The sequence below is a fragment of the Mytilus edulis genome, chromosome 7 (assembly GCF_963676685.1).
Source record: "Mytilus edulis chromosome 7, xbMytEdul2.2, whole genome shotgun sequence".
Lineage (NCBI taxonomy): Eukaryota > Metazoa > Mollusca > Bivalvia > Mytilida > Mytilidae > Mytilus > Mytilus edulis.
Window position 1 is genome coordinate 63,689,616 of NC_092350.1, and position 72,089 is coordinate 63,761,704.

The window sequence follows — 72,089 nt, forward strand, 5'->3', positions numbered from 1 at the left end:
GTTGTTTCAGTCCAGATTTCGCCATTTTTCAAACCATCCCTTTTGATAAAACTGACGTAAAGTGAACGAAGTCAGTCTCTTATTCAACGAATTGTATTGTCTAACAGACTGAGAAACACATTTCACTGAGACTAATTGTTGTGCAACTTTCTCAGTGGAAATATCAAATACTAAGTTCTCCTGATTATATCTTTAACCACGTTCGTTTCCTCTCTGGTAGTACAGTTTTTAGCAAAGATAGCGAGTAAAATAAAACAACCATTAACTTTTGTTCAAAACAATCAAAGAAAGAATTACTTTAGATGAAATGAACTACAACTCTCCAATTCAAAAGCTTTGCACAATGCGCAAGTAAAACACAGTTGTCAGTGTTATGGCAAATATCACCTTTTAATTGTAGCCAACAAATGACACAAATCAATAAGATAATTTAACAAGATTTATTTTATATTTTACACAAGTTTATTATTCAGAAGTATTACACAAAAAAGAAATGGTAACTTTAGGGGGTAAATGTTCTACTAGTTGCTGTAATGAGTACACATCTTCAACGGCATTATCTGTGTCGTATTTGACACCAAGAATATCAAATACTAAGTTCTCCTGATTATATCTTTAACCACGTTCGTTTCCTCTCTGGTAGTACAGTTTTTAGCAAAGAAAGCGAGTAAAAAAAACAACCATTAACTTTTGTTCAAAACAATCAAAGAAAGAATTACTTTAGATGAAATGAACTACAACTCTTCAATTCAAAAGCTTTGCACAATGCGCAAGTAAAACACAGTTGTCAGTGTTATGGCAAATATCACCTTTTAATTGTAGCCAACAAAAGACACAAATCAATAATATAATTTAACAAGATTTATTTTATATTTTACACAAGTTTATTATTCAGAAGTATTACACAAAAAAGAAATGGTAACTTTAGGGGGTACCCAACACTATACCCCAAAAAATCTTGTCGTTTACTTTTTCTTATTTTTTTTATTGATATACTAGGCCAACCTAAATATCTTGTAAAAAAATTAAACGATTTGAACCATAAGTTTTAAAGATTTGGCAACTCAAATATGGCATCTTTTACATACTAGTATAGGCCAAAATTGGAAGTTTCTGAAATATGGGTATAGGGTTAAATATGTAAAAAAATAATCAAATTTAATCCATAATTGACAAAAGCATAGCTAATAAGGCTAGTTGAGGTGAATATTAGTTCACTGATACCCTTTTCTTGTATTTTTTTTTATTCCGGATTTAAAATAGGGGATATCAGAATCAGCCCCGAAAAGTGAATACTGTGCTTTTAGTATTTGAAGAAGATACAAATATATTGCATCAATAACAACACCCTTGAATTAACTGGTGATTTTTTCATTTATTACTGAGATAATCCAACGATTATTTAAGGGTCTATATGAAGTGTGTACTTAAATTTTCTTTATCTTTGAACAACACGCTTATGCTGTAAAATCCTCAATAAATTATTTCATTTTAAAATTCTTCGATTATAACATGATTTCTCTATTCTGTACATGTTTTTTGTCTGTGATCGCTATTGTATTAAATCATTAATTAATTTCCATTTTTATTCTTTATACTTTTGGAAACCTTAATTTTAATTAATTAAATTTGTTGCTCCTATTTTTCTATTCATTTTTCATATTTGCCATTTTATCCTTCATTCTGCAAATCCCTTGTAGGTGTTATTTAATGTGAAAATACATTAATGTACTTCCATGCAGAAAGCGTTTGTAGTTGATACCAATGAATATAAAAACAAGAAGATTTGGTGTGATTGCCAATGAAACAACCATCCACCAGAGTTCACATGAGGTTGATATAAGTAATTGCAGACTTTTGTACGGATTTAAATAAGACAAAAAACACGTCGTATAGTCAGCTATAAAAAGCCCCGATATAAAAAAAGTGGAAAAATCAATCAGGAAAACTAACGGCCTTATTTTGATTAAAGAAAAATTACGATTATTCAAGCATTGAGAAGCGTATCAACCGAGAATCGTTGTCTTTGATTTTGTCTGCAATTGTAAGCCCCGAACTATACGTTCCTCTTCGTGTATTGATAATTACTCAAAACAAACACGATATTGAGAATCATCTTACCGAATCCTGTTGTTCCTACGTCAAAATAGACACATGTCATTCTATTTAATTTCATGGGCTTAGCTTCGGCTGGTTCAGGTGGAGGTAACAACTAAATTTTATTGTCATCAGTGTTAGTATGGCTATTAGGTGATGATACGTCCGACTCGTATGTTTTCAATTTTTATTTCTTTTGATTTTTCTGCCCTTTTCTACAATCTATTCAACTTGGACGTTTTAGGATGATAAACATTTTAAAATCATATATACTTTTTTTTTAATTCGGAAAGATACTGAATTCGATATACAAGCATCTATATTTGGAAAAATATAGAGTTCTAACATGTCTAAGTAGACTAATTCAAATAAATTGAAGGGTCACTCTTTTATTAAATTATATCGTGAGACAATTTCCTTTCTCTCAAAAAAAAGTGAGGCTTGTAGTATATTTTTTAATAAATATATAACATTAAATTTTTAAAACAAGTGCATTTAACATATGTGATAATGAATTCTGCTTTCTTTTCAAATGCATGTAAATAAAAAAAAAAGTTGTAAAAGCGAGAAACCCGGATGGCAGCAAGATAATTCCAATTTGATTCACAGCGTAACATTGTATATGTCCTTTATGTACAAAAAACATTGAAATTTGTAGGAAAAACATTGCAAATTATATCATTCTGCTGATTCCTGATTGTGCATCAAATATATTTTTTTAAAAGTCAAATATTGTATTTCATTTAGGTTTATATCATTACTTGACTCTGTAATAAATGAGCAACCATTGTTCTTCTGGGCAACACGAGAGGCAATACGGTATGTCAAAGACTCACTGCCAAAAACTTGTTTTGATTTTTGGTACCTTCATCGCGAACATATATTTCAATGACCCATTTCCTTGAGAACTACCTAAATGCGAAAATTTTCGAACTTTGATGCATATGCTTCGAAAAGTTTGTTAAGATCGATCTCAAATTCGTCTCTTTACAGAGTCTGGCAATTGTTGTGCTGTCGTCATCAATAGTTATGCTGCAGACTTAACAGCCTGTTTTTTCTATTGCCTTCACCATTTGAAATGCTAGTTCAGATTCCATGGATTTTGACTTTTTTGGTGATCTATTCTGCAGTCACGGCCATCTCTGTTCTCATCTACACGGTCACATTTCCTACAATCTCCATAATTCAGACCAATTTCCAGTCTTCTTTCCTAAGTGTTGTATGTCCAAATGAAATAAAATGATTATATTATTCATTGACTCTTCTTGAATAGAACAACGTTGTATTGCTTTGTATACGATAGGAACAAACAAAAGAGTGATGAATAAATTTGAAATTACAAAATGATTCTGACTTATGGTTTTAAGTATATCTAAGACTGTTATAGCATATACCACTTCCACGTTTTTGCCATGTACCATCAAACGATCCATTGAGTGTATCTAAACCATCTACTTCAGTTTCCTCATTATCTACGATATTAGAAGTGGTTTCTGGTATTCTAAGTGAGAAAGACTTTAAACTTAGATTTATTTTAATATAAATTCTTTTAAACATCACTAATTTATCGTTATCACAACTTGATAATTATTTTACACAGATTTTTTTAAAATTTCAATTGAATGTGCTTGTCAAGGGCATAATACAATATTAGACATTGTTTGGACCAAAACAAGAATGTGTCTATAGTACACAGATCGATGCACCAGAAGCACTATCATTTTCTATGTTCAGTGGAAAGTGAAATAGGGGTAAAACATATAATATGGAATTAGAACTAGAAAGATCATATATACATTTTTAAGGTGATAAGACATCAACTTGTTCAAATACTACCTTCAAGTGGGAAAGATGGACTGACGAATGGTCGCAGAAACAAAAAAAAAACCATAATGACCCTAGGATGGGTATAAACATAATCAAGTATGGAGACAAAGAAAAGAATAAAAAACATTTTAATCGGTAAACACGAATTATTTTAATTGAACAAACAAAAAAACCGACTGTTTATACGTGATAAATCTTCTTAATTTCGTCTTCAGAATCAAATCCGTAATAACGAGTTTCTCAGTACGGATTACGATTCAAAGTATGACTTAAGTTGGTCCTAAATAGGCCTACGTATAAAGAAGGAAACACACTTTCTTTCGCTTGATTTACCGTAGTAACAAACTGATTTATATCGAATATGATATATTACATGAATGAGAACAATTATTGTTTATACAAGTTAATGACATATTGAATCACACGTAGCTTAATGGTAAATACCTCAGATGTTATAGGGACTGTCATATATATAAAAAAAAAAAACTCTTATCAAGATACGAATTTTAAACTCCTTGTTAAAAAACTGCATCAAAACAGATGCATGGATTCAATATCCCAAAGAACGAAATGGCAAAACATTTGAGCGATAAAAAAAACGTTTAAGCGCAAAAGTATACATCATTTCAACGCCTTTATTACAGACATTTGAGCCAAAACAAAAATAGGCGGACTTGCGGTATGGGCTTAGCTTATTATTAAAGTCATACGGTGACCTATAGTTGTCAGTATTACTCAAATTGATTGGTAAGAAGAGATTAACCCAGGACTACACTATCATTACAACTAAAACATGTCAAATTTCTCGGTTGTAAAATCAGGGTATAAATATTTTTAAAAACTTCAAATGTCCTATTTGAAAATCAAGATAAGGTTAATACTGCGACGCAAAAATGTCCAGTGATAGTGGTGCTCGAATGACCCTATTTGTATTTCGCTCAATTCAAGTGCCCTATGCAATTGCTCACCCTATTTCATCTGTTAATATGCATATTTTTTAAGTCTAGTAATCATGATCAGTGGATAGTGCAAAAAGGGGGGTCCATGGGTTCGAACCCCGCTTTTATTTTTTAGCGATAAATGCATTTTGAAAGGGGACATATAATTCGAACTCCCCCTTTTTATTATTGTTTGGACTCCCTCCCCCATAATTATTATCCCTTATGTGTGATCGATTTCTTTTTTTTTATTGAAATCATTTATGTATTTGGAAACAGTGTTATATCTGGTTTTGAAGATTATGTAGCATTCAATTATAATGATATATTGTACGTAGTACATGTATGCTCATTGCTATTTCTTTTTCTAAAGGTTTCTAACATGACCATTTAGCGTTATCTTAAAGGGTTTTTCCAATTTCTCTTTCTCTTGATAATAAAAGTGTTACTGACAGGAGGTAAGATGAGAGCAGTTACAAAGTTCACTGTTTGGAATGGGCTCATTCCTTCATATACATAGGCTAAATAAAGATATGTTTCTCATTATGTTTTAGAGCTATTTATAATCATATATAGTATAAAACATTTACAACAAAATAAATAAAAAATACGGAGGTTGAGACATGACATACACACAGATGTACATATATATGTGCAATATGCCTACCAAAATTAAACCCAAAAAATATAAAATCAATGGTACACATAAAGGCTGAAACAAGACTGGAAAATTCGTCCTTTGTTAAAGTCCATCTGCTCAAATGCATATCATCAGATGTCTTTTCCTTTTCCAATGTTTGTGTCCTGGTATTGTTGTCTGGTTTGCTGTCTTATTGAAGAACTGACTACTTATTGGATTTTCATTTTACTTTCGGTACTAAAAGGAGATATCCAAGCTCTGCCACCGACGTCCCTGACGCCAGCCAAGTTCCTGATTTTAATTTCGAAGATCGTCTTCATGGCTATTTTTAAGTTCATTTTCAATATTCTGTAGCATTTCTTCATCTTCAATTTTAGCAATCAAGTTCATTTTCTAAGAAGTTACATACTCTCAATCATATGAATGGTTGTCCCTTCGGAAAGAAGCCGGTTGCAACATTGCGTTATATTTTCAAAGGGACGTCACTCGTCACTCGTATAAAACATAGTAGATAAATGTGAAAAATTACATTGATACCAGTGTGGAAATCAGTTATATCGTAAGGCTAAACATTAATTTGGCATCTTCCGTGGTGTCTATTTACGGTGTGGGGCATGGATTTGCAAATGTGAGTTAAAAGAATTATTGTCTTTGAGTTGGAGGACTTCGACGAAAACTTTTTTTTGTAGGTTGACACCAGGAGTGTTAAAAAAGATTGACTTTTTTTTGTCCCTATTGATATATATAATTACCGATGTTAAGCCCATAAATAAACAAAGAGGTTGGTCAAAATGAAAAAAGGAAAAAAGAATCATAGGACAAGAGCTTGTTACCATAGTCACCAAAATGAAGAGAAACAGACGCAATATATAGAAGCAATCTATGGGAGAACTTCTAGCAGTAGAGTCCTAAGTGTCCGTCCAAAAAGCAGGTTTATAGGGTTGCAACCACAAAACGAGTGAATACCCCATGCAAATGAGCATTTGGTGTTATAATAATGAGGAAGTAGACCATCTCAAGAGCGATGTCCACACATATTGCTGTCCAGTTCTTCCAGAATAGGTGACTGTAAGGTCACATTGGCTCTGAAATGTCATTTTCCGACAGATCCTCCGTTCTGAATGAGAAGTGTTTGATTCTATGCAACTAGTTGAACGTAAGGCTCAGAAGTTAAAGCCCGTCTCACAGTTCTGTTTGACTCGTAGAGTGGTCTAAGACCTCAAGAAAGGAAATCAGCTGTAATAGAGACATCCATTCTAAAGTACAAAACATCAAGGACCTGATCCCTTGGCAGGGAAAGGAGATTCTTTTGAGCACAAAGTAACCACATATTCAGGTCTTAAATTGCAACTTGGAATCTTCAGACCAAATTTTTTTTCATTAAAAACAAACAATTAGACAGCGAAGTGGTTAATTTGTTATTTTCAGTCTACCTTTGAAAATATAATTCAACGTATGACTCTTTCTTAGCAAATCAAATTAGTGAGAATGTACAATGAAAAAACACATCATTCAATCTATCATTAAATTTGAGTTTCAGTTCTGGCGTAAATACAAAATTTTATCCTGGTATCTATAATGAGTTAATTTATATGTTTTAGAGTTAAGTATGGCGTTCATTTGCATTGAACTAGTTCACCTTTTGTTAAGTGGATAGGTAAAGCCCGACTATGTGTGTGGACTTTTCTGGCTGTATTGAAGACCCATTGGTGGCCTTCGGTTGCTTTCTGCCCTTTGATTGGGTTGTTGTCTCTTTGACACATCCCCCTTAATTTCCATTTCCAATTTTACCTATTTTATGTTCTTGATAAGTTAAAAAGATAAAATAACTATTCGCAAAATTGGGCAAACAGTGTGCGCTAAAGTTGGATAAGCGTTAGTTTCTTAAATGGGCAAAACACTGGCATAAATGGATTACACTTTTGTTTTAAAACGTCATATATCGTTGAAATATCACCATGACTCACTACCGTTGACTCGTCGTGCATTTGCATACTTCTTTCATAAGAACATTATACACAAGGTGACTTCCTTTATTTAAATTCAATATCAATATGAAAAATGTTCTTAAATATAGCAAACATCTTGTTTACCTTTTATTATATTCCAATGATATTTTTCAGGAAATGTATAACCAATATGGTTGTGACTATATCCTGTTTCCTTCCTTATTCGATATGACTTTTTAAATTTTAATACATGTCTTTCAAATCTTTGGTAATTGAGCGTCCCTGATGAAAACAAACCACTGCATATAAAAACAAGAGACTGATTAAGATTCTGACTACCTCGGTTTGAAAATTGCAACACGAATATTAAGATGAACGACACCACAAATAGATGAAGGAACGAACGGACGGTCACACACATGTTTATGTCACGAGGTTTCAGTTGGCAGGATAAACAAAGTAGTGAATAATAATCAACAGTTATCATCAATTACTAGTCTACGAAAAACTAAATAACAAGCTACATGTAAGTTCCAATTAAACTGAGTATGATTTGTTTTTTTATCCAAGGATTACAACAACTTTAATAGTGTGACTATCATATTACACAATTTGAAACCTGTTCATGATGTTCTTTGTAGTTTTTCCCTTTTTTTCATACCATTATCGTTTTTTACACAGCTTAAATATGATAAATCAAGATTCATATCGTGAAAGAAGGACTTGTGAGCAAACTCATATTTTATCTCACTATATGATTTTGACTTGTTCCTTGCTCAACCACCCACCAATGAATATATCTAATTTTAAAATTTTAAAGTTCAAGAAGATGTTTTATATTACCTTGTCTATGTTGTCTCCCCGACCCTGTACCACAGAACATTAGATTAACAATCAGGGCTAGTCCTTTCTGTCCTGGTTTCTTGTAGTACCTATCCTGAAATATATTATATTACCATAAGCGACATTCTTAAATTTTAATTCAATTAGATGTTGATACAAACAGCTTCTTATATAGACTTGTCACACTCATTAAATATACGAGATCAATTAGTTGTCAGTTTTCCTATTTCCGGTTTGAACGCATGTTTGGTAATACATCTATGACAGCGTAATCGGTTCATCTTACCAAAGTCGGTCGTTCGCTTGTTTTTGTTTTTTATTATCGAAATTACTATTGGCATATTTCCAATTTTCAGTTTCATGCAATCAATAACAATTGGTTCGAGTATTTAATTTTAAGGGATATCACAGATACATGATATGTCCTTTTATTCAAGTTAGATGGTAATGTTTAACTAGTTATCAAAGATACCAGGCTTATAATTTGATACGCCAGACGCGCGTTTCGTCTACATAAGACTCATTAGTGTCTCTTAGATTAAAATAGTAAGATAGCCGAACAAGTACAAAGTTGAAGAGCATTAAGAAACACAAATTCAAAAACGTTGTGTCCAATAAAGCTAATGTAATATATGCCTGGGATAATAAAATTCCTAGTATTTCATAATCCATTTTTTGGCAGACAGTACATTTATAAAAATTACCATATAATTGATATTCATGCCAACACCAAAGTGATGACTACTTATAAGTTAGACCGTTATTTTTATCAATTCAATTGCTTATTTTATTCATGTCAAGCCGTTTTGTGACCGACTAAACGGTGTGGTTATTTCTCATTGTCGAAGGCAGTCCGAGTGCCTATATTTGCTTACACGTACTTTATGTTAACTTTGGTTGATATTCATCTTGCAAAAATACCTCATTTCCTTTTTTCGATATTAATTATATTCCCTCAATTTTCAATAATCAACAATGTGTCACTAGTAGCACGATTTCAGTCTGAAACGGTCATTTTGGTCTGATCACATCTTGATTGACTGGATTTACCGCTAGAAAAAATCGTCAAGATATTTCAGATAGTTAAGTCGCCGGTCAGATCGATAGCCTCATCAGGTAAATCAGTTCGTTAAGGCGTGTCAAGACGGAAAAGACTGAATCGTCTAGCGGGTTGTTTAGACCCGTTAAGACCGTGTCAGACCAAAACAGACCATGGATACAAAAGAACGTTCAAAATTTTCAGACCCTGTTTTGATCCGTTCAGTATATCGGTTTGATACCACGAGTTGCGCCCCTTCTACTCGATAATGCATTTTAGATTAATACATGTATATATGTATTTTATTATTAGAATTTGAAGTATATTTTGATTAATTAAAAAAAAAAGATTAAATCTTGTGTTAATTCTTTATTTCTTTTCTTGTTTTGTTAAAAACTAATAAATTATTCTTCTATATATATATGTTGTTTATTTTTTAATAAATGTTAGTTTATATATTAAATATATATTGATAGTTAAATGCAAGGACGTACGTTAATTGTATACACACCAGAATGTATGCCATAAATTTAACCTTGAAATGTTGTGAACACCGGTAAAAATGTTTTTTTGTATTTGAAGATTAGTAACGGAAAATCCTAAACGTAACCTAAAAAAGTTAAGGAGATGTGGTATGATTGCCAATGAGACAATCCACAGAAATGCAGCGGAGGCAAATTAACACAGTCATGCATATTTTTGTTTTATGCATGACAGTTTCTTTAATTCGTTTTCTGTTGATATATGTCCTAGTTTACCGTTGAAGCTGTTGCTTTTTTGGTATGTTTATTTTTTTTTCGTGCGAGTTACTCTATTAAAGTTGGAAAAAAATATTCCCGACATTCGGAAATTCGAAAAAAGACTTCCCGGATCCCGAAACCTGATCATATACTGCATTCAGTCTCTGTCGGGACGGTGTTAAAATATCACCGTATAAAAATTTTCATTCAAACAATATATCCTTATAATATTTATTTTCTTATCCATATAATATGTATATAGTACTTTGTATATACTTTGTATATATATATATATATGGCGTTGATTTGAAATAAAATCTGTTTTAGTTAAAACGGTCGAGTTCAATGGCACGTGCTAGTAATCAACCGGGTCAACAGGTAACAAAATCAATGATCCATAACGTAAGAAAGTACATGCCTATTATATTTTACAATTACTCTCATCATCATTCTTGATAAAAAGGTCTAAACTTTAATAAAGAATGAATGAACACGTATTAGTGATGTCTGACCTTCAGTTTTTAATATAAATTAATGCTTATGTTTTTTTTTATATTGAGCTAAGTAACGAATGTGAATCTATTAAACGTTAAAGGTTCTTACAATATCATATACCAAAAGATCATGCAAAATATTTGAGCGCCGCATGTAAAACCATTAAAAAAACATGTACTGTTAGGAAGTTTGTTTAGTATTCAAAAGAAACGTTTCGCTTCTCTATATAGTTTAGAGAGTATTCCTTTAAATTGTGTCAGTTATATAAAGTAGTGTGTATTTGTATTCTATTTATTCATCTAAATGTATCATTATAATATACATTTTGTATTTCACAACTATATATACTATAAGTTGTAGTGTGATTGATTGTTGTTTAAAGTCCAGTGGCAAATACTTCATGCATGTTCAGGACCAGCTGTAAGTTTATGACATGTATGGAACTCACCGGTGTAGTTTTCACGTGTTATAATAGATAAAAGAATAATTAATTTTTAAGATATCGAAACATGAAGGAGGCAAGGCGCATGGATTACCCGCACTTATCAGTTCTTTTCTCTTTTTTGTCTTAAAAAAAAAAAAAAAACGATTTTTTTTTATATGTATATATAATTTACGATAACTGTGGTGTATACGTGCTGTCAGACGAAAGATACATATGTGCCCTCTAAATATCTTTTTTTACTATGGATTGTTTGCTTTCGTATTGACGTTTAACACACAACTTTAATTACTGACTGGATGTATGTAGAAATTCAAACGTACTGGAGAATGAAGGATGCAAATCCAAGCTTTGAATTAAAGTGGTCATTAAATTTGCCACACAAATAAAAGAACAAGTGTAAGTGTTGGAATGACATATACAATATATCAACATGTGCATTGTCGGAGAATTTAATTTTGATTTTACTTTGGTAACTGGACAAAATTGAAGAGAGGCAGCCCAATCTTTTCTCCTTCTTGTTACGAGTACAAATAGATTTTATTTGCTTTATAGACATCGAATAGAATTCAGGGCATAACATTACGGAATATGATCTTCAAAATATACTATTTAATACCAATAACATGTAACAAATACATTGTTTTTATATATATATATATATAAAAGTAATTTTTGATCATCAGTGCAAGCAGTAGCGTTTGTTTGATTTTAAAACACGAATCGATCTATACTATTTAAAATTACAATACGCAAGCTGAAACCGTACCAAGTGATTATTATTTTTGCACACGACATCTAGGCTGTCGTCCCACCTCTAACCGTAGACGGTTCTCTTGGTGGGGATATTGTGCATTCAACCGTGGATATGATAAAATATATCTGTAATAAACAAAATTGTAATGTTTTGATTGTGTAATGTCTTAATTGTTAAGGTTACGCGGGTTCGGTATTAAGCGGGACAATTGGTATGAACACATTTCGATATACGTGTAAATTATATTAAAAGGAGCTTTCAAACGCAGTTATTTTCGAGGATATTTAAAGATACAAATAAAAAAATCCTTTTTATGTTTTTGAATTAGGCTTTTAATTTCCATTCCTAATTATATATCATTGTAGAAAAAATTTATTTTATACATTTAAAGTACTAGTGCATGTAATTCTTTATGCTAGCTAGTCCATGAATAAAATTGCATAAATCACAAAAACACATTCGGGAATAGCAAGAAAGTTTACCAAAAAAGTAGTGGGAACTTTACTGTTTTTTTTATCATATATATTTCTGATAGTTTTCCCGACCTATTCACCTATTTTCAAACTTGAAAAGGGACCTCTATCAGCGGCACGAGCCTGGAACATGTACACATGACAGTTGTAAGTAACAGCTATATAAATATACAAGAGAAGATGTGGTATGATTGCGAATGAGACAACTGTCCACAAGAGACCAAAATTACACAGACATTAACAACTATATGTCACCGTACGGCCGTCAACAATGAGCAAAGCACATACCGCATAGTCAGCTATAAAATGCATTTCAAAGATACTATAATTAGAATAAAAGGTTAACGTACTTACAAAATATGTCATCTTAAAGAATGTGATTTCACAAATAAATTATTTTCAAATTCGCAGTCCAAGTCAACCTAAAATCGGTTACACACATTTTTTATGTTATAAATCCATTCCAACAATATCATTTTAAACACACACTAGCTTGCCTTTTCATTAATTTGAATAATACAAATTCAGCTAAATTTTGTTTATTCCCATCAACAGAGAAATCTCACACTCATCCCAGACGTTAATAATACTCATGCACTTCAATTTTGATAAACAATTTATTGATACGGATGACAACGCTTTAACATACGGTTACATTAGGGTTAAAAAAAAATGTGAACTTGTTTTTAATTGAATTCAAAGATAGATTAAACGGTAGCTTTAGGCAGCAACCATTTGATTTTCTGGGGGTGGAAAAGGGGGGGGGGGTTATGTTTTTTTTTGGAAAAAAAAGTTTGTTTCGAGTTTTGGAAAAAAAATAATTTGTTTTTGACTCTGAGACTCAGCTGACACTATATGTAATGCTAATATTGAAAGAAAAAAAATTTGTCGCCAAAAAAATGTTTGGAAAAAAAATCCCCCCCCCCCCCCCCCCCCAAGAAAATCAAATGGTTGCTGCCTTAATAGTGAAATGAACTATTTTTTTGAAGACTCGCCTAAATGTATGTTGCATAGATGTATTAGATCATGCTGTAAATTATATTTATAAAACCATTTATTTGTAAATACCGCATAAATCAGTCTGTTCACTGTTTGAATATAGAAACTTGTCGATTTTATAATATTGAGAGATATCCGAGATTTTGTAATATGGTGTGATAAACAAGTAATTGAAGATGAATATCATTTTATTTTAGTATGTGAAAAGTATAATGAACTTCGAAAGAAATTTATCAAACCATATTGTTGGAGAAAACCGTCGAATCTTAAACTTTTTAGACGATCAATGCATTTGAAAGGGGGCATATATATACAGTTGGAACTCGCCCCTTTTTTATGCTCGGTTGGGACCCCCTTTTAAAGTGGTTGGGTTCTCACCAGTATCTGTTCATAATGTAAAGGAACTAACCAATTAAAGGGAAGTTTTTATTTCTGACCGAGAAGGTACGAAATTAAATTCATTCATTAATGCTAAAAATCCATTTGATCCTATTCTGCTGTACTGTTATAATGGTATACCTATACTTATATGATTATTTGACTAATTGTTTAAATGTAAATATGTTTCACTGATGTAATTGAATATTTGTAATAATTGTTTTCTGTAAGTTGTATTGCTTACGAATAAAAGATTATATTATTAATAAAATAAATATTATAACTTTCCTTTTTTGATTGGATGACCATGCAGTGGTGTTGCAACGCCAAGGAACTGGTAATAGAAAGCTATTTTGATTTGATACATATGACAATGAATCTTAACAAAAGGTTCTATAAATTCAATTGTGAAAAAAATCACAATACCGTGCATTAACTCAACAACCGTCCATCGACAAATATTACTCGATATTCATTGAAATGATAACAAGTAAACAGTTATTGTAAAAGCAGAGCAGTCTTAAATTCTAATAGTTTTGTCAAAAATGATTCAAAGTTTTACCGATGCAACGATATTTTATATATTTTGAGTTGAAATGGCCTAGCGGTAGTCTGATCACTTCGAATCTAACACGCTTTAATAATCTTTCCTGTGCATTCGTAAAGTTTTTAAACTAAAATAAGATCTTTATTATTAGTTATCAAAACATATGTTATATGTAAGCTATCTATTATAAATCTACGAGGAGTTTCAAGAAAAATGGGGGGGGGGGGGGGGGGGGCATTGAAGTCTAACTTAAAATATGTGAAAAAAAATAAAAAAAAGATCGAGATGTGGTATTGATTGCCAATGAGACAACTCTCCAAAAGCATGAAAAGAGATTAACTTCATAAAGTTATAATAACTAACCCCTTTCAAGACAGACTTTGTCATTTCTGCGGCTCAAGAGATATCTGTGACGAATATCATTATATCATGACATGTTAAGTGTTGGATGTAGCTACAGATAGACAGACATTTTATACTGGAATATTGCTGCAAATTTTATATCAAAGGAATCGCTTTCACATTCTATACTATTATGTACTATATTAATACACACTTAATCATTTTTTTAAAGTTCAAACTCTGAATTGAGAAAAATTCAAAGGAAAGGCAAAAAAAAAATTTAAGAAAAAATATACTGAAATTAAAGGGGGAACTATATTTGTGAACGAAAATTGACAACGAAAATTGAAGGGGGATAATTGTGTTCCCGGACCAGTACTAACAACACAATTCATAAACAAAAATAAGATAATCCGATCAATTTTGTTGATTCAGGGACTTTCCTGCTTGGTTGGATAATTCACGGCTCAGTAATTGGTGACATTTTTTCAAAAGAATTAACAAATCTATCTTAGTTCGATTTCAAATTCTACCAAAATTTAACTCTTAGATAAGCAGCGTGTACCAAATATATGCATCCATCCTGCAAATACGATGAATATGAAGGATCCTGAGTGCACATTGTATGTCCTGAGTGCACTCAGGAGGTCATTAGCGGTATTCAGACGTACCCCAAATAAAAGATTGGATTTTTTTTTCAAACTTAGCGCACATGCAATGCACCACCTCTTCGGAGTCCTCCAAAAAGGTAAAATTCACCTGTATTTGTATATCTGGTGTATGAAATTCATTGTGTATATGTTCCAGACCATATGAGTATTTGGACCGTACGCGTACGGTTCGGACCGTATACGTATACTCGTACGGTCCGACCATACGCGTACGGTCGGACCGTATGAGTATACGCGTATGGTCCAGTACGAGCTGACCATACATGTTATTAGATCATATGGGTTAAATTTCAAAAAATTAACATTAATCACAATCTTTATTTTCAGATTTACTAATTTAATATTATTACAATTACACGGATAAAATGAACAAATGAACAATTGAAATAAAATATTTGTTTAATTGTATATCTTAATCCTAATTTTGATACTCTCAACCAATGTTACACTTGCTACCACAAGTAACGTACTAATATTTTTTCATTTACATTTTTGCAGTTCTGTATGTTCCTTAGCAAAAATAATTTTTGGTAAAGTTGCTAAATATTATAAAACAATTGTCCTCCCACATTATATTTACTTCCGATATTTTCAATTTTAGTGATCATAATTCAATTATTTTACTGAGTGATCGACATGTTTTAAAATACAAGAGATTAACAGATTCACTTAGCGTGAATTTTTTAAATCATTAAAATATATAGTTTGTTTTTTTTTCAATTATAAAATTAAACTTTTTTTATATCTATTTGAGAGTTAAGTTATATTGATCAGTTATATGGATCTAATTAACTTTGACAACTTCTTAATATTAGTCAGACCGTACGCGTACGGTCCGACCGTATGAGTATTTTGAAAAAGTACGCATACGGTCCAGACCGTACGCGTACGGCCCAAATACTCATACGGTCTGGAACATATATTACTAGTTCCATCATTCTACAATATACGGCAATGACACGGCCGGGTATTGTAAAGCTATTGAAGGACTTTTAATGTCAAATTCATATCCCTGGGCGAAGAAATTACCGGTTTGTGAAAACACTGTGTGAACGGCTTATTCTCATTTCGCCTTAGTTGTCAAAATATATATATATAATTAATCCCAGTTTGCCTTAGTACAAATTTTTAGGTACACAAGAATTAACTAAGGTGAAATGGGAGCTTCTGTAAACAATGTAATTAAGTTAAGTTTTGTTAGTATTGCAATAAGTTGATATTTGTTATTTTAACCCATCTTGATGTCAAATTCTACCATGAAATACTTTTTAAAGGAAATGTATTTTTTTTTAATTTTTGGGGTCGCACTTTTTATAGTTACTCTTTTTTTTCTGAAAGTGTTTTTTTTGTACTCATGTGTTATATTTTGTAAATAAAGTCTTATTAGAGATTTATATTTTAATGAATAAATACAGACAAATATCATACAAGTACAAGGCACTGATATACACATATGAATGTTCACATGTTCATCAAGTTTCCAAGTTAGAGGATGTAAGATGCTGCATCACCATACTGAATATTATTAGTGACACAGTGTGCTAGTGACCTAATACGGTATATATGGGGTCAGTAAATTCCATATGGGGTGCCAGCCCTCTAAATGCTTATTTGTCCTTCTGTCTGGTGGTGGTTCCAAGTTGGTTGTGGGTATCTGCCATCTCTTCATATCACAATTATACGTTAACTTGGTGCAGGTATTAGTTTGTGGTGCGTTGGTTAAGTATTTGGTAAACGTGATTGCAGTTTTGTCTGATAGAGTACTAATCTCCTGCTTTCGAATACCATGACTTATAATAGTGTGGTTTTGGTCTTTCACGCTGTCAGACCTTTTGTGTAGACACCTGTTTCTTGTTGAAGACTAAACATGCGCTCTTGATTCATTTATGATTTTTTGTCGTTTGGTTGCTGTCAAATTGAAACATATCCCACATCTCCTATAGTATGTGTTCCGTTTGATTAAAAAAGGTAATTATAAAGAGATAGATTATTTAAATTCCAACGATCACAAATCTAATCTAAATCCGATTTCAATTATTTCGTAAAATACGTTTTTTGACAGACATTACCTTTATCTGATTATCATAATATTCCCAGTTTAAGGAAAAGAAAAGACATTTTTTCTATATATTTTTTTACAAAGTTGCTAATGGTTTAATTATGTCGTAATTTGCTAGGTCAGTGTCGGATTCCGGGCGACATAGCGTACACTTTCCTTTTAATTTTTAGCGTTATTAATATCGTAATTTTTGTATCCTTGCTATCCTTGCTAAATCTTCTACTGTATATCACAGCTAGTGAATAAGTCTAAATGTCCGTACAGTGTATAGTAAGATCTTTTTTCCACACATGGACATTTCATTAGTATAGAAAGTTCGCTATAGTGTTCCATCATGGTCTTAGTGCAGTTTCGAGAGCTTATAGTGCACCGAGGCGGCCTAGGTTATTTTTAGACGCACCGTAAAGTCCTAGTCACACCATTGCAACAACGTCCTGTTTTGATAAATTTGTTAAAATGCTGGGACCATGATACTAATAGTATAATATTTCCCTTTTAAATAGTAATTGTTATGAATGATAATATTTTACATGTATGCTGTCTAATTTTTTAAATAGTTATTTGGTTAATATGGTGTCTCGTAAGTCATTTTTGGACAGGATATTTTTGTTTTATAGTGTATGTATATTCTGCACGAATAATTTTTATCGCTATCATTATAAAAAACTAGACCATGTGAACCGTATGAGATCGCACACAAGACAGCTGATTGGATAAATGGGATGAATTGTTACGCCTACATAAAACTGATATCCTATCGAATGCCAGCAGACACCTGTCAGTAAAAACAAATTGTAAGCGTGGATGGTTAGAGATTTATTTGTGTATTCGATATTTGAAAAATAAGTTAGATAGTCACTATTCGTTTTCCCTTTTTTCAGCCGGATTTCAATAACTGTTTTTACACTTTCTTAATTAACAGAAAGGTATTTAAATAGAAGCGCACCACATGTAACAGAGATTTACAAGCATTTAATATAGCGACTTGTGTTTTCCGGAACGTCCTATTTTCAATTATTCACAGACTTTTGCAATAATATTAAACCTTTATTTTTTACCTTCAAAAGCTGCTCAAACTTTTATTCTCAGACTAGACAGCATGAAAGACATAAACACTTTTATAAGTCAGTGTACACACGGTGTTTTCCAAACTTGGTAATTTCTTCGCCCAGGGATATGAATTTGACATTAAAAGTCCTTCAAAGCTTTACAATACCCGGTCGTGTCATTTTCGTATATTGTAGATGGAACGAGTGATATACATACACCAGACATACATGTTCCCTTACAGGTAAATTTTATCTTTTTGGAGGACTCCTAAGTGGGGATGCGTTGCATGTGTGCTAATCTAAAAAAAATCCAATCTTTTATTTTTCTAAACTGCGTTACATGCAAATGCGAAATAATTAGTGTTGTTTGTTCAGTCCAATTTATTTATAAATATTAATTTATTCTTTTGAATAAAAAAAACTACGCATGTAAACTTCAATGAATACAATAGTATTTAATACTAGTAGCCTAAATGTAAAACAATGCAGCAAGATTTGAGGTTGAAGCGGCTCGATCAAAACGTGAATAGATGAGAAATTGTCATCATTCTTCTAATTAATTACAAAGTATTTTGTGAGAACAAATACTTATATTTTAGTGATGGTGATTCATTGTTGTTTGCCTCAGTCACCTCCAGTGGCAAATATTTCATTCGTGTTCATAACGAGAACACAAGTTTTAAATATAATAGGAAGCACTTCAAATAGTCGTTCGACAATAAGATTAAAAGTAAACTTGAAATACGGTAACCACTGAATAATGAGAGAAGATTTAATAAGGATAGAAATTTAGCCTTGCAACAGCTCGCTACAGTGGGACCACTAACATCATTGAGGAAGAGTTTTCAATTTGCAGAGAGCGATGGTCCTCTCAATCTACTCTGATGTCGGCCATCTCTATTCATACGTGTAGATACCAACATCACATAACGGTATCTAATTTAGATAAGATCATGACTTTAAAATCGCATTAGTAACGGTGATAATTCTGTTAAACTGTATTGTTTATTATGCTCGAGTTTTTGGTATGACCATGGAAGTATTATATTGACGTCAATATAATACTTCCATGGTATGACTATGCGACCTCTCTACTGGTTGGTCTCGTGAGAATAAGTTCACCTCAACAGCGAGAGGACTTTAGTCCGAATCCCAAACGGGTCTAACAAAGAGTTTTTTTCTTTCTTTCGAACTGTTAGCTTGTGAACTTACACGTTAAAAATCCATCTCAGTGTGTCGGTCTAGTACAAAGCAGGCTTAATTTTCATATTATATTTCCATATTATAGTTTTGGCCTGAATCTACTGATTTATATCACACCTGCTATAATTTTCAACGATCGAAATAAAAAAAAAATGGTACGTGAAATATTTCTACGGAACACTTGCATTTTTGTCTAAAAAAAATCACTGCTCCCGTATTATTTAGTCTTGTTGCGGTTTAGGCTTTTTGTTCTGTATAGGTTTCTTTCTATAACAAAAATCTGTGTGTTGACTCTTAATGTTTTGATTGATATGTGTCGTTGGGTTGATGTCGTATTAATGTATACCTTTAAAATTGTTTTCAAAACCAAATGATTGATTGGGTATAGAAATATTCACATCTCCCGTTCGACAGTATATCTTTGCTAAAATTGGGTGCGGACGTTTGGTTGTTCGGTTGTATAAATAAGCAGCCGCATTTGGTCGAAAAAAAAATAGTCTATGCATGGTGTAGTGAGACTTTCGCGCTATCTATACGTTAAAAAAAAGTGAATAAATCGTTGAAGGGATATACGAACTTTGATTGAAATTTCTAAAAAACGAAAAAGGTCACCTGAATCTCCAAGTAAGCTAGTCGCATGGTTGTCAACTTGAATTTAACACTTTAGAAGAAACGAAACGGCCAAAATAAGTTTAGTCTTATTATAAATTGTTGCCAACTTTTTCGTCCGTTTTTGCTTTTATGACAACTTTACCAGATATATATATATAAAGATTTGACAGTAATTGTTTCACCAAAACGAGCTCAACTACATGTCGTTGTTTTACGCTTCAACATAAATGCATATGTATGTATACAATGGAGACTGTTTTCTGTTCTACTGCCCTGGTCCTAGATTGGCTGTATACAATCTAACCCCTGACATGGACTACTTTATTAAATGTTTACAAACAAATAAATGCAAAGAGAAGATTCGGAAAGAAATTCTAAAATTTACGCTAAAAAATAAAATACACAAAAATGGAAACAGTTTTAGACAATTATCATTTGAGAACTATATATAATTAGCATGCATCACTAAATGAAACTGATAAATTGATTGCTCCCTTAATGTCCAGTGGCAAATATATCACGCATATTCATGACGAGATGCGAAATGGATCGACCTGAAGCAAATGATTGATACATCACCAAGACAGTGAGTTCGCTGAGGTAAAACGTATGCCGTACTAGAATGCTGTATGGATTTTGCTCATTGTTAAAGACCGTACAGTGACCTTTGAACGACTGACCCCCCCCCTTTTGCAGAGCTATAGAAAAACAGTACATTAAGGGGTGTTACACAGACTCTTTTTCGATGATACACAGACTCTTCTTAATTGTTACACGGACACTTTTTATGAATAGAATCACTCGTGCATGATCAGTGAGTTCATGGGCACTTTAATTTTCAATTAGATTTGAACTTTTTGGTTCACCGACTTATTTCCTGTCTTTTTATTGGATAAAATATTTACGTTAGCATCAATATCTATTTTCCGAAACATTTCCAGTAAAATACTATTCATATTAGTACACCAAGGGATTAGACATTTAACTTCAAGGGAGGGGGGGGAGGGTATGGTATAATAAATCAAATTGTCATCACTGTTGGGTTTTTCGTCTGAATATTTTACATTAACTGTGTCAGATGCCTCATTACAGGCTGAACCTTTTATAGGGTGCTCATTATAAAGTTTTAGTTTTTGGTCATTGTTGAAGGGTGTGCAGTGACCTATTATATAGTGACTAACAAGTAAATCACTTGGTCTACATGGTTTAAATGGTTGATAGTCGTCTCACCATATCTCCTTAGGCCAAAATAAAAATTGTTTGTTTCCCCTCCCCACACCCAGGTAAAAAATAAGCCCCCTGGGATGGGAAACAGACATTCTTTTAAATGTGGACTTATTCATGATCTTTTTATTGAAATTCTGAAATAAGAAGATTTTACTAGTCTATAAGTATCACATAAACTTTACATTATCAATAATCCATTAAAATGAAGTCCAGTCAAAATAACCATGCCAGACAGATATAGGACAGATAATTTCATGAATTTCATGAATTTTTGAATTTCACAGTTCTTCCATACCCCAAATTTATGGTTAAACGTTTATAGTAACCATAGAAACAGAGAAAAAGACTAAACATAAAAACCATGAAAATGGTGTCATTGTCAGATGAAATAAGCCATTCAAAAATGTCAAACATGTACAACTTACATTTATTCCATAATTATGCCAAAAGTAGTGATCCTATACATGTAAAATGTAGCTTATAGCTTATGAGAAACATTGATGACCTTCGGCTATTGTCTGCTCTGAAGTTGGGTTGTTGTCTTTTTTGGCACATTCCCCATTTCCAGTGTCAATTTTATTAGCATGATTAGGAAGTATAAACTGAGAAACAAACCTAACCATGTTAACATTGTATCAAACTGAAATAACCTTAATCACTTAAATTATCCATGAAGGTCAAGGTCAGGTCAACCCAACCTGATAGACAAGTAGATCTTTCAAGATACTCATATACAATAAAATGTATCCAATTACATATATAAAATATACAGTATAAAAGAGCATTTCATTGATTAAGTAACAGTATATTTTACATGCAGTCATTGAACCATGAAAATGGGGTCAGGTGCAATGTACATATAATGGCAAACTGAAACATCATAACATATTAATTACCTACTAGCATCTGAATACAAGACAAGAAACATCCAGCTCTTTTAGCTTTTAAAATGTAAAGCTCTATAAAATAGCTTACATCATCACCCCAAGACTGTAATACAAATTTCTTGTATACAACCAACTTTCATGACTTTTGTGTAAGGCGAGACAAAATAAAATGATACTTTGAAGTACATGTATTGTTTAATATGTTTGACTACTATTATAAAATGCCAGTTTAAGAATGAACAGTAATTTAGAAGATTATTAAAATACATGTAGATACATTCAGACTATTATAACTATACAGCAAGCTGTCATTCGACTCTAACCAACAACCATGCCAGGGCTGTAAACTAAAGCTTGTCTAGGTTGGTAAAAACTTCCATCATCATGCATATATATGACACTAACCAATAGTGATGGACCGTGACAGACCCTCATGGAAAGTAAAGGAGGTTTAACACTCCCTGGTGGTACATGTAGCCAACAATAGCAATGGCAGCATAGAAACTCTTATTATATCCAAATTCTTATTTCAAATGAATAATTATCCAAGGTGAATCAGATGATGTATGATCATAATGCTGCACGTTTAGTATTGACAATGATTGATATTCACTGAAACTAGAAATTTCCATTATTCCAATTTTCTATTCTTAATGATATAACTATCCAAGATAATCATGGAATTAAGATATGATGCACTACTAATATTCCTAGAAAACTTTAAATTCTCTTTATTTCAAATTGTTAATATTACTTATTTCAAATATATATATATATATATATATATATCAAAGGTATGCTCTGTCACCAAGTAATGTAGTACATTGTATTTCCTACATTTTTTCTATGAATTGTAAGTTTGCTATTTGTTCAATTCACAATTCTCTTTTTGTCCAATCAGATCATCCCATCAACTGTACATCATGACATAATGCTGTTAGCTCTATCAACGTTATTTCCAAACCAATAAGTAACACAAAATTATGAATGAATCCACCATTTCACAATTTATAGCTACAGGTACAAATGAGGTACCATATGAGAGTAACTTAGTGACACTATATATTTCCTATATATACATTGATATACATGATATATGCCGCTTCATAATCTGGCTGGGAATCATGCTCAAACCAATGTGATATCTTATCTACAAAAAAAACATACATTAAGAATAAAGTATTTATTATATATAAACTTGTATAATTTATCTACAAGAAAAACTAGCAATCATAATTTGCTTGACAACAAAGTTTAATGATGTAAAGAAATGAATTTATGACTTATACAATTTAATTGATAAGTCCCTTATGAGAAGAAGAATAAAACCCTTTTTTGAGGTTCTATTTCTAAAACAAAATGTTCTCTCTTTCTACATCAATGTTTTCTTAGGTGTATACTTCATTGAAGGGTTACTGTCTAATAGAGGCTATAGCATTGTATAGCACTATACTTGTTGTGATCAATTTATAATACTTTTTTATTTTAAAATAGAATTTGTTGAATATTACTACCAACGTGACATGGTGACAAAGCAAATAGTATTTATAAGATTCTTCTTCTTCTTTATAATCCATCAACATACTGATGATAACGTGTCCGGCACTTATTTACAGTAACTATGCCGCGCATGCGTGGGATCTAATTTTTATTTAGTCATGACAGTCATGACAGTGAATAATAATTAATATACAAAAGATAAAAATAAAAATTTCAACATAATTTCTTTTTCTTGTTATAACATATATTTAAGTTCTACAAAATTTAGAGCATAACAAATCATTTATAACAAAATAATGAATCATACCCGGTAAAATCTTAAATTTCTTATCACAAAAGATGAAAAGTGTTAAAAATTATTGTTAAGGACGCAATGTCGTCTCATCATTTGGAATCAGGCATGTCAGGGCACAATATCAATATACTCTTTGTTTTGCCCCGGGCAATTTTGAGGTTATTGCATATATATAAACCCAAGCCTTGAACATGTTGAAGGTATTCATAACACATATGTGACAAATTATAATTATTGTACATCACCCACCAGTGGCTATATAAATAGGTATCTCATCGTCGTAACTAGTCTGAGATTACTCTGACGTCCAAACGGCTGTTTTGCCAGACAAGCTTGTCTCGGACTACATCGTAACATGTGAAGATTGGTTGGTTATTGGTTAATAAAAAAAAGTGACAAATATTTCATGCAAATTTAGGACGTGACAGTTATCAATACATTAACATACAATATATAGGATTACTCGATCAGGGGTTTAGGTCTTGTAACTGTTGTATAGGCCATCCCGCACAACCATACCATTGTGAATACCCCACATGTCAATGCATGTTAGGCAATAAACAGGGGTGGATCCCGCCATTTTTAAAAGGAGGTTTAAACCATACTAGTTTATATGTAACTTTTTAAATCATGCATTGATCTTCCAAAAAACATGAAAAAGGGGGGGGGGGTCCAATCACAGGAACAATTTTTTAACAAGCCCAAATTCTTACTTTGCCTTTGAACAGGCTACTATCCACGAGTGTGGAGTATTGGAACGTCGATTCATACCTGTATGCACAAATTTAACAAATGTGAACATTTTTCCGTCAAATTCTTGGGTGATGATCCATGATCAATGATTATTCTGATAGACATGTATTAAAATATTCATTTCTACTCACCAATTGCAATTTCCAGCTCAGCTTATATTGTACTATAGTTTCCTTCTACCATGTCAACGATTCTATGTAAAATAAGTTAGCTATTAGAAGCGCTGACACTGCCGACACACATGCGACATGAATGCAACAAAAATAAAGAGGGTACGGTAACGTTAAATCGTTTACGGGCGAAGAATTATTTTCCGTTTTTAATTAAACTTGTCAGATTTGATTAATTATCGTCGAAAAATGTCCCTAATGGATAGTCATTCAAATCATGGAAGTAATATTTAGATATCCAATATTACTTCCATGTTCAAATTAAACCAGCTTTATTATGCTGTATGCATGTAATATATATGTAACCTGGTCTTTAAATGTACTTTAAGTACAGTGTCTGACGTATTTATAAACATTTTCTTGATTATTTATCCTATTTCAAATATAAATTTGAATGAATTTATAAGCCTTTTTCTGCTATAATATTCAAACTTTATTTTTTAACGAAGGCTTCTGGTATGTAGTTTTTTTTACAAAAGGCTCTCGAATTATAGACACATTAAAAAATAAAGATGGAAAGTCAAACGCATGAGTCTGGCAAAAATAAAGTTAACGGACAATGTCTTGACAATAAACAGAAAACGATAAAAGACAGAGTTATATCTATATATTTTTTTCCCTGCCTCAAATTTACTCAAATGCAATTTATATAGGTAACATAAAAGATAAATGATAATGCATTCATTTACAATATTTAAAAATAGTTACAACTTAAATTTAATTTAACATATTAAGATCACGTTTTCAAGTGTTCACGGCCGACATCCGTTATTATTAAATAAGGGTGTAAAAATGAATGACAAATTCTTCACCACGTACGGCAGTCTGTAATTGCATATAAAACGTATTGCAATCACTTGTAAACCATTAAATACAAAGGTTCAGGTGCTTATATTCAATAATCAAATATTATTTCGGCAATCTGTTGATTTTTTTTAGTCAATTCGCGGCGATTTGTGCAGCAGTATGACTTTGAGCTACTTTTTTTATTTATATAATTATAAAACAGTGTTAAATAATTAAATAGGAAGAAGTTAGAATTAAAATTGAATATTTGTTTTATTTAAATAACATGATTAAGGGGACGTGGTAGACTTTCAGTTACAAAAATCGTCTTCTTTCACAGTTTTATTTTATTCTTGAAAGGGGAGCAACCCCTGATAAATAATGGGAAAGTTTCACTCGTTTTGTGTCCAAATTTTTAAAATCTGAACACGACTGGACACGGTCTGACAACATCTTGACGTCAGTTTGTATCCATGGTCTGTTTCGGTCTGACACGGTCTTAACGGATCTAAACAGCTCGCTAGAAGATACAGTCTTAAATATCTTGACATGCCTTAACGGGACTAATTTACCTAATGAGACTATCGATCCGAATGGAGACTGAACGATCTGACAAATCTTGACGTTTTCCTCTAGCGGTAAATCCAGTCAATTAAGATACGATCAGACCAAAATGACCGTTTCAGACTGAAATCGTGCTACTAGTGTGTGTATGCAACAAAACAAATTTTGGATTAAAAATAAATATTAAACATGGAGAAATATCAACTTATAAGCTGCCAATAATAATAACTAAGGTATCAACAGTATGACTTAATATGGGATAATCTATTCGAATACAAATTCGAACAGTTCTACCCATCATCATCATCATCATCATCATCATCATCATCATCATCATCATCATCATCATCATCATCATCATCATCATCATCATCATCATCATCATCATCATCATCATCATCATCATCATCATCATCATCATCATCATCATCATCATCATCATCATCATATAACAGACATGAACCAACGATAATCCTAAACTACACAAGCACCTGGCTTATGACAGGCACACAACGAATGTGACAGGGTTAACTGCTTGTTAAAAAGGCAATTGTATATCTCCAATATACACCTTACTACATAAATTATGAATAAACAGTGGCCATATCGTTTTCGTATTTAGGTATGTTACTACCGGAGGAATTTGACACTAAAAACATTATGAGGCAAGATACGTGTATAGATCAGTTTTATTATTCAAATTATGGTGCGAGCAACTTTAAAACTATGTCGGTAAAAAAACACGGTAGAACTGTCAGGATTTGTTCTAGTTGACAAATGAGTAAATACGATCTTTATCTAATTATCATAACTATTTTAGCTAAGTTAAAATTGTTTAATTTTGTACTCGGGTGTGACCTGCTGTCAAAATGTTCTAATAGTGTAAAGATGTACGGATAAATGCAATGTTCTAGACAAGTTCTTCTAATACTTTCTAATATATCCCAGGAGTGGTTTAAACTGATAATAAATGAACATCACAGCACTTTGAAATAATTATACTCAAAGGTAAAATATAACCTCATGTTTATGACACTTTGTTTTATACATGTATGCCATTCATTCAATTAGATACTTCGAATGTTTGAAATTGATTGCTTATATGGTATTTCAACATGCAGTTTATTTATTTTTTGTAAATGCAAACTAATATTTAGCGAAATCAAAAATACAATATTTATTATTATATGATTATATAAGTGTATATATATTCTGTTTACTTAAATAAATGCTTGATACAATTAGACTTGATTTCATAATAAGTTTTCTTAGACAAAAATAATTAAAAATGTTTTTTTTTTTATTTAGAAATCTTACCATATATCGATTCAATTAGTTGGTATAAACGGAAAGACATTCGGATATAATAAAATGCACAGTGAGAGCTGCAGAACAAATTTGCCTATTCTGCATGTCTATAAATGTATACCTTACAACCAAAGACATTTAATATTTATTAGGTGATTAGACTGGAATGGCTAAGACACAACTGCAGTTCTTCAATTCAACTCTCAAGAATTTGCAAATACGAAATCAATACTCACAAAATGTTTTAACCAGCTGTTCCCTAGGTCAGCCATGCTGTGTACGCAAGAATGTTCATTACACAAGTATTCTCCACTAATGTCCTCGTTGTTTTTTAGGGGGATTCTATCTGAGCTCTCAGAGTAATCTCCAGTACTACATTTAAATTTGATACTGTAAGATATAGTATGCCTTAATTTTCCTTGTATGGTTTCAATGATATCACATAATTCATTTAAGAAGGTCTGATATACATTATCATCCAAAACATCATGCCGTCTCCATATTTGTACGGATACAGCATTATGTGAAAAGCAGATGATAAATTTACTAAGTTCGGCTAAATAGAACACTGCTTTTCCTCTGTATAAACCCTTTACTTCACAAACTTCATAATTTCTAATGTAATGGAACAAAATGTGATTGAAATATGCAAAAGGAAGAAATTCGAATTCGAAAATCAACCAAGGTGTAATTGAAACATCAGAACTCTTTGAAATAAATGTATCTAAAATATCTTCATATGATGATGATGTGTCAATCATGCACGGCAAAAAGTAGGAATCTGACTTCTGGCATTTGTCTATGCTGGTATCCCGAAATTTTGGTTTTATAACAATATCAAATTTTTCCATGATATTAAGTAAATACGTTTTGTGGTCACCAAACTTCAGTTCGGGTTCTTTTTGGAATAGCTGACTGATTAATATGTCTGATAATTCTCCTGAGCTTTTTAACGCATTCCAAGCAGTTGGACAAATTAAGTTAAAATTTATCTTTCCATTATTGGAATCACATACAAGGCATCTGAAACATTTAACTAACCAATTTGGTTGTAGAATGATGTATTCACTGATCTCCTTGAAAAATATTACATTTCCAATTTTATGTTGGTAATTTAGGAACAGGAGCAGTTCTTTTTCTTCTAACGAATATTTTTGCGCTAATTTCTCCATATTATACCACGAATATACATATATGTTTAAATCTTTTAAAACTTTAACCGCAGTTTCTAGTTGAATCCACTTTGTAGGAAGTGTTTCACCAAAGTAACCCATTTCTAATGCAATATTTGAAATATGTTTTCTTAAGATCTTGATTTCTTTGCTATCTTCTTCTTTGAACTGTGTATTCGAAATAAAATAGATGCCTCTGTTGTGATTAAACTTGTTGTCTTTGCCAAAATAGACAAGAAGTTTGTCCGCGTATATTTCTTTATCTTCAGCCTGGAAATAAACAACAGGTACATTTGTAAAAACTGTTCATTTGAGGCAAAAACTAATTGAGTTCATGTACTTGCATTTAGTAATAATAAGTAATCCGCAATATGCTAAATAGGTATTCCGTGAATTGAGAACTGTTTACTAGCAGCTTAGTTTACTTGCATCATTGTGAAATGCTCTTTCCATATACGAAAATAACAAATTTAAACAAACACGAGCCTTAATCGCCCAGCTTCAATGGCTAATCAGAAAGTTCTTTTATTTTTTTTTATTTTGATACAAATAAATCTTAAACCTTTCACGCGTCTGGCGTATTATACTATAATACTGGTATCTTTGTTTACTATTTTACCCAACAGTGAATTTGGTGTTTGCAAATTTTAAAATAAATCGCTCAGAATGAGGTCAAACATAAAATTTTGCATAATTTTAATATACATGATATAGGTTATGAAAAATTGTTTAATTAATAAATCCACTATAAAACGAAATTTGCGGGAACAGTGCCCATTTATAAATGGCGGAATTGGATTTCTATAAAATACTTTAGAAAAAACCATGACAATTATATTAGTGAAGATATCAAAATGAAACCTGCCAACTAGAATGACATTGCTGTATCATTTTTATACCAATGAAATGGTTGAATGTATAAAAATGATACTAATATATTGAATTGTTGACATTTACAAAACTTAAATTTGATTAAGTCAAAATAGGTAAAGCTCCTCATTTATAATTCATTCAAACTATATCATTTAGTTGATAGTGTTTACTGTTAATTAATAATTTTTTGTGGATACCAATTTTCTTGGAAAACTTGCATGTTCGTGGACATTTAATTTCGTGTTATTTTCGAAGTCTTTATACAAGTCTATTAAAAAAATAATGTTTATTGAACATTTAATTTCGTGGTTCATCTACAATGTATACCTACGAAATCCACGAAAAATGAATATCCAACAAATAGTAATGAACAGTATCTAAATACAACTCTAAAAAAAAACTCCATTGCAGACATAAAGAATATCATATTAACATACAAATAAGTTTATAAGAAACTGATCTGCTAAATTGTTTTAAATTGACGTGAATAATGTCATAATATATGAGCATTTTTCGTTTTGTCAAAGTCACAATAGCGGCCACTGTCTGTTATACCTATTTTTATCGCCTTCGGCAAAATTTACATTCACATTTTATAATTTTAGAGCATGACTCCTTCGCGTGTTTTCCAGAAGGTTATCATATAGTGATATAGTCCATTAGATTTGTTTACAATTTATTAGTAGCTACTCTGAACTGCTTTTATAATGGCCAGCAGAATATCAATCAAAAAAAAAATAAGAAAATAAAGAAAAAAAATGGCTTTACTAATTTTGATAACAATTGGTATATTATCAACTAATGACAAGGACTATTATCTGCACACATTAATAATAAAAATACTGGAACTGAAAGGCCTAATGAACAAATAGACTGGACACGTGAAGATTAATACTGCCCAGCAGATATTAAAAGATACTGACATTTTTGTGCTTTATAAAGAATATTTCCATGAAATATTGAATGTGCAATACCTGAACGTATAAGAAGTCTGCATGTTGAGCTATATTTACGAATGATGTCCTTATACCGATGATAAAATTTAGTAAATGTTTTGACTAGTTTGTGATATCGAAAACCATGGTGTAATAAGTTTGCAGTAATACATAAATTTCTCTCGTTAAAATCTAAAACATTGTTACATACACGAGCGAATCGTACAAGTTGAGATATATAAACACCGTAAGATGGTGACAAGGGAACGTCACCATCTAAACATGGATAATTAACGATAGGAAATGATAAATCATCTCTTTTATCATAATGATATAGATATCAAGATCGAGGAAAGGGCAGTGGTCATTGTTAGTATTAGCTTTATTTAAAGTAAGTTCAACAGGATAAATTTCTTTAGTATACATAGTGAAGTCGTCATTATTGAGAGCCAAAATATCATCCAAATATCTAAAAGTATTATTAAATTTGTGGAACAGATGTTGTTTCGATGGGTCTTTGCTGATTTTTGTCATAAATTGTAACTCATAGCAATACAAAAACAGTTCCGCAATAAAAGGTGCACAGTTAGTCCCCATTTGAATTCCGATAACCTGACGATACATAGAAACTCGAAAGCAAACAAAAATGTTATCTAGTAAAAATTCAAGGACAGATATAGTATCAAAGCATGTCCAATTGACATAGTTTTTTTGTTTATTGCTACTAAAAAATGACCTAAAAGAGTTTGAACATATATTTTTACATTCTGACTTTTTAAATGTCCATTTAATTAATTGTGTGAATTTTTTCTTAATAAGAATGTGAGGCAATGTGGTATATAGGGTAGAAAAATCAAAACTTTGAACAAATTTAGGCATGCAATTTATCAAGTACTTCCAACCAGTTTTTGACACTCCAAAAGTAATTAATTCCACTTTTTTCGAAGGCCTTATTTGAACAATTTATTATCAGGTTTTTGATTGTACCAAGTGTACTGGTAAGAAGAATAGATAATGTAGTAGTGGAACAATGGCTTGAAGACGAAATACATTTTGTAAATCTATATTTGTAAGGTGTTTTGTGTAGCTTCGGAAGCCAGTACATAGTTGGGACTTTCATTGTTTTTAGTTCTGCTTGTAATGCGGTAGCTAAAAGTTAATGTTTGTTACAGGTGTCGTTTTCTGAAAATGGAGTTAGTTGGAATGTTGGTGAATTGGTGATTTCTTTTTGTAGAATCAATATTTGATTGGGTGAGACAATCCCACGTGTCATTGAACAAATCTTCATATTCCATTCTGACGAGCATAGTCCCCTCTGAAATGGCGAGATTATATCGTGTGACGTTACGCGCGGTTAAGGTACATAACGTTTTGAACTTCTTAAATATTCTTCTTCAAAAAAGCTATAGCAAAAATCATTATCATGTTTTTATTTCAGACGATAAACCAAAAAGACTGATAATTAAATTTTGATCGGTCCTGTTTATAAATAAGTATGTCGTGTTTAAATTTACTTATAAAAACAAGTGGATAAGAAGAAAAGTGTATGCAAACTATCATTTAATGTATTGATAGTAAACATAACGTAGACAGTGGAATAACACATTCATTTCCCTTTGCCTCGGGAGAAATGAAGATCTGCTCACCCTAAAAAAATCATATTTCCCTCGGGTAAAGCCCTCGTGAAATATGAATATTCGTGGGTGAAAGCATCTTCATATCTCCCTCAGTCACGGGAAATGAATGTATTATCACAACTGGACAATGTATCTACCATGTTCATCATTATGCTATAAACTTGTTTAGATAATAATTCAGTTCTATTATAAAAACTGGAGTGATGACAAAGAGCAAGATGTTGGTTATATATTGTTATGTATACATTCAATTTAACTCTTATATGCAACAATAAAATATCATTAGAATAAACATGATAAACCATTTGATACAAAAGATTGATTATATAATACTAATCCCGTCGGAAATGCAAAGAATTGCAAAATAGATAGCAGCATTGTCTCCGCTACCTGATAAACATACTACGGTTTCAAATTTATCAACATTCGTCGCAAATCACTTACATGGTATTGAAAACATCTTAAAAGAAACAACAAACAGTGACACTAACTACATGTGAGATTTTTTTCAGAAGACATACATCAATGTCGTATCATAATATCTATACCTTTTCAAACTTGTCAGTACCGGTACAAACCATTATAACTGGTGGGCACAGTTTTTCTGCTGAATGATTGTTACAAAAACAGTGAATATTGTCAAACCAAAAGTCAATGTAATCTGAAAAGAAACGATAAAAGCTATTTCATTCCCTGCCTATAAGAAAATATAGTTGTTCAGTAATCTTTAACTATTACATTATCACGAAAATGAGGAAAATGACCATTGTTATAATATAGTTCGTTTCTGTGGGTGTTACATTTTAATGTTGTGTTTCTGCTGTGTCGTAGTTCTTTTATATTTGATATGATTTCCTCAGTTTTAGTTTTTAACCCGGATTTGTTTTGTTTTTTTCTCAATGGATATATGAATTTTGAACAGCGGTATACTGCTGCTGCCTTTGTTGATTTTCAAAATTAAACAAATCCGTTTTTTAATGTTCATGTTTATTTTTCTTGTTGGTGGTACACATTAGACGTAGCTGAATCTCTCGAATGGAAAAGAGTTATGTATCCAAAAAAAGAAGACATGAACGTCATGAAATAGTATTCATAATATCTCTTTTAACTGTCCCCTCTGATAAAAAATTGCTCTTTAAACATGTCTTCCTAATCCATTTTTTTTATTTTCTATTTCTTATCCTCACAGGTGAATTTTCTTCGTTTTATTTCAGAAATGTGAGGATAACAAGACGCTTAATCTCTCTTTCGACTTTAATATTAATCTATAATAGTTGTCAAAGGTACCAGGATTATAATTTAATACGCCAGACGCGCGTTTCGTCCACATAAGACTCATCAGTGACGTTGTAAAGGCAAACAAGTACAAAGTTGAAGAGCATTGACAAACCGTTTGATATTGATAACAGATGTGTTTTCTTTAAATAACATGTTTTAATGCATTTAATTCGAATCAAGGTTACTTTTTTTCTTTAACACATTCATAACATATATATTGATACAAATATAAATTAAACAAAACAATGTGTATATTTTTTTGTTTTTTTCTCGCAATCGATTGATGAATTTCGAACAGCGGTATACTACTGTTACCTTTATTTGATATGAACATAAGGATATGTGGTATGATTGCAAATGAGACAACAATCCAGCGATGATCATAAGGTATAAGCAATTATATGAAACCATATGGCCTTGGAGAATGACAAAACTCTATAGTGTGTAACCGGCTATAAATAAAAAGGATATGTAAAATGTGAAACGATAAAATATAGAAAACAAAGGCATGATTTATAAAAGAACATTTAACGAAATGCAAATATGACAGATATGAAACAACGACAAACACAGAACTACAGGCTCATGACTTGTTTACTTTATCTTATCATCAAACTACTATTCAGTTAGGAAGGCTACACTTGATAAGAAATTGTCATTGACAGACAACAACTTTTTTGTTCACTGCAGTTAAACATTTTCCATATTTTTTACATTGTGAATCCCTGTTGTTAAAGGAATTGAATACTAAACATAAATCTTCACTCAAGTCTAATCAAATATGAGCACATAGAATCGTCTGCAAAATGAAATTTCTTTACGAAACAAAACATGGACCATCACTTTCATGATTCAAGATATCTTTATGATTTTGCAATACATCAAATACATTTGTTATAACTTTACCGTCAATGCAATAACAATCATCTTCATTGTGTGTTAAAGGTTTTATATTGTCTTCAATATCTGCAACAAGAAGATATATTGCATGTGGAGTAAAGAATGTCTGGTGAGTGGCATAATAGTCTCGTTGGCCAGCAAAATCCCAAATACCACATTCTACTAGATCATCGGACACCTTTTTTCCTTTTACTGTACATGTCTTGGCTCTTGACATAATTTCATCCAATTTCTGATTCATCATTTCCGTTTTTTGGTCAGCAGGCATGACATGAGTATCAATTAGTTCCGGATTAGTAAAAATATCATGGGTTTGTTTGTCTGTTTTGCGTAATTCGTTGTCATCTGCGTTGATAGTTGTAGCAGATAGATTTATTTTAGTAACACCATCTAACTTGACTGTCACAATGTCTTTCTCATAGGATAAAAGCGGTTCCTGGTCGTGCTGTTTCTTTTCTATATCCAGCAGATATTCCTTAGAGGTAGTTGGTATCTGTTCCTTTTGTATCGTTTCTGTTTCTAATACATATTCCTTAGATAAACGTTGACGTGTTTGCTTAGAAATTGTTTCTGATTGTTCCATAGAACCAGCTAGCTCTATTCTTCTTATCATTTCCTTCTGATGTGTGTCAACTACAATGCAGTAATATGAAGACTCGTACAATATAACAAGTGAACGCACAACAAAGGTATCTTCAAAAAACTTGTTGTAGAATGTGAATAATTATTAAATTATCATACAATTTTGAATACATAAATATGTTTAACCACTTATACATGTTATATCTAATGTTGATAAACTCCAAGTAAAAATTAACAATAAATCTTACAGATTGTAATAAAATATTGTTGCAAATATGTATATGTAAAAAAAAAGTTTGCTGAATCTAATTTTCAAAAAACTAATGCAACTACGGCAAAAGCATTTTTACATACCACATTATTCCATTCTTAACCGAGTATTGTATATTGTGCCTAATCGGACATCATTGAATTAAAATTCCCCATCCTTAGACAGTCATGTGGATATGCAGCAGGACTGAACTATTGTTTAAGCTCATAGCACTACCTCTTTTTTATCCCACTTTCTAGTTGAACATAATGTACACAAGGCAACAAATAATAAATGACAGTACTGAAAACACTAACAGTGGCTTACCCTCATATGAACCTCCCGATAGATTTTTTAATTTTACATATTTTATAGAAATAGTTATGCTATATCCAAAAATGCAAAGAAAAAAGGGGGTTAGCAGGCTGGTTTGTTTCCCTCAAATGGAAGTGAAATGTGCGATTTTGACCGTTTTTCAAACATTTCAAGTCTTTCAACAGCGAAGTCATCAAATTCAAAGTTTGTTAGAACCAAGTCAGTATGAGTATTATGTGAAACATAAAAAATTAAAACGTTTTCCTTGGTTGCTTTAGACTTACAAATTCTTTTATTTTCAGATTTATGTCTCAATTTAGTATTTTCTACTTCATTTTAGACTACACACTTTTGAAAATCTTGTTTTCATTTAGGTAATACAAACATTGCTTACCTTCACCAACAAACCATTCTCCATCATTTCTTCTAATTTGGCATTTTCTATTTATTTCAATTCCATCGGTGCTTTTTCCATCATATTCGCCATCTTCTGGGAATAATAGTCTCCGCACAAGACTTGTCTTTCCAACACGATCTCTGCCAATGACCTGAATTCTAACATATTGTCTGGTCTCTAATCCGGATTTTGTTGCATCCATATAAGTTTTCCTTTCGTTCTTGCTTATTTCACTCGGAATTTCTTACAACAAAAAAAGGTATCAAAGAGACAAAATGAAGATTAAAGTATGCATAACTAATAGGGTTTCAAGAAAAGTTATTTTTCTAAAATAAACGCAAATAGGCAAACAGAGACAAATCACATACTTTATTTAACAACTAAATGTGTAAATTATGCAAATGTTTAATATTTAACATAAATATAACAAAGCATTGTAATTGAAATCTAATCAACATTTGACCCTATAGGGTCTCTAAGACTTGTACTATAAATGTCATTTATTTTTCAAATATTTATAAATTCTCTTAAGCTTTGTTCTTTTTGTCAATGGCAGACACTTTGAATTTAAGAAAAAATCAAAAAAATCTCATATTTTCACAAACTTTCGAGCCCTTGTCCCCCTTCAGGTAATTGGTAAACACTCATAGTAAATGTATATGCATGATGTCATTAAAAAACAATTAATAACTATAACCAATAACAACCGGATCTTACTGTGGCCTAGTAAAAAACGCAATGTGAAATAGTAAATATACAGGAATGTGCACGAATTGTTCCTACTTAATGTTTATGTTTATATTTTCTTAAAGTCAATTGAGACTTTCTGTCATGTTAACTTTTTTGTTGATATTTGATACCTGATTACATTTCAAGTGTTAAGTTATTATATTCCTCTATATAGAAATAGGAAGATGTGGTGTGAGTGCCAATGAGACAACCCTCCATCCAAATAACAATTTTAAAAAATGCAAACCATTATAAGTCAATGTACGGCCTTCAACACGGAGCATTGGCTCACACCGAACAACAAGCTATAAAGGGCCCCAAAATAACTAATGTAAAACCATTCAAACGGGAAAACCAACGGTCTAATCTATATAAAAAAACGAGAAACGAGAAACAAGTATAAATTACATAAACAAACGGCAACTACTGTACATCAGATTCCTGACTTAGGACAGGTGCAAACAATTGCAGCGGGATTAAACGTTTTAATGGTACCTACCCTTCTCCCTTTTGAAACAATAGCATAACATCACAACATAAAAAAACATACGATAAAATATCAATTGGCAGGCTTAACTCAATCAAAAAACGTAAATTAATACACTATGAACGAATAAATATATAGTTTTTTTTTAAGATAATTGTCAAACACACAAAGTGGGTGAATTAAGGCGATATAAATATTCCGATTGTCACAAAACTATTATTTCAGAGCAATAAGTCATATAAAGAGTATATGCGATATGTTATTATCTAAGATCAACTATTAATGTTCGTGTCTGTCAAATACATAATGAGCAATACCCCTGTTTTATTGGGTTAATTGAAGATCAGTTATCAGTATAACTGTTGCTGAAACAAGTTAACACTGAAGTCTCAGTATTTTTTATAATTTAGATACCTGTAATGTTGAGTTGTATTTTTTGGGAAAATTCTCCAACTTGCACATAATATTCTCCACTGTCACTTTCGGTTGTGTTCTTTATTGTAAGTTTGTGTTGTGTATCTTCCATTGCAATAATATACTTGTCATTATTTATTATTTCTCTGCCATTTGTCAACCATTTTACAGGTGGAATGTCCGGCGGAAGTTGGCATTTTAAAATTGCATCTTCACCCTCTATGCAATAAATATCATTTGGTTCTTCAGGAAAAGTATCTGTAGAAACTGTTTTAAAATCATACATAAAGCATTATGATTCTACGTGTTAACGTTATCATGTTATTATGAAAATATACATGCGTTATAATGATATTTAACATCCTCAAAAGAAGAAAACGAATACGCACTTATATTTTTCAGTACATTAATATTTTGATAGTTTATTTCCAATATACTAATAACGTTTCTGTAAAGTATAAAACCAACAGATGCAATTTCTTAATGCAAAAAGACACAATATCTACCTAAGGCACACACATAGAAAAAAATAAGATTGCCAAAAAAACAAAAACACAAACGACAATAAATCAAAGAAATTTACACAATACTGCATTGAAAACTAAGGACTGATATATAGCAATTCGAATTTTGATAATTTCATACAAACATTAATGCAATTTATATTATCAGATACATTATAATCATAGTTACATAACTTTAGAATGTGAAGTTCCAGCTCAAGGTTTTATACAGAAAGAACAAATATAGCTACTTATATTTATTATCCGGTGATATTAAGATGTGTTTCTTAACTACTGGTCTTAATCAAAAGCTGATGTGACATGAACTACAAAGTCCATATAATACTACTGATTAGAAAACTACATTAAGAAAAGCTTGTATTGATGGCTCAGAAATATCAGATTAAATCAACATTGTTGACATAATTCCAATCTCATCTGTTCTGCTCAAACTACTACTAAAATTGGCAGTAATACAACTTAACTAAGAAGTGTACAAGTAGTTTAAACGAGAGATAAAACCTGGTATCCAAATAATTACCAAAATAAAGTTCAGCCTTTTAATACATGCTTTAACTTGAAATTATTGAAAAATATCTCTAAAACCAATATAACTCTTCCTTTTCCAATGAGACATTACAAAGACGAGTAAGTAAAAGTTTTCAGAAATCGAAAGGCTAAAGGAATTATGTCCTGTAACACATTATGACGCAAAGGCTCAAAACGACTTTGACTATAATATCAGCCGAGTTCAACCTTGTAGAACTCAATAAGTTCCTGAGAGGAAAATGGAAAAAAAAACAAAAACAAAAAACACCATAACTTTAAATGCTCTTCAACTTCGTACTTTCTTTGGCCTTTTTAACTTTTTTGGATTCGAGCGTCACTGATGAGTCTTTTGTAGACGAAACGTGCGTCTGGCGTATATACTAAATTGAGTCCTGGTATCTTTGATAGGGCTATTATGACCTTATAACTTCCGAATTCAAGCAAGTGGAATGCAATAATTTTAAAAGAATATTTGCAAACAAAGAAGGCGTTTATTTCTAATTATTACCAATAAATCATAACAGAACATATTTTAATTCATAAATGAAATTACTTACAAGTACTTATTAATGGTACCTCTTCATTTGAACCTGAAAATTGTGATGGAAACGTCTGTACTTTATGAACAAACTGACGAACAGTAATACTAGACATCTCGGGAATTGGAGACACCGGTAAATGTGTGTTTCTAGATTCGTCTTGCATAGCTTGAGTGATGTTTGATTAACACATTGTAGTTTAGAAATAATCAAAACATTAAACTAGAGGCTTCAAGGAGCCTGTGTTGCTCACCTGATATTTTTATTTACAATTGATGCATGAAATAATGCAGCCGTTACACCTTTGCTTAAGTTTCAGAGATTCAAGTCAAAAACTGCATTTCCCCCCAATGTTCTATTTTAGCCATGTCTGCCATGTAGTTTGGCAAGCTAGGTCATTGGACACATAATTTAACAAGATACCCTAATGCTGATTATGGCTAAATTTGGTTAAATTTGTCCAAGTTGTTTCAAGAGAAGACAAAAAAAAAAAAATTACAAAAATTTATGAAAAATAGTTTAATTTGACTTTAAAGGGCAACAACTCCTTATGGGGTTAATTGACCATTTTGGTCATGTTAACGTATATACAGATTTGACTCTGCTGGACATTATTTGCTGTTTACAGTTTATCTCTATGTATAATAATATTTAAGACATAAAAAAGCGCAATTGGTCTTGTTGTCCAGGTGAGATAAAAATGAAACAAAGCCCTATAAACCAAAACAAACACTCCTGACATATAATCGATCAATGGTTTCAATAAAATGTTCATTTTAGTATTCTGTCATTACTGATAGATATATTTGGTCTTTTGTGGATAAGAAAACGGTTAGCAGATACATTGTGTATCTTGATATTATTTGTGTTCTATTAAATTACCTCAGTCAAGCATTGTACTACAGATATTATACACTTTCGTTTAAGGAACTTGTTGTTTCTGTCTGTATCTAAGTTATTGAAGATATGGAATTTCTGTAACGGCAGATGCCTTCGTTTAAACAATAGGATACCTTTTTTTACATAAGCAAACGCCTGTAACAAGACACGATTATGGAAGATGGTTTTCATTTGTTTAATATGCTTTGATTTTGTACTAGCTATATTAAAAATGTGTGCTGGTCTTTATCATATCAGATCAATCGATACAAGAAATTACCCCCAATTTTGTTCGATTAAATCAATAAGAAAAATATTTTAATTTTATAAATTCAGGTTGTGTTTTATAATAAATACCTTCAATTCTGTTTCTAGTGTTTCTGTGTATTACCCTCCTACGATTCCAAAAACAAAAAACGAAAAAAACTGCTAACACTGCCACAAAAGCTCCAATTATAATACCAGCACTGAAATCAATAAAATTTACAGTGAACAATGCATAATCACAATTTATGGAAGCATGTTTAAATTGAAAAATACTGATGGTTATCATTTAAACTATCACATGTATCAAGTAAATACAGACACACAATGTCTTTAATACCACATCTGCAAATTGAAGCTTGGTTCTAGACTCACTTATTAACATTGATGAAGGAACAAAAAAGCATACACAAATTATAGTAATCTATTTACGAAATTATTGATGTAATAGTTTTTGGAGCATCGTACACTTAAATTGTTACACCTCTTTAACACGCCCTATATTTTAAACCCTCCTTGTCGTGGGACACATAGCAATGGTAATTTCTAAAAATACTTACCACGACCAAATGAAATTGATAACTATTTTAAGAACCCAGTGCATCCCTTCTAACGTAATATGATAACAAATCTGACATGGAAAAGACTAAACATTTGCAAAAGAAAGAAGAAAAAAGCATACATGATCTGATACAGTAACTGTGATTATATATCGAATTACCTATGAATCAATGAAACTTTTATTGCTCAACGAACACCGTTGAATCACAATTGTCTGATTTCACATAACAATATAGAAGTAAATCGTATATGCTTGCCAATAAGACTACTATCAATCTAAAAACTATTTTTCTTACAAAAAAACGCATCAAAGATACCAGGCTTATTTTTTTTCTTTACGTAGGAGGCTAGTTTCTTTTACAAAAGAGGCATTAGTGGCGCTCGAAAAAAGCAAAGTATCAGAGTAAACAAAGTACAGTATCTATGTAAGGTCTTGTCAAATACAGTTTCGGCAAAGATAGTCTATTCCTTTGGTATGGCATCTTTAATTGACTGAATGCGACAGTTTGATATACAAACACGCTTTTCTCCAAATCCGAGTAATGACTACCGTGCCTTTTTTTATCGTATTGTGTAAACTGTTCGAAATAATAGCCACTATCGAACAAAATTTTAACATTCGTCGTATAAGGACCAAAATTAATATTAAGAAGATTAATCAAAGTATTCAGAAGATAGATTTTGACATTTTGATTATGTTTTACATGAAAAATTTGCATTTCTGTAACAAACTTTTCCTCAAAATACAAAACTAGTATTTGCACTGTATCTCCAAGTTTATTAAAGTCATGTCAGACATTTTATATGGAACCATTTTGCATTTTTTGAATCTGTATTTTATAAGGACGATTGAATCCAAGTGTGGTTTAATTCTTGAAGTACTTTCACGGGAAATGAATTATGCAATAGGATCAGTAGCGCCGACGATCAACGACTTATGACAAGTGTTGATAAAAGATCAAATTCCATTTGATATGAGTGACCTTAAATAATTTACACACACATATATTTAGGTAAAAATCAATGTTTCAAGTCCAAATGTGACTTTTGCAAGAAGTATAATCATAAACATTTGATTTGCTACTTTCTTATTGTATAACTATATACCAAAAATATATCTTAATGTAAAAGTGAAGAAAAATCATGTGCTCAAAACATAGTCCCCTTCAGCTGTAATGGTATACTTTTAAACTCAAACAACAAACCATGTAAGCTATGTAGAAGTTAACATGTTTTGTTGATATTACCCTTGTAGTTTCAGAAGATAGTACCAACGACATCATGGGATTGCTAATTTTGGTCAGGCTAACTTATTACCATGGGGGAAAGAAGGGTAAAAAGACGACACAAAAGAATTGGTCATATACATAAACTAATTTTAAAGAAACACAAGCACTATTTATCTATAGACTGTAATATATATATAAAAGTAGTTATAATCTTTAGAAGATCAATACTAGTTAAATTTCGAACTTACATTTTAACAGCAGGAAAATTTCTGTTATCAATTTGACCATTTTGTTGTGTAGTACTTATGTCTAAAAAAAATCATGTAGTGTAAATCATGTAAATGGAATAAACATAATTTGAAGCTGTAAGGATCATAAATTGATCATATGATATAGATAAGCAGCTTTAAAAGCCTAGACAACATCATTGACCTTCTGTTATATTTGAATTTACTTAACTAACACTGATGGTGTCATTTAATCTAAATGATGTATCTACCTTTTGCATAGGTCTTTGATCTTCTCCTTGTTTGGTTTAGTTTTTTCTCCTCCGTCAATGTTAAACAAAGAATACAAAAGCCATAAAAGTCAAACATTCGTCTTGTATGTCATTAAAGCCAGTTATGAGTCACTTGACCGATTCGGCTGAGTTAACTGATGTTAAAATCTTGATAGGAATTTCTTTTATTCAGTTGCTCTCTTCCTTGATTAATAGTATTAGATACCCCAAAAATGATTGAGACCAAGTTTGGTTTAATTTGGCCCAGTAGTTAAATTCAAAACAGGTCATCTCAATGTCATTTTACAATCGTTACTGAAAACCCCTAATCATTATTTAAATTAGTGTTCAAGATGTGACAATTTGAAATTGTTTTTAACAATTTTCCCATAAAATTCTATTAAAAACCGCTATGTTCTTTTTTTAGCCGTGGCGACCATTTTGGTTCGATTGCAGGGTCGTCGAGTAATTTTGCATTCAATATGCCCTACTGAAAATTATGGCTAAGTTTAATTTTATATGGCCAATTATATTAGGTGGAGAAGATTTTTTGTAAGAGATTACAAAAATTAAAAAAAAAAATGTAAAAGATTTACTATAAAAGAAGGACAAAAGGTACCAGAGGGACAGTCAAACTCATCAATCGAAAATAAACTGACAACTCCATGGCTTAAAATGAAAAAGACAAACAGACAAACAATAGCACACATGAAGCACAACATAACAGTAGCACAACATAAAAAACTAAAGAATAAGCAACACGAAACCTACCAAAAACTAGGGGTGATATAAAGGCAATAACGCCTTCAGGTTGTCCATTTGGCCATGTTGACTTATCTGTTTATCTTACTTCGCTGACCATTATTTTTGTTTACAGTTTATCGCTATCTTTAGTAGTATTCAATATTATAACCAAAAACTGAGAATGTCCTTATAATTACCAATACAGGGACAGCAACCACTGAACGGGTTACATGTATATGATTCTTTTGAGATGTTCAGGGTAGATAGATTTAAACTTAATAAATATTTTTGCCCGCTTTCAGACTTGCTCTAAATGCTTTAATTTCAGAATTATAAGTAAAAAAACTGCATTTTACCCCTATGTTCTGTGTAAGCCATGTTGGTTGGCAAAGGGGTCATCGAACACATGTTTTAAACAAGATACCCTTATGATTATTGTGGCCAAGTTTGTTCAAATTGGTTTATATAGTTTCAGAAGAGGTTTTTGTGAAAGGTAATAAACACTTACGAAAAACTGTTTAAAATTGACTATACAGGGCAATAACACCTTAGGGGGTCATTTGACAGCTTTGATCATGTTGACTCATCTGTAGATCTTACTATGCTCAACATTATTGCTACTTATAGTTTAGCAATATCTTAAACTATAATATTATATTCAAGAAACTTACCCCAACCTGAAAAAAATGTTCTTCAAATTACTAGTTCAGGGGCAGCAACCCAACAACAGGTTGTCTGATTCGTCTTAAAATCTCAGGGGAGATACATCAAAACCTGATAAACATTTTTATCCTATTATCAAATTTACGCTAAATGCTTTAGTTTTAGGGATATAAGCCAAAACCTACATTTACCCCTATGTTCTATTTTAAGCCATGGCTATGGCCATGTTGTTTGGTAACCGGGGTCGTCGGACACATTTATTTCAACTAGATAACCGAATGATGATTGTTGCCAAGTTTGGTTAAATTTGGCCAAGTTGTTTCAGAGAAGAAGATTTTTATCAATGTAAACGGACGACAACGACGCCGAACGACGACGGACGTCGAGTGCTAAGTGATGAGTAAACAGGTCGACTGAAGAAATCGGTTTTCACGATCTGTTTGTAAACTTTCTATTGCCGATTTTCTTTTCACAACAAAAAAACATACTTTATTCTTCAGAATTAGTTTTACATTTAAAATGCACTGTCCAAGCAACAGCAAAATTATCATGCACTAATATATGGCACATCGTGTGTTTGTATATGTTCAAATTCTACTTGTTTGGTTATAAAACATCAAATACTTCGTCAGGAAAGTCTTATTGTGAAAATCAAAATAATTAACGGATAGTTTAAGTTAAAATTCCACAACATGTACGATTCGTCTGATTAGTTGAAACTTGCTCTTTCAAGTTCAAAGTAGAGACCAAAGTCGTTAAATTTCATGCATTGCTTAAGGTGGATCGAGGGTATCAATCCATTTTTTTTTAAATATATAATTCCGCTATTGTTTTCTATAAATGAACTTTCTAATATACTTAAAAGAAAAATAAAGTAAAAAAAATGGGGTCACCGTTCATTAAAGCTCACAATCTGCCTTCGAAAAACCATGCATTTTTGTAAAGGCACTTTCTTTCTATTGGAGTAATAGAAGAAGAAAAAAAGGTAATATTGAAATGAAAAAAGAAATAAATTACAGAAATCGCTTATATTTTACAATTTTTCAGTTTATGTTCAACTTATTTGAAAAAAAAATGTAGGTCACCGATGAGATAAAAACAAATATATCAATTCTAATGAAATAAAATGGCATTTCTGCACCAAAGGGAGATAACCTGGAGCTTTTTCAATGATTTAAACATTTTACAAGTCATCTGGGGCCAAAACAAATTGATTTTTTTGGGTTGATTTTTGATCTTTATCATAAAGTAACAACTAGTAGTGTAATAAATGAAATTTGTAATAAAAAAGAAAAAGTTTTGCGGAAATGTTATACCCTCGAGCCTCCTCAATATGCAAACAAACATGGCCTGACAGTTTTAGTCAATTTACATAGTATAGGGAGGTCGACTTTGTATCTGCAATGAATAAAAAATTGATCAGGTGTACATCAAAGTGTTGCATTTGATAGTAGTGAATTTAAAGAATTGCAGACAGTTTAGCATCGTCAATGCTACGAAACATATACACGTCAAGTAAAAAGAATTGCCCTCCCTCTAAGAATGAGGAAGATTCTTACTTGACATTTAATGACGACAGACAATTATCGGACTGTTGTCCCTCAGTTTCGGGTGTTTTTAAGCGTTCTAAAATGCAGTCGTTCAACTAGATCTCTTATATTTTTCGTTGCAACAAAACTTTTAAGAAAGATAGAAAACTATACGCATGTATGAATCAGATGAGCGTATAAAGAATGTTTTATCTGTTTCAGAAAGCAAGACGTTGATTTTAAAGTTGACATAGTTTCTCATCCATTATCTAAACGTCAAGCACTTTATCATTATGGTTGCATTACAAAATATTTGCTAAAAACTAAAATTCCAAAGCCGTGGAAGCAGAAACCTCAGAACACAATACTGCTTTAACTAATTTTAAATTGGCTATTTACAACGATTTAATGGTTAAAAAACATTCCTCATGACAAGGTTACTTGATAGATCTGTTTTTCCTACTGATTCTAATTTGAAATATTCTATTTGTAAACTGCAGTCTAAACTCATTGATTTCTATAGAAACTCGGTTGTCATACAACCACAACAAGGTCAAGGCAAATCTAACAAAACATTCAGTAGCAACATAGCTAATGGATTGACTGTGTGCTTCGTATAGTGAAGTGCGATGCTATCTAACAAGTGTTGCCAACCATGAAATTGAACGAATTCAAGATTGTGTGCACGTCCTGTATAATGTTTCCCAGCATCTCTGCAGACAAGCATATGAATGTCATCACACCTTCCTAAACCACCTATCAGATCTCCTATCAGATCTTAGTTAAATTTTTGGATGGATTGATAGAGATGGTTTGAAGCCCGTATTTTTCAAAAGGACAATTGTCTTCGGACTTCCTCCAAGACCTTGTCTGTGCTTGTAAAGGAAAATCTGTGTGTTCAAAATAATGTGTTTGCTTTGAGCAGAACATTTCATGCACAGACCTGTGTCCATGACAGGCAAGTGAAATGTGTAGAAATGAAAATGAAGATGATGGAGATATTGCTTCATTTGTTTAGCTTGATGCAATGGTACAAATTGTCCCAGGTAGGAGAGGGTTGGCAACCCTTGAAAAAGGTTAAACCCCGCCACATGCCATAGGTGTCGGTCAAAAGTCATGTTATGCAGTGGTTTTCGTTTCTTTCTATATACATTATTTGTTGTTTTTTATTTTATTTTGTACATCAATCAGGCAGTTAGATTTTTCGTTTGTTATACATTTGTCATTTCGGATATTGAATACTATGCATTATGGGTTTTACACATTGTTGAAGCCCCTACGGAGACCCATAATTGTGTATTGATGTGTCAGTTGGTCTCTTTTGGAGAGCAGTCTCATTGGCAATCATGCCACATCTTCCTATTTTTTTTTTATATGGAATACCTTTGAAATTTGTGGACGTTGCAAGGGATAAAAAGGAGGATTTAGGTATAAAACCGATCATGTAATAGACATAAACAAGAATAAAATACACACAAACAGATACTACCATGGAAGCAGAGATAATTGTAAAAAAAGAGAAGCAACGAGTAGTCTATAAAAATCAAGAAGTATTCGCAAATTCAATATGAGGTCATATTTGACTGTATTGTTCAATTGCTTTGATTTGATACCTCACCAAATATGATAGTTTAAAAAACAATTTTAAGTATTGTCTATCATGACATTTGGTTGTTTACCTAAAATTGAATTTATTTATGAGGTTAAGGTGCTCTAAACATTCGAATGATATATTATATAGGTGTGTGTTCGGTTGGAAGATTAAATTTAAAAAAAATCCTTCTTTAGTCACCGCACTATAAATAAAAACCTGATTTCGCGTGTGAGGGTTAAGACTGTATAGCATCCAATGAAGATAAAACGGACGTACTGGAGTTAAAAAGGAATATAAAAAAAAAAAAATGACGGAAAATCAACTAGACATATTAAGTAAATTGGACTAAAATGGAAATAAAGATGTGGTGTACTTTTCGTCAATATGAGAGATGCTGTTGCTTTTACGAAAACCCATATCTATGTGTTCAATTTCGTATTAACTCAAACGATATCTTAAATGTAAATGACAAATCATTAAAGCGTCTAGTGCTGTAGCATGATGTAATGATTCATATAACATTACATTTACAGAACAGGATATCAACTCTGTGGTAGCTAGTACTTACAATCAAAAACATTGTCTTCTAGTAAATATTGTTGTTCGCCTAATGAAGAGCCATACACACAAGCATATGAGATATTAAGATCTTGTTTAGACAGATTTTGTATGACTAAGGTGTATCCATTCGTTAAAACCTTTCCATCATATTTTTTAGTTGGTTTCCCTGTTTTGACATCTATGAATATTGTATGTTGTGCTGGAGAGTATTTATCCCATCCTGAAAGTTTTGGACAGCAGTTTGAAACATTGCAAAATAATGTCACATTTTGTCCATAATCTGTTACCGTTTCAAGAACATTCCATTCTAAGTCACCTGAAATATATGTTGTTTATCTCCTGTTTAAGTAAAAGGCTCCATTATGCGTAATATGGCATGCATACAAACAGTATCAACTATCACAAAATACTTATATTTTATAGTTGACATGATGTATAAAAAGCCAACTAACTATTTGCCTGTGAAAGCTAGAATCATGTTATTTATAGTCTTGTACAATTCGGGTTTACATTTTGTTCTTCAAATTGTTCCAAATCGTTTATTCTCTTTAAAAAGGCTTCTGTATATAAAGATTGTCTAATTTGAATTAAGGAGGTCGGCAAAAAGGTTTCAATTTGAATATATATTGTTCGCTAAAAACACGCCATAAAAAGACACCTGTACTCTCTCAATAACAAATATTGAGCTACTTAATGATATCCATTTCGTAAATTTATGTTTGAATCAGGGTGTTCATTTGCTAAGTATAATTTTCTCCTCCAAAAACAAGATAAATGTTTCCAAATTAGTCAATTTGCTTAGGAAAGTAAGTTGGACTAGTTAAATTGAAAATGTTGAATTATTCAATCTATCTTATACCATTGCAAGAAAACATATGTGTTGATTGATTGGTTGATGATTGATATTTAACGCCACGTTCAGAATTTTTTGCTATTTCGCCACAGTCATTTTTGAGGGTAGAAGGCTGAATTGCCCTACCAAAAATTATGGCAAGCAATGTGTGCTCTACATGTGGTACCCGTGGTGTTCCTTGTACATTTCAAAAATACGATGAATAGTCTTCTTGGGTAATGTCATAATTTAAGAAAAGAGGACGAAAATGTTGTTACGAAATTTGAAAAAAAAACAAACTGAGAACCATCTTCGTCACACAAAAGCCAAAACAGTGAACAGACTCGTAATGTCGTCTGTAAACAATTTTAACAGAACAAATTAACGTAACTGCTTAATCACTCGGTTCAATATTTCAATTTTAAATAACAAACTTGGAAATATATCCTTCATTATCAGGCGCTGCTGGACTTATGTAAATAATAAATGCAAAACTTCCCAATATGGAAGTTGAAATCATCCCAAGTGTCGTAATGTTTTGTTTCCAACCAATATCCTTAATGTCTAAATGTTAGTTGATTAGCGGCATAAATCATTATACTATTATACAAGTAACTGATCATGCAGTACCAATGTGTCATAATAAATTACAAGCAGCACAGCTATAATCATATTGTAAAGGAATTGTATTGTATACGTATAAGCTGAAGACCGAATACTACTTCAGTCGCAGCAATAGTGTTATTTTCATTGAGCTTGAAAATCGGATCATTTCACAAAACATATTTTTATAAATGCTGCCGCTTTAATGTTTTTGTCTCAATACATAATAGTCTAGCACTGTGTTCGTCTAGGCAGTTTTGTTTATTTATAATTGTTTCATTTGTATGTTTCGGAGTTTACTTTTTTACTTATATCTTTTTTCTAATTCACTTTAATTTTTTATTATTTTCTTCATCTTATTTTGTTTATACTATCTTAGTATTAGTTCCATGTACTCACATTCTATTAACAGACATCTAGTTAGAACCATTAATGGTACAATATACTTCATATCTGTTATACTTCAATCATCTAAAAGAACATTTATTATTGCTACATATAACCTGCAGAATATACGAATTTCGAGTGCTTTTCCAAAGGTCAAAAATTAATTTACAATAGGGGATAAGCGGAAAAACCATCTAATCGATATCAAACGAGTAATATATCCTTGTTTTAGAAGTTGTTTTTTTGAAAGCTGATCAATCAGAAAAGATTGCTTTGACATTTTTATTCTTCGTCTGATTAAAAACAAATTTTAATAAGTTGTGTTACATTATCGTGACATCACAATAATTAATTGGCGAAACTAAAATTTGCAAAAGTCATACCGCATTGTAAATAATAAATAATACCAAGAGTGAAGTATTGGAAGCAAAACAAATATGAAAAACAAAGCCTGCCTAATGAATCAGCAAGACAAAAAGTATAACACACTATACCAAGCGACAATAACTAAAACACATTATCCCACTTGATGCCACAACATATATAATGTCTAAAATAGTACCAGGATTATAATTTAATACGCCAGACGCGCGTTTCATCTACATAAGCATTTTAACATGCGCTCAACCATCTCTCTATCCTGTGAGATTGTGTTTGTATCGTAATGTGTTTTTTTAATTTATTAATGATACAGATAGTTTCATGAGTTGTTTTTTTGTAATTTGATCAAATGTTTAAATTGCAATGTGAGCAAAAACATGAACTACCATCTATCGGAGGCTTAAACTGTTTTCATAACTAACAATTTCATATTACATACATTATGGTGCATTTTTTTTAATTAGTGTAAAAAAATCATATGTTGTATATTTGTGATCGCTATATATTGAGTTTAATCAAAATTAAGAAAAAAGATATTTTGTATCAAAAGGAGTAACGGGTATTTGCTGTTCATTTCTAGATAACAAAATTAAAAAGATCAGTTTTTTTCACTTTAATACATACATATGATACATTTTCAATTAGTATGTTTTTTTTTTTCTTTTTTGCAGTTTTTTTTTAAATTTCCAAAGCACCTTCAATTTTCAATAGCCTTCACTAATGCCTTGTTTGTTTTTCTCTTTGTCAACGTTGTCTTATGGTAATTGTTTGTTTTCTTATCTTTTGTTTTGCTTATGTGCTTTGCATATATGCTTATATTCCTGTTTGTTTATGTTTTTTTTTGGACATACTTGTTTTTTTGCAGTGATTAAGATAATAATACAATATCGACTGTCGATCCCTATTTTTGACATTTTTAACTGTTATTCCTGTCATAATTGAATTTCATGCGACTGTCATACAAGTTAGATGTTTATCATGTTTAGCTAATTATCAAACCAGGTTAAATCCACCATTTTCCACACAAGGAAATGCCTGTCCGAAGTAAGAATATGACAATTGTTTTCCATTCGTTAGATGTGGTTTATCTTTTGAGTATGACAATCTGTAAAGTACTGTCTATTTTGAATTTACCTGGGAGTTCGGTATTTTTGTTACTATACTTTTTCTCTGAATTTTTCTTTTTTTTCGTTTAGACATAACAATTTATTGATTAAAATGAACGCACAAAAATATTGACAAGGACATTTTGAAAAATCTATTATCTTCATATGAATATATGAAGACAGCACACGCACAGTAAATGATAAAAAAGCATTGCAAATACAGACAAGAAGTTAATCGATATACTGTTGTAATACAATGTCAGAAGTGTCAACTTACTTGATATTTGATATAATTTACAATGAAAATATCCATCTCAACTATTCTCCTTTCGATATTTCCCATTTTTTCTCCAAAAAAACTTTGAAAAATCATATTATTATCATTATTCTTATTATGTAGGTAAACATGTCATGGTAAGAAAACCCCATTGACTGGGAAACAAAACAAAGTGATGCAATATAATTTGTAAAAATGTTGAGGTAAAGAGCGGAGCATTCAGGTGAAATAACTCTGCACGATCGCTACAAACTGATATCTCTGTGGTGAGTTTATTTATTATACATCATTGAAGTTGTCTCCCCGCTTGTGCTTACAAAACACATTCTGTTTAGTTATCACTTTACCTTTACTAATCATGTATACTCATCTGTATTTGCTTTTATTATATACCTGGTTGTGTTCTATTGACTGAATACGTTGTTTATCATAATTGGAATCCATGGTACACATTTTCAACACACGACTTGTAACCTTTTTAAACGTTCCGCTTTTAATATATTAAGTAAAAGCATATAAGAATCATCCATTCTAACAAAATTAATTATTTTTCATATACCTTAGACATTCAGTTGTGTAGACAGCATATTCTCTGGCCCGGAGAAGCACATGATTCAGCTAACTTCAATCGTTACAAATAGACTATCGCGGCCATTTTGGAATATGTTAAACCTCAATAAATAGGTAAAATATGTCTCTATTCTGATCTGATTAATCAACCAAACAAAATTGTAAAGAGTACACATATTGATAGAATCAACATTTAAAAAGATTATTGTTAGTTCGGATATTTAAACGATTTGAGTTGACAAAGTATTTGAGATTAAAAATAATGTATCAAATTTCCTGATACATGAATGCATACAAATTAAACAAAGACAAAAAATTGTTATGTATTTGAGCCTTTGATTTTGCCATTTGAATAGGATCTTTTCGGTTTGAATTTTCCTCGTAGTTCAGTATTTTTGTAATTTTACTTTTTGAACCATCGTTGACTTTGACATTTATGAAAAATAGTCGCTAAAAAAGTCCATGTCCGAAATTTTAACAAACAAAAGATAAAAAGATTTAAGTCATAAAAATTAATGATATGTTGATTTGTAAAGTACTCGGCAAAGAAGAGAAAGGTCAGTTACATGTACCTTCTTTTCTTTTCCTTTGCAAAATATACTGAACCACTTTAAAAACGCAACATTCATTTTGTTGATTTTTTTTTTTTACCAACTGTTGTTTGATTCTCTTACAACTATTTTGTATGCTTACCGTACTTCTTTCTCTTTGCAAAAAATCAAAATCTGACTAACCAGTGGTTATTGAACATACCGAATTTTTGAAGTCGCACGAATTTCTTAAAGCGAAATTTGGGACACATGAAAGATTGTTTCAGGTTTTTTTTTTGCTTTTTGAAACAGTTCTTTAAATCCTTTGCCACACTTAAATCAGTTAAAAAATGTGGTACTCCGCATTGCCAAGACTGAAAAATAAAAAATAACAGAATCAGCCCTTAAGAATACGACAAACAGAAAAACATAAACATGCTGCAACCATACTGTATGTCTTCAAAAACCGTCTAACTGTCCTCCCGACAACGATACAAGTAGACAAGATTTGCTGCTGGCCATCAATAAACAGATCAACGTGTAGTGACATCAGGGGCGTTACTTAAACAAGTATTTTTTTAAAGTTACTTATATAAGTAATTTTTGTTTTTGAAAATATAAAAATTACTTTAGAGAGTTATCTTAAATTTCAATAAAACATAGACTAAATGTAGTTTTCATGAGTTTTTACATAATTTTATATCATAAAGTTAAGAATTTATTAAATTTGAGAGGATTATAGAGATGAAGGGATACTATAAAATTTATGACTGTATACGTTTGTATAGTAATATTAAACTAGAGATTTTTTTTTTATTAATCAACAACACTTGTATAGAAATGAGAAAAATGGAAAATTTACGCTTGTATTTATTGACAATTATATAGAACTATATGTATCATTCTTCTCCAGGCTGCAAAAATAAGCTGACCAAATACTATAGTTTTGCATATTTGACACATAAAAGAGATTTACAACAGTTAAACACACGATTAAGGGGATTTTCCAATTCGGATCTGATGCGACGTTATAATTGACCCACCATTTTATACATGAGGAAATGTCTGGTTCAAATTTAGAATTGTACAGCTATTTCTATTTAATTGATGTGATTGAGTTTTTGATTTTAACATTTGATAAGGGACTTTCCGATTCGGATTTTACATTGAGGTCGGTATTTTTGTTATTTTTCTTTACTTTTTAGGGAAACACCGTTATGCATTTGAAAATTTGAGGTCAACTACATCTCGTACTGCTGCTAAAATAGTGAAATAAAAGATACGACATAAAATGAAACGCAACTGTTTTCCTGCTTTGTATATACAAAGTCCTGTACATTTTATGTAGTATTAAAAACGAAAATATGAATAATATGGACTAGATTCTACCGTAACTGCCTAAGGTTTATAGTGAGATGGAAAGTTTAATTCAAATTTGTCGTCATATCAATGTCATTAACAAATTCACTTTCTTTTTTTATGTTGACCCCTTTCTTCAACGTATCAAATCATTTCTGTAATTATGTAGAAAAACATTAAATATTTATACTGGTTTCTAAACTATTTATCTTGAATTTATTATCGTGGCTTTTTCAATCTAGGCTGTAATACCAATTAATCAATGTCAGAAGGGTTCTTAAGTGTTTTGGATGTAAAAATACGAATTTACGGTCAGTATCCCTTCTGACCAAGACTCTTCTACCACTTTCTACCCAGGTTGAGAGGCTTTTAAAATCATATGTATATGTAAACGAATGTACATACCACCAAAAGCATTTGCAATTCGACCAATTGTATTTTCTGTATATATATTCGTCCTTTTATTATTTTTGTTTAATTCTACATGTGAAATAAACTTTTCTGGTGAAAATATTTATGCTTAACCTAAACATGCTAAAGGTATATATACAAAATTATATGTATAAATATTTCTTTTACTAATCATTATCATTATCATTACCATCACACTCTGACTCAGTTAGCATATGATGTATTTTAATATAACTTAAAGAAAACAATCATTCACTCGTTAACGAATTTGAAATGTAAAAGGAAGGTATATTCAACACATAACAGCATATTTAGGGCATGACTAAAATGAAAAACAAACAAATATCACGCATTAGGAAAATCACGACCGACAATTTATTTTTGGCGAACACGTAAAGCAAAACGTGTGGTCGGACCAACTTAGACATGTTACAAAAATCTTTAGATATGTTTTGATTTTTATGGCAAAAGAAAGCATAATATGTAATAATAGTTGTATATTTGCCAATTTCATTACCAATTTTCTGATGCAGATTTCATATGGTTTTTTTTATGATCTTTTCCGGATGATTACCGAGTAGAAAACAATTTATTCAGATTAATCGACAATGACAATATATTACTATGTTATTGGAACAAAATGTTTTTCCTATTTGTAAGTAAATAATATTATTACACACAAATATATAGCTAAATGAAAAACGATTGTAATGTATTTTCGTCAAGAAATTTCTTAAATCGATAGACTGACACACAATTTACAAACCATTATTTCTTTTGGTGTGTATTGGCCTACATTTCTTTTTTACAGTAAGGAGTATAAATAGAACAAACTGTAATATATATTAAGTATAATAAATTTTGCAATAACAAAAAAATGTCTATGATTGTCAGTCAATACTATATTCATAGTCATGATAATTTGTTTTATTAGTATTATGTGAAAATAAGATTCTTTTCATGACTGGTCGCTTATCTTCACAACGTTGAAAGTTAAATATGCATTACCATTGAAATGCATTTTAATAATATGTATGCTTGTGTTCGTCATGTTTGTGTTTGTTTAGAACAAAAAAGGCTAAATGCTATAAATCAAAACATCCAAAAATAAACAATTTGACGTATTCAACTATATATTAAAGTATACATGTAGTATTTAACGAAAATATTGTTATAGCGTTTAGGTGTAATACCACCAAATCATGGTACGTCACATCCGGTTGCATACGAAAGTAGGCCTAAAAAAATATTCCCTTGAATTTGACAGTTGTAGAAAATTAACCCTGCATTTCAATGCACTTAAATTTTTCTGCGTCGTAAATATGTATGTTGGGTGTCTGAAAGCATCGCTCTTTTTTTTATTTGATGGTCTTATAAAATATTTTGGAACGTTAAGGTTACATAGTTACCAAAGCAGGTAACCAGTAAATAACAGTGTAAAAATTGGGTTGTCTACCCTCGGCAGTGGTTACTTTCTTATATGCAATGAAATGTAGTGTGAAATTTTCACTGTATCACTGGAAAGGATTGAACTTTACACATGCAAAGTATTTCTTTGGTTGAAATAAAGGTAAATACTGTACGATTTTTTTAAAAGTGCCAATTTAACAAAGACTAATAGGGAAAAATCAATGGTGGTATTACACCTATACTGTATTATAAATTTTGCTATAGCATGTATAGGCTTATATCTAGGTATTGTCGATGGTATTGTCTAAAAACAGTATCTTAATAATGAAAACAAGATATGCCTCATTTATTAAATACACTATACAAAACACACTAACTGTTAAATATAAAGTGAGACCAATGTAAGAACAGTGTTTTAATCCGGGGAAACAATATCAACCGAGACGAAGTCTATATTAATTTTTTTTTTTTTTTTTTAAACAATCTGCTGTTGTTCAATTTGTCATGATGAATATTCTGTTGATATTATTTATCAAATAAAACATTTGAAAGTACTGTGATGAATTTTGTCCTCAGCAATGTTTTATAATTCATCTAGTTATGTTATTATCATTTACTTGACTCTTATAGTCAGCATTTTTATGATTTCATCAGGATCATTCTAAAAGTAATACATTCCTTGTGTGACTAACCACGTATTTAGGTTAATGGCTTATGCCAGATGTTTATTTAGGTCCGTCGCCCTAGTGCCCTATTACTGGTGCCCTAGTGTTATATTTCATATACAAGTGTTACATCAGAAACATTTCATCAGAGAGTTTATTATCGTTTAGTTTACATATTTCATCAGATTATTGGAAAGATCTTGAATGGAGGTGTCGTATAAAAGGAGAGAGAGAGAGTCATAAGGGAGGATCAGAGAATCAGAGACAGGTGATTTGAGTAGTTAGTCGAGAAGTTAAGTTGTAGTATAAAGTCTACGGAGTGGAATATCTTTTACTATCTGTTATTTTTGTGAACTTTGTTATATGTTTGATGCTAATACAAATATCAACCTTACAGTGTGATTTATTTAAGCAAATTGTCTAACTATACAGGGATCCATAAACTTTAATGTGACCATGGTGTCCAGGACTTACCCGTTACCATAACCACTGGATTATCTTGTAAAAAGTGCATGTACTTGGCATTCATCGTCTGTGTTGGGTAAACGTCAAGAGACAAACTTATACTGTATCGAGTGGAGATTATAACATTACCATCGCCCGAACATAATACCCAAGTACACACAGTACCACACTTTTTAGACTTCGTCACAGTACTAAACTATAACGTTACAAAACGATGCATCACATCAATCCCTATTATATATTTTATTCGCAAATGATCAAGCTTCTGTCACGGATCGGTGTTCTTTCTACATCTTATAGACACTGGTTTTATAAAGCACATACAATTTCGTATATTTTTAGAATAACTAACCGAAGAATTCAAATAGAGAAAAATATTCAACGAGTGACCGACGAACATTAATTCACGAATGCGTATATCACATGGGTTAATTATTAGTGTTGTTCCGTTACGAGTTGAATCTTTTTTCGATATTTGAGTTTTTACATTGGCAAATAGCTATTTTGAATGTACACACATTTTAATCTTCAAATTCAAAATCAAGAGGAAACTACAATGTGCATGTCTGATACGTTTGAATAAATAGTGTGTTGTGTTCTATCAAGTAATTCAATCTGTTACAGTGGAGATCAGTTCTAACCTCTCATAAATTCTGTCAGAATCTGTCAGGAGAACTGTTCTAGAACAGTATGTAGAACTGTCAGCCTGACACCTTTTAGTCAGTTCTAGGTTAGAACTGTTCTAGCTAGAACTGATTTGGTCAGTTCTACCTAGAACTGATTTGGACAGTTCTAGCTAGAACTGATTTGAACAGTTCTAGCTAGAACTGATACTGACAGTTCTACCCTAGAACAGTTTTAGACAGTTCTAGCTAGAACTGACCAAATATTTGGTCAGTTCTACTTCTAGAACAGTTCTACGGTTAGAATTGATTTCAAATTCTACGGCTAGAATTGATTTATAAATTCTACAGCCAGAATTAATTTATAAATTCTACGGCTAAAATTGATTTATAAATTCTACGGCTAGAATTGATTTATAAGTTTTAAGAAATATTTGTCTTAATATAAAGGCTTCGGCAAAATAGCGATTAATATTATATAGAGTTTTGCTATTTTGCCGGTTTTATTTCAGATTTATAATCGGCAAGAGAACATGTTTAACCCCGCCATATTCTGCATGTATGTCAGTGCCTGTTCCAAGTCAGGAGCCCGTAATTCAGTGATTTTCTTTTGTTGATGTGTAGTATAAAATATTTGTTTTTCTTTCTTTTTTTGTACATAAATTAGGCCGTTAATTAGTATTATGGGGGGGAGGGGTAGGGTTATTATTTGAATTGTTTTACATTTTTTATTCTGGGAGTCAGGATGGCTCGTTATCACATAACAAAATTATCCTCATTAACCAAATGTAATATCTGTTTACGAGTAGTTTTCAAACTCGGACGGACCTGTTTAACAAAAATCTTTTGACCACATCAATCTAAACTGACTTTATTTGCTCTTCAGTCTTTCTGCAAATCTATATAGCTGCACAGTACTTAAGTTTTAATTTTAGGTCAAGAGGGACTGTACTATACAAGTTACAGCAATATTGGAAAACAATTTTGTTCGCATCAATTTATAGTGCCAGCATGCAGGGGCAGATCCAGCCATTTAAAAAAGGGGGGGTTCCAACTATATGTTCAAATTCAAAAGCATTGATCGTCAAAAAAAAGGGGGTTCCAACTCCTGAACACCCCCCCCCCCCCCCCCCTTGATCAGCCAATGAGCATGTCTTCTTTTTATTCAAAATATTGAATCATAAACAAATATCAGTAGTTTTCATACTTCAGACTGAGTCGTATAATAAAATCTTTTGACCGCATCAACCGAATCTTACCATATTTGCTTTTTTTTATGTAAATCTAAATAGCTGCATAGTAAATCAGTTATAATTTTAGGTAAAGAGGGACTGTAGTATATAAATAACTACAATATTGGAATTGAGAGTGCCAGCATTTTCTATTTTTATTCAAAATATCGCATCAGAAACTTTTATCAGTCATGTCAGTAGTTTTCATACCTCAGACTGACAGTAACATGTAATCATGTGATAAAATTATTTGTCTGCATCAATCAAAACTGACCATATTTGACCGCATCAACCAAAACTGACCATATTTGACCGCATCAACCAAAACTGACCATATTTGCTCTTTTTTATGTAACTTTATTCAAAATATTGCATCATAAACAAATATCAGTAGTTTTCATACCTCAGACTGACTGGTATAACAAAATAATTTGTCCGCATCAACCAAAACTGACCATATTTGCACTTTATTATGAACATGATGTGAATCTTAATAGCCGCAAAGTAAATCATGTATATTTTTATATCAGGATGGATTGTTTAATAAAAATGAAAGCAATATTGGAAAATAAAATTATGCTCACATCAGTTTATAGTGCCAGCATGTCCTCTTTTTCATCAAAATTTTGAATCGTAAACTAATTTCAGTAGTTTTAATATCTCAGACTGACTCATGAATATAACAAAATTATTTGTCGCATCAACCAAAACTGACCATATTTGACAGCATCAACCAAAACTGACCATATTTGACCGCATCAACCAAAACTGACCATATTTGCTCTTTTTTATGTAACTCTTATAGTCGCATAGTAAATCTGTAATATATTTATGTAAGGATGGATTGTAAAATCATGAAAATACAAATGATAGAAATACAAAATGTATGGGAACACAATGCTACCTAATTTCATTTGCATCAATTTAGAATGCCAGCATGTCCTCTTTTTATTCAAAATGTTGTAACATAAACAAACATCAGTAGTTTTCATACCTCAGACTGACCATCTGACTGGTATAACAAAATAATTTGTCCGCATCAACCAAAACTGACCATATTTGCACTTTATTATGAACATGATGTGAATCTTAATAGCCGCAGAGTAAATCATGTATATTTTTATATCAGGATGGATTGTTTAATAAAAATGAAAGCAATATTGGAAAATTATGCTCACATCAGTTTATAGTGCCAGCATATCCTCTTTTTCATCAAAATTTTGAATCGTAAACTAATTTCAGTAGTTTTAATATCTCAGACTGACTCATGAATATAACAAAATTATTTGTCGCATCAACCAAAACTGACCATATTTGACAGTATCAACCATAACTGACCATATGTGACAGCATCAACTAAAACTGACCATAATTACACTTTGTTATGAAAATCTTAATATATATATATAGCCGCATACTAAATCACTTCTAGTAATACATATACCGGTAACGATGGATTGTATAATTCAAATGACAGCAATATCAATGAATATTGGAACACATTGGCTACAAAAAAATTTCCACATCAATTTAGAATATCAGCAAGTCCTTTTTTTATTCAAAATATTGAATTGTAAACAAATTTCAGTGGTTTCGATATATCAGACTGAGTGAGAGTTGTTTTAACAAAATTATTTGACCGCATCAACCAAAACTGAACTTATTTACACTTTATCATGTAAATATACATGTATATGGCCTCATTGTAAACATGGTAAACCAATGTTATTTCTATGTGAGGACGGATCGTATGATAAAAATGACACCAACTTTGAAACACAATACACCTTATTGCTAATCCTGGCTGACCCGGCCTCTTTAACTTTTGAAGCATACAACAATTGACTTTTCCATTGTGGCGTCAGATATTTTGTTTTATGACGTCAAAATTTTACGGGAACCTGTGTGATATCCAGTAATGGCAGACAAATTGCGACAAGGTGTATTTATACCATATCTAAGAATTTAGCGCACCGTTATTTCCTCTCTGTATCCATAATAATGAACCGTCATTAAACATGCTAAAGTGACTTTTTAACATGTTTAAGTCAGTAGTTTGTGATGGTTTTTTGTTTAAACAAAACTATTTAATGGCATCATCCAACACTCACATGACTGATTCATATACTTTATTTTAAAAATAAAATAAAAAGTACATGTATGGGAAGTTCTCTTCTTGGAATAGTATACAGTAACTGTTAATATAATTTGAAGAAGGCAAAGAAAAATGCATGATTTTGTTTGTAGCCGAACGTCCAGGGGCAAATGTTTCATTCATGTTCAGATCCAGTATATTTTTCTGAGTTCCAGACTCCCAGATATCATTTATTTATATAATCGTTATGGATAAGTTTGGCTAAGACGAGATGGTGCAAATGTATATAGTTTTTTTTCCGTTACACAACACTTTTTTCATTAATATCCAATAACTCATCCACTGTACAATTTTCGTTTGAACATTTGTCAAAACAGAATTATAAATGAATGTAAATCCAAGGCAAACAAGGTAAATTACGATTAAAATTCCATGAATTAAATGTAGAGTTTTATTTAGGAGACTGTTAAAAACGGGGAACGAAGAAACGTAAAGCAATGATGTTTCCGTATGCAATCTTATAAAAATATCTCCGATGAGTTGGATAACCTTCTATTCACTTCGATATTTGTACATGTAACGTAATAAAAGTCGTTTGATCCGTAAATAATATAGAAAATCTGCTATTTAATATATAGCAAAGTAATTGGAAGTGATTTATTTCTTCTAAATTCTAAAGTGCCCTTACTGCAGTGACGTCATTTAGAACTGTTCTACAGTCCTGACTGATTAAGTCAGTTCTGCTGACAGTTCTACGGTTAGAAGTGATTTGGACAGTTCTACCTAGAACTGATCCTGACAGTTCTACCCTAGAACTGATCCTGACAGTTCTACCCTAGAACTGATCCTGACAGTTCTACCCTAGAACTGATCCTGACAGTTCTACCTAGAACTGATTTAGTCAGTTCTACCTAGAACTGATTCTGACAGTTCTACTTAGAACAGTTCTAGGGTAGAACTGTTCTAGGTAGAACTGTTCTAGGACAGGTTAGAACAGTTCTATGACAGAATATTCTGACAGTTCTAATGAGAGGTTAGAAGTGATCTCCACTGTATATTTGATCTTTGCATTGTAGATTCATACTTTTTTTATCGGTAGTGTTGTTACTCATTGTTAACCCAATATATTGCAGTTAAAGGTAGGAATGAAATAAAACACTGACTCATATGTTTACAAAAAAATAAGGTGTAGAAGTCACTATTATTCATCAACTTCACACTTAAAGAACGTAGTGATACGAGAAATAAAAGATTTTTGACTAGATGAATGTAAATAATTTGTGTTCTGTCTGAAACTTGAGTGTAGACAAATGCAAACTATACTATGAACACATCCTTTGCCTTTTTAAGGATCAAGTTATGAAAGTATAATTTCTTATATGCCTATATTTAAAGTTCAGGCGGAAAGTTACACATACTGAAATTTATATTGCAGCTGCCGATGTAACCAATTGAAAATGCAATAACCACATAAAGCTGTCGACAAGACCTAATGAAAGTGTTCAGTTGATATTATCGAGGGATAAAACGGATTTATTCCAAGTATTGATGGTTGCCTTGATGTGATAACTGTTTATCATATTAACAACACATTTCAAAGAATAGAAGAGGGCGTTTCCTTAGAGACCTTGCCTGACTGTCAGTATACAGTAGAACTTTACTCAGGACATGCAGGAAATAATAACATATTTGAGGTAATATTTTTTTACATACAATGGTAACTTATTAAATACACATTTGTGTTAAGTTGAAAACTAGTCATGTTTATTTACATTTTTGGAAATGCACATTGTTTTTCTCCCCGAAATTTATGGAGTATTGTAGTGGTGAAGTTTTTGTCGCCGATAGAAGAATTCGTATACAAGTTCCCAGACCGGAGCAATCATAGAATATGTCAACGATGTCGGTCTTTAACTTTTAAATAATTATGTGTATGTTTAGAATCATTTACGTAACGGCTGATATGGGGAGCTGTCATGTCAAAGTGGAAATTGATGTCCATCCAGCAATGGTTATACTATTATGTTTAAGTTGAACAATTTACTACTATCATAAGATAAAATACATCTCACACGTGACCTATTGCAAAGCGTAACATATAAAGGTTTCATCGTTTGATTTACAGCGAGAGTCTACTAAAACAAATGTCGACCCAACAATTAACAAAAACGTTTAACAATGTTTGAGTTCATGAAATTCAATTTGCAATAAAATCCTCATCTTTCACATTGTTTTCAACCGTCAACAGATTATACTAGCGTTTTACTATATTAACGGGGTTATCAAAATGCGACATCTATAAATGAACAATTTTCACAAATCACATCTCCAACATATTGTATTTCTTATGTTATAGTTTAAAAAAAAAACAATTTGATGAAAAAATGGTGTCTTCCGTGGAATGTAAAAGACAAAAGAGTTTCATTTACCTTTGGTGAAGATTCCATTTGGAATTGAATATATTCACATAAATGTTGGCGATTTAAGTTTGAATTGTCAAACGAAACTAAGATGTGATGTTGAAATTCGAATTATTCCAGAAAATAGAGATCCTAACGTATCTCCAATGGCAAGTTATAATCGAAGAGGTAAGGTTTTGACTTTTGACAAACGGGTTCACTTAGTTTGCATCATCATTAACATTACTCTACCTATAGAAAGGCCTATGATGTTAATACTTGTTACACATAATAACTGCGTTTATATCGTCCTCCAGTGTCTGACAGACGATTTGTTATAATCAGTTTAGCGTGGAAAACATATCAGTTAAGTAAGATCAACAAACACTCAATGTTTTAAGCAACACATATTAAGTATATGGTAATTTCAAACGCGATGTTAACAAATGGAATGCCAAATTGTCCCTAATAAGGGGATGAAATGGCTGTGTAATAATTTGAATGTTGACATATTTACACGCTCATTGATTTTCAGATTTCAGAATTATAGTACTTTATCTGTAAATAACCATTTCATCATATTTCCTATTGGAACATTACGATTAAGAATGGTCTGATTGTTTGATTATGCTTGCATACCAAGATTTCTTGAGTTGCCAGAGGCTGGTGTTTTTCATTCTATATAAAAAGGTAATCTTGTTAATCACAACTTCCCAAACAATGTGTATAAAAAGCATGAAAGGTTCGCAAAAATTAAAAAAACTACATGTAAATATATCAATTCAATACAGGACTCAATGAAAGTTGCATAATGATCTATAATTGATTATATTCATGTCGGTTGGTCTCTTGTTTATAGTTTTCTGCATTGACAAACATACTGTATCGTTTATATATGTCCAAATGGCATATATCGGTACCATTCCGAAAAAAAATATATCATAATTAAATGCTAACAAACTATATAAAAACTATTTATGATTGTGTTTCATGGTTTCCATATTTTTTTTTAAAATAAACACCAATAAAACGTACATTTAATACAAATGGTTCATCTGCATGGGTAGTTTAGTTATGATTATCCCTTATTGAGTCCTTTATTGTATCATGTGTATTGTACTTTCAAATTAGTTTTTAACTTTATTTTACAGAATGGTCTTCATGGACAAACGATTTTAGTGACAATGATAAGGACTCCTCATTGAGTACGAGAGATACACTGATACTTCTATTTACATTGATGTCGTGTGTCGTGGTGGCGATATGTTGGTACATGTTTTTCAGATATAAATGTAAAAGAAGGAGGGAATCGAGACGAGGTATTTACAATTCATCGATCACGTACGTGCCAAAATTAGTTTGCCTCAACCAAATGTTATAAAACTTACAAAATTCTTTTTACGTATAACACAGGTCAAGTTTGAATTCTTGTGGCATCACTTTTAGTATTCTAGAGTTATACCCCTTTACAAACGTATAACAACCTGACTGTTTTGTTTCCCTTCTGTAACTTAAGTTTGCCAATACCGAATAATTTGAAACTGATAAACAATGCTTAGTACCACAAAACACAGACCAAATTTTAATTTTAGTGTCGTCACTTTTATTGTTCTAAAATTATGCTCATTTACAAATGGAAAATTGCAGAAATATTCGTTTCCGTTCTCTAACTTAAGTTTGAATCAATTAAATGTTATGAAACTTATAAAAAATGCTTACCACCACACACAATTCAGACCAAGTACAAATTTTGGTAGCGTCACATTTACAGTTCTTGGGTTATGTCCCTTTATTACATTATATACAAACGGCGGTATCATACATGTATGTGTCCCTTTGACACATTCAAAATTTGTTTAGGTTTTTTTTTAGACTGGTGTTACTTTATTCGTAGTTTTTTTTAGCATTTTGACATGGCGTTGTCAGTTTCTTCGACTAATGAGTTTCAAGTGTAAGTTTTGTTTGTTTGTATATTTCGTCTTATTTTATGCTGTTACTGGATTCGGTTAAGAGTTTTCTCCTAAAATAACAATTAGTAACCTTTTCCGTTTTTAGTTATTTTCTTTAAAAATTGACGAAATACACAAATGAACCCTACATTGATTAGCAAGATAGCATCTAGAAACATATAAACACAAACGAAATTATCTTGAATCGACTTCTCAAAAGAGATTTTGTTCGTAAATTACGGTAACTTTCAATGCAAGTATACGTCAAAACAGAGAGAAGATGTCACAAATTGGTAAATACTCGACAGACGTTTAACTTACAACAGAGATGGAAACTATAACGACAGCTATTTTGAGGTTGTAGTGTAACGTTTATAAGTCGTGTAAATACACGTTTTCTATTTCATTTTCATATGTTCTACTTCGCTATGCTCATACGAGCATAAAGATTGTCTTAATTATGTTTAAATAAAACAAAAATCAATGTGAGATGAGAAATTGCACTGATCAGTTTAATAATAAATCATGAAAATTCTGTAAATCATGGCCTCAAACTCTCCGAATAAATGGTAGAAAATCTACAAATACAAAAATGTTCAATCAGAAAAGAAATAGTTCTATTGAATAACATATCATGAATACAAATAAATATACGTGTCGATCTGAGAAAGGCTCGATATATAGATATAAGATTGATTGATTGTTGGTTGCTTACCGTCCAGTGGCAATAGATATAAGAAGATATGGTATGAATGCCAATGAGACAACTCTCCATCCAAGTCACAATTTGTAAAAGTAATCCATTATAGGTCTAAGTAAGGTCTTCAACACGGAGCCTTGGCTCACAGCACACATCAAGCTATAAAGGGACCCCAAAAATGACTAGTGTAGTACCATTAAAAACCATTCATACATGTATGTAAGGAATCCGAATTAACGCCAAATTAAGAAATGAATCTGGATGTTGACCTTAATGATTTCGCGGGGATCGTTTTACTTGTGGTGATAGAGACTCGATATCCAGACTTGGATATATACGCCTTGTCTTGGACAACATTTCAATGGATTGGGAAAACTATTTTATTTAATTCGATTTCAATAGTCTTACATATTAATTTCTTTATAATTGAAATATGGTTCTGGTTTTAGAGTCAAACATTTCTAAATTCAAATATAAAAACGAAGATGTGGTATGATTGCCAATGAGACAACTCTCCACAAGAGACCAAAATGACACAGAAATCAACAAATATAGGTCACCGTACGGCCTTTAACAATGAACAAAGCCCATACCGCATAGTCAGCTATAAAAGGCCCCGAAATGACAAATGTAAAACAATTCAAACGACAATACTAACGGCCTACATGTAATTTATGTACAGAAAAAAAATTCTACGTTTCCGTTTCCAAAAACAAAATATATAAAAAAAATCTACACTAGCTAGTTAGTTGATGAGTTATTAATTTTAAAAGAGATGGGGTACATCTTAATAACGATATTAAAATAAAATGGGCAATTCGGGGCATTATCTGAATCCTTTGAGCCTCATTCTGGAAATAAATGTTGTACTATCGCATGGTTTCTAATGTCTTACAAAAGACAATGCTACTGAAAGATAAGTTTCAGCCATAGCTCTGGTTGGAACGGGATTTAAAGTACTTGATTGCGAACTTTTTACGTGTTTTGAATTCATAAAACTTTACTCAGTACTCGGAGTACGAAATGTGTGCTCGAAACACCAAATTGAGTATTTTTATTGGTTAATACTTGAGTCTGAGTACAATAATCGTACTCGAAAGTTTAATGATCGGAAGTCGGAATGTGTGACGTCTTGAAATTGATTGATTAAAGTTAATTTTTATTTAGAACGACTAATATACCGGTGACTAATATACAGTTTTTGATATAAACACAATCGGTCACGTCTAGAATTTTTAATGTGTCAATATAGTATTACAAAGAACTTATAACACTAAGGCTAAACACTTTTGTTTTACTTGGTTGATTTATTATCGGGTTTTCACTGCTAATGCATTGCAAATTTTGATCTTATAAGGTGAGGTGCGAAAATGTATTGAACATTGACGGTATAAAATTTCATTTGTGTTTTAATGTCTTCGTCTATAATTAAATATGAAACTGTTTATCGATCTTGGTTATCTGTTACGTACATGTATGTGCGAATGCATTGCATATATATAGCGTAATCGTCAACTCTTTGCATTTTTAGGTTTCTGACACCTGTCATTTGTTTGGCTAAATCGTCACCTCTTGCAATTACTAGGTTTCTGTCACCGGTTGTGTTGTCATGTGATTGGATGATTATCAGTATGTTGTCCTAAATACCTTGAGCGAAAGCACAGGCCGAACCCTCTCTATCAGTTACGAACATTAACTTTAACATTTGAGTTCCCAAGGTATAATTTCATGAGACCAAATATGAAAGGAATTACCAAAACCCTTTTACGTAGCAGTATACACGTATGACAATAACTCATAGATTACACAGTTTCCAAGTGTGGAATCGGTTGTCCCAACAATACGGGAAATGACCGGAAGGATCTAAGAAAGACAAATTTACCAAAAATGCTATGCTTACAAATTATGCAAGCTCATAAAAGAAACGATCCAGTTAAAGACATTGCTACTTCTAATTGAAAAAAAAAAATCGTAAAGTTTATGTATTTCCCAATGTAGTGTTTTGTCAGTACCATCATTCATTTTGATTTTAATAGATAAAAGCATTGTTTAATATGCATTTCTATACAGTTATGACAACTTATGGTCCCACTTTCTTTCAATACAATGTAGTAATATTTTGGCACTTGCCCTTATTCTGTGGGATGGTAAATGAATGACATTTAAGTCTGGGATAACCAAATGTGTTTATCAGCTGTGATAGGCTGCATATAAGAATTACTTTTCAGCAACAGACATTGTCTTTTTTTAGTTGTTATTTTGTTTGTGATTCGTTCCAATCTGTCCATGTTCAAAACATTTTTTACTGAGTTTGTGTTATGTTGTGTTGTTATACAAGTGTGTCGATTTGAGGAAGTGGTGGGCACTTAGAAGTTCGTTTTATCCCGTCACACTTTGTATGCGCCTTTCCAAAGTCATGATCGAGAGCCTTTGATCCATTACAGACTAACTACTATTTGAAGTATTCGTGTTTCGTTTATTACGTTTGCATTAACAAGGCAGTTGGTTATTTCGTTTCAACTAAATAAAATTAACATATTGCCAAGAATGGACCTTCCACATCTGAATTAAATTTTACGGTATGGGTTTTGTTCATTGTTGAAGTCCATTCTGTTGCTAACCTTCACATCACACATACATACACATGTGTGGATAGTTGTCTTATTTGAAATCAAATCATATTTAAATAATAAAAAATATATTTAATATGTAAAACTAAAATTAATATATTTATTAATGAAATGCGTATTTATACATGTACACCGAGAAGTTGAAGGCATATAAACAATACAATACAAATATATGCACAATACAAACATTATAAAATATCAAAAATCATATATATATAGCGGTACCGTAGTAAAACAAGTAATAATGCATGTCTTGTGTCCACTCTCCTCATTCCAAATGACATTTTAAAAACGGAACAGAAAGATGCTTAATATCAAATGAAGATAGAAGTTATTCTAATATATTGTTGTCAGATAATCCTGGAAAAATACTATTTATGTCATGAAGATTTTTTAAATTTACATGTTAAGAAAAAGTGGGTTTCATCTTCAACTTCATTAATATAACAATTTTTACAATTTCTATTTTATGAATATTCTGTCATTCAATCTCATAGTTCCTGCCTTTGACACTGTAATAACATCCATAATGATTGCTGATCTCTATATTTTCTTGACTCGTATCCACGATCCGTTTCAATTTTCCTCAATTAAATCTAGACATCGCCGTACAACATTTTATTGTTTTTATAACTTTATACCTGTCTATGTTAAATCAAATTTGACATGTCACATCACTTGGAAAGGGACTGTCCCTACATTTTTTGTTTCTAACAAATGATTCTTTGTTCAAAAGAAAGTTTGTATGAACTGTCCTTAAACCTTTCTGTGTACTGTACATCAAACCGCTCATTCTGTGCTACTGTAAAATGGTTTTTCCAGTCGCCTATTTCCACTGAAACAGAATTATTGGAAAATCATATCCATACTAACTATTGCAAGGAGCACTTTGCCTTTTATTTTTTGAATTATATGTCATCGATATTAAACTTGGATTTAAATGTAAAAATCGAAAAAAAGTCGTATGATTAGTTCTTATTGAGCTGTTCCTTTTTAGGTGCAAGTATATTTTAAACATCAATGTCTATATATTTTGGCAAATTTATCAAAACAAAATTGTCTAAGGTGGTACATAACACTACAGGGAGATAACTCTGTAAAGTCAGCTAAACGTTTTAATTACGTTGTTTTGTAAAGGGAATATTAAGCTTCTCATTAGACATGTTACGAAAAAGGTATATTCTCGACGCTGAGGTTGACAAATTAGACTTTAAATGTGGGAACGATGTCAAAACATTGATTAAAGATTTTAACAGGTACAATTTAAATACTGTGTGCGTCTTGGTTAATTCAAATCACATTTATCTAGAACATCATTATGTAACATCCCAAATGACAATTGTTTTTGTGATAGCATTGCTGGCTATCATAAGACATGAAGGTGTACGTGTGCAAAGGGGAGAAAGGTTGGGTAGAAAAACGGGGGCTGAGAGTTATAAAAGTTCCTTCGATTCTATATTGATGATATTTTCACAGTAAGCCAGTTAGATATTAGTTTTATTGTTGTAATACAGGTCCTAAAAAAGTTCAATCTGTCGCTCCACTAATCCTACATTAAGATCTACAGTCTGGTTGATTATTTTCTCTCGGGTGTCTCCGTAAGATTCCATTGACTCTGAAAGTTTTTTAGCGCCTCATAGCGTGTTCGACGTACACCCGACACTCTGATACTAGTATACCCAATAATGAGGGGCGTTCGACATAGATAAATTGTATCCGCTAAGATGACAAATTCTAGGGGAAATCTAACTCTAAACCTGGTCCAATTAAAGGCAATATATTAAACTGTTGAGCAACATTTTGATGTCCTAGGAAACCACTTCGAATAAATGTTATATGATTTCTGTTGTCCACAATCACCTGTGTATGAATGCAATGTCTGTGTCTGTGTCAGATTGCTCTTGAGGCTCAGTTTGTTGTCTGTAAATGGCATGCAAGGTCCCGTCGTTTGCAGCTTACGCTGTGGGTAATGTATTTCACCCGCCGCGTAGTTGGCGCCAAACTTCTACGGTTGGCCAAGAAATATTTCGGCATATATTTCCCAAAGAATTGGAATCAAGGCATTTATTTATAAATAGAGGAAATGCGCAAAACGCACAACTCTTGATCTTTCTAGAGAAAATCCACTGCTGTAATACAAGTTTTGAATGTAAATGTCGGTTAAACAAGTAATGTGGATTTACATTTCAGCAAATAGTTGGCATTCAAATAAGTACTGACTTGGCACCCCTGATGGCAAATGAGGGTTTAATTTGATCTGGAGCGAATTCATGCATTAACCTTTTAAATAAAGACAAAATAAAGAGGCATCTTGTAAGTTTTTAAGCTTCACGTTCAGATATATAGGTGATGTAAGTCCTATTACTCAATAACCCACTTTTCATCGAATACATGTACAAATGTATACATGTATCATACAGCACAATGCGCTCGACATTAAGGTACTATTGAAAAGAAAATACATTCTATAATTTAGTATTTAGATCTCGGTCTCGATACTGACAAAGAATTTAAACTGGGATCTATGATAAACGTGGCTACTTTAGTTTTCAAATTGCAAACTCCCTAATAATGATCTAAATAGTAACAACCCATCTTCCCCATTGAGTTGTCTTTACAATTTTCTTAGTAATTACAATAGGGAGTTTGGTTAATGCATAGCTTAAGATAAAATCAGTCCCTTTAATTCCTTTCCGTATCCTCTACAGATTACTAGCAACCTAATCCGGTATTGTACATCAGGATAAAAAAAAGCAAAATCGTAAGGAATTTTTAAATTGAATTATAAGGTTATTTGACTAATTTGATTGTTAAAACAATGCACATTTTGTAATCTCTGTGTTTTATCTTACATTATCTTACCCTTTCTATATATGAAGCCTTTTCCAGAAACTACTTTCGTCATATCTAGTTTATTTTGCTGCATATTATTAAAGGACGTTGTTCCGGCAATATTTTCTATAGTCTTTTCGGTGCATGGTATACCTAGGAAATTAGCCAGTCGCTGAATCTCTCTTTTACTATCCTAAATACAATCAAATATAACTTCTTTAGAGCTTCTTTCAAAAAGTAATTTAAGATAAAACATCATTTGGTTTCTGGTTTTAACTTATTACATTGGAGGGTTGAGATCTCATAAAACATGTTAAACTCGGCCGCAGTTTTTCGCCTGCCCGAAGTCATGAGCCTCTGGCCTTTATAGGTCTTGTTTTTAGTTGTTTTTTTTAGTTCATTTGTATATGTTTTGAATTTTAGTGTGACGTGCATTTTCACTAAAGTAGTACACGTTTTTGTTCAGGAGCCAGCTGAAGCCCGCCTCTGGATGCGAGATTTTCTTGCTGTGTTGAAGATCCATTGGTGGCCTCGGACTGTTTTATGCTTTTTGGTCGGGTTGTTGTCTCTTTGACACATTCCCCATTTCAATTCTCAATTTTATTATTACAATTTCAATCAAATCACAACCATTCTACTTTTATCTGAAATTACCGTTTTGTTTCGAAAGACTTGTACGCTTGTGGTGTAAATTATTTTTAACCATCTGCTTGAGCTGTAAATAAGAGCAGCAGTACCTAGATGTAAAGCGTTTCTTTTTTACTGTAAAAGAGAGGAGAGGGATAACAAAGGGACATTTAAACTCACAAGTCAAAAATAAACTGACAACGCCATGGTTAAAAAGAAAAAGACAACTAAACAACAGTACACAAAACACAACATAGAAAACTAAAGACTTAGCCACACAATCCCCACCAAAATTAGGGGGTGATCTCAGGTGCTCCGGGAGGGTAAGCAGAT

General features: G+C 31.7%; 1 protein-coding gene, 1 long non-coding RNA gene and 1 pseudogene across 2 annotated transcripts; all 3 read right to left on the reverse strand.

Moving 5' to 3' along the window:
• Nucleotides 1-22,390: 22,390 nt before the first annotated feature.
• Nucleotides 22,391-25,140, reverse strand: LOC139481967 (uncharacterized). The gene is made up of 2 exons (XR_011654736.1): nucleotides 24,894-25,140; nucleotides 22,391-23,364 (listed from the first exon to the last, which is right to left on the reverse strand). It is a non-coding gene; the product is annotated as an uncharacterized lncRNA (long non-coding RNA).
• Nucleotides 25,141-27,793: 2,653 nt separating this feature from the next.
• LOC139483321 (probable serine/threonine-protein kinase pats1) lies at nucleotides 27,794-36,131 on the reverse strand. Its single transcript, XM_071267347.1, has 4 exons — nucleotides 35,927-36,131; nucleotides 34,392-35,018; nucleotides 32,756-32,868; nucleotides 27,794-29,032 (listed from the first exon to the last, which is right to left on the reverse strand). Exons 1-4 carry the CDS (start codon nucleotides 36,129-36,131, stop codon nucleotides 27,794-27,796), a joined length of 2,184 nt encoding a protein of 727 aa, XP_071123448.1.
• A 32,327-nt stretch (nucleotides 36,132-68,458) lies between these two features.
• LOC139483567 (sulfotransferase 1B1-like) overlaps nucleotides 68,459-72,089 on the reverse strand; it is a 6,727-nt pseudogene continuing 3,096 nt past the window's right edge.

Bases quoted from the DNA above. Each gene is read 5' to 3' on its own strand.
- LOC139483321 (XM_071267347.1), bottom strand. From the start codon at position 36,131: ATGGATGCAACAAAATCCGGATTAGAGACCAGACAATATGTTAGAATT. The intron at 35,019-35,926 runs GTAAGCAATGTT...ACTGCATTGTAG, and splicing joins AGAATGGTTTGTTGGTGAAG to TTGACACACATCAGAAGGAA. The intron at 29,033-32,755 runs GTATAGATATTA...GTTTATTTCCAG, and splicing joins GTACTGACAAGTTTGAAAAG to GCTGAAGATAAAGAAATATA.